Source organism: Talpa occidentalis, unplaced genomic scaffold, assembly GCF_014898055.3.
Source record: "Talpa occidentalis isolate TD23 unplaced genomic scaffold, MPIMG_talOcc4v2.1 talOcc4.6, whole genome shotgun sequence".
NCBI lineage: Eukaryota > Metazoa > Chordata > Mammalia > Eulipotyphla > Talpidae > Talpa > Talpa occidentalis.
In genome coordinates, this window is record NW_023604972.1 from 30,870,534 (window position 1) to 30,942,622 (window position 72,089).

The 72,089-nt window shown below is 37.3% G+C and overlaps 2 protein-coding genes across 2 annotated transcripts; both read right to left on the bottom strand.

Annotated features, from left to right (window-relative positions):
- Positions 1–2,714: 2,714 nt before the first annotated feature.
- Positions 2,715–20,681, bottom strand: PDCL2 (phosducin like 2). The gene is made up of 6 exons (XM_037529937.2): positions 20,494–20,681; positions 14,989–15,109; positions 14,058–14,148; positions 10,027–10,170; positions 5,069–5,277; positions 2,715–2,893 (listed from the first exon to the last, which is right to left on the bottom strand). Exons 1-6 carry the CDS (start codon positions 20,497–20,499, stop codon positions 2,736–2,738), a joined length of 729 nt encoding a protein of 242 aa, XP_037385834.1. The 5' UTR covers positions 20,500–20,681; the 3' UTR covers positions 2,715–2,735.
- Positions 20,682–26,673: 5,992 nt separating this feature from the next.
- Positions 26,674–46,288, bottom strand: NMU (neuromedin U). The gene is made up of 9 exons (XM_037529707.2): positions 46,162–46,288; positions 42,966–43,024; positions 38,244–38,291; positions 34,500–34,559; positions 32,296–32,325; positions 32,165–32,215; positions 30,204–30,281; positions 28,333–28,386; positions 26,674–27,071 (listed from the first exon to the last, which is right to left on the bottom strand). Exons 1-9 carry the CDS (start codon positions 46,268–46,270, stop codon positions 27,036–27,038), a joined length of 525 nt encoding a protein of 174 aa, XP_037385604.1. The 5' UTR covers positions 46,271–46,288; the 3' UTR covers positions 26,674–27,035.
- Between the last annotated feature and the right edge of the window lie 25,801 nt (positions 46,289–72,089).

Sequence of the window (72,089 nt, forward strand, 5' to 3'; positions counted from 1 at the left end):
ACGGAGAATGTAAGCGTTAAAGAATATGCTTAAAACATCTTTAGGGATTTGCTACCTGTTGGTGCTCAATCACTCAAGTGTGTGATTTCATTTCAGTGCAAGTGATTCACTTGAGTGATTCAGTGCACTCAAACTGAATTCCAATTCAGTTTGGGATGGAGCAAGAGATTCTACATGGCTAACAAACTCTCTGGGAATACCGATTCTAGGACCACACTTTGACACTATAAAGTACGGAAAGGACTTTCAAGAGCGTGTGGTTGGCAATGAGAATAAAGAAAAATATATTGAAATATATGTCCACTCTGTGGGTCAAAAACAATTCAATATTGGCAATTTCAAAAAATCTTTTAAGTTTGTATCCTATAAAATAAAATTTATTAAATAAGATGGGAAACACAATAAAAAACATCAAGTACCCTACATTTCAACTAATATTTATACCATACTTAAATGACAGTATATAAATGAACTAGCATATGAATAGTACTGACCTGTATTAACAGGTATGAGTCCTTGCTAGGGAAGAGAGAGAAATTTGAGAAACCAGGCTGGAATGACAATCAGCCACCCTAACATGCTATAATTTTATGATTTTTATTTTTTTATTAAGATTTATTTATGCATATAAGAACTGGGAGACAGACCAGAGGTGTGGTGGGTGAGAGGATTCACCAGAAACAGTGTTGAACAGAACAGGCAGATCAACTGCTGAGGGGAGCAGTAGGCAAGACAGGAGAGGTCTGCTGCGCCATGTGGCTTGCTTCCTGGCCAGGAATCAAACTCTTGCTGCAGTGGCTGCAGATAGCTTCATAGGTTGTGTCTTAACCCCTTGCACCACCAGGGAGTCCCCAATATTATGATTTTTTTTTTTTTTTACATCCTTGTTAATATTTTGACAGTAGAGGATTTCTCCCCACAGTGTGGTCGTGGTAATTCTCCCACCACCAAAGCACATTTATTTATTTAACTTTTTTTTTTTTTTTAAAGATTGATTTATTTATTTATTTATACAAGCACTGTGTACAGTCAGAAATGCGGGAGGGTGAGAGAATTCACCAGAGCCAGAGCGGGGAACAGAACAGGCAGAATGAAGAAATACACTGCTGAGGGGAGCAGCGGGCGTGACAGGAGAGGTCTGCCATGCCCTGTGGGACCCTCACCCGGCGGCCAGGGATCGAACCGTTGCTGCAGAGGCTGCAGGCAGCTTCACAGCCCAGCGCTCAACAGCTGCGCCACCAGAGAGGCCTAATTTTATGATTTTTTTAAAAAGGTTAAAGTCTTCATGAACTGTGCTAGTGGATAAAATCTTACTGCCACCTGGTGGATTTTAGTTAAGAATTAAAAGGGAAATACATATCTTTTTATTTGGATATCTTAATTACTAGTAGTACTCTGTTAATTTTAACTTTAAAAAGAAAATAAATACATATTTACTATGAAAAAAGATTGCATTGAAGGAGAACTTTTAGAGGAGAAAATAATGTTCATATTTATATGCATTAAATGGCCTTAAAGTTATATTTTAATTTTGTAATAACATATCTTTTTCTCTTCATTTCCACAGTTGTCATCCGGATTACGAATATATCCATCCATTTGTCAAGGAGAATTTAAAGAGCTAGACCAGTATAACTAATTACTTTATATCTGTGCATAATGCTACAATAAAGACTGTTGGGTATACCTCTCAGATTTCCTTCCCTATAGTCCCAAGATGTGTATTTTGAAATATCCTTATTTCTAACTCAGAAGAAAAGGAGCTTCTTAATTCTTTCTAAAGTTAGAGCATTTGATTTTACCTTAGCTGGTAAAATAAATTATCAATGCCTTTCTCAAATCTGTATCCCACTTTCCTTCCACTTCATCACTGTCTGCAGCCTCTATGATCCCAGCCTGCCCCCAACAGCAGCATTCTTCATGTTAAACTGTCTCAATTATCACCAATTTATTTTTGTAATCTAAGCATTTAAACTTAGTTTAGATTTTCTTACAAATATCAGTGAATCTGCCGTAATCAGAACAATGTGTCATCAATACAAAATAGAAGAATAAAATCTTACTGAACTATTATGTAGTTTATTAAAAGCCAACATAAAATATCTGCAGTGTCCCTATTTTTCTGTTTTCTATGATGAATTTTTCTGTGATTACCATAAAAACATAGATAAACCTCATAATTCTCATGATTTAGAAACTTACATGTTTTACTGTTTGAATCTAACTATAGTGAGTTGTTTTTAATAATTATTAAAAACAATGAGTGGAGATGTTTCTTATGTACTTTTCATAATCTTTAAATTGCATTTTTCTATTGGGTGATTTTTTTTTTAATTGGTAACATATTTCACAGAAAAAGCATATTATCATAAATTTAGGTATATTCATTCAACACACCTGTATAATAGACTTTAAAATCTACTAACTTAAATGAAATTGCAGGTTCTCTTTGGAAGTGAGAGGCAACACAGAAGACTTGTAATATTTGTGATTTTGTCCAACACAAATCAGAAAAAGGATAACCCCCAGAAAAATATCAAGAGTTCAGTACAAATTCTGGTTTCGCTGAAGGAAATTAATATTCTGAAGTATCTAAAGGTTTCAGAAATGACAAGCTATAATTCTAATATAAAAATGAACATAAGATAATATCTATAAATTTTCTGATAATTGATTATAAAGGCAATAGCAAATAATCAGTATACAAACACTTTAAAACTATTTATTATGTATTTCTATTTGGTATCATCATTATCACTGTTTGAACTATTAGTATCATCATAAATGGAAGTGTTTCTAATCGAAGATATCATTACATCCGCAATGCCTTTTTTAGGGTTTTCTTCTAAATCAGTCTGTATTGCTCCAACTTCTGCTAGCTTCCATTCAAGTTCTGCAACAAAAAAACCATCATTAAATCAGATAAAAATCTTAGAAAACCAAAAAGAAAAATTTCTTATTTATATGAGGCAAAAGTCAATTTTAATAAAATTAATGTGGAAATGATCATGTTTTTTATAAATATGATGGCAGTAAAAGTACTACAATGTCAAAATACAAACTGGATACAGCAAGTTATACTTAGAAGGGAAACTATGGTTAATCTATTTAAAATGATTGAAAATATGTTATAAAAAGTCAAATCAAAGAGCTTGGGAAAAAACAAACACTAAAGATATTCGTAACAATAATAAAATATGGAGACCTTGAGTAGCAAAATGGGAAGACAAAAAATATAGCATATGGAAATACTCAAAAGACTAAAATATCACAAGGTAAAGAACAACTCTCCAGACTCCAAACACAAGAAGATGGAAAATTATATGTCCCTATCAGATAGAGTTCAGAACTACTATAATAAAGCAACTCAGAGATAAGAAAACTCAAGAAAGGTAAGTCAAAGTTATATAAGAGAACTCAGAAAGGCAAGTCAAGGAACACAAAATGACTCAGAAAAGATAATCGAAGAGATGAAATTGGGGGGCGGTCAGAAAGGGGGAATCAACTAATAAAATCAATTAACAGAAAACAGAAATTGAAGATTTAAATAAGAACAGAAATTCAAGAGATAAAGAGCTCAATAAATGAGATCACGAACTCTAGAGAAAGCTATGGAAGTAAAATAGATCAAATGAAGGATTAAAATCAGTGACCTCAAAGTGAGTGCAATGATAATGCACTATGGACCCAAGTGGAAGAAAAGAGAAAAATAGGAAGAAAACAAAACACATTATTCATGATGGTAATTAACTCTAGAGATGCAGAGAGATAAATGGGACTAGGAATAGAAATATAGGTAACTCCCTGGTGGCACATGGGTTAAATCTCAGCACTATGAAGCTATCTGCACCCACTGACACATGGCACAGCAGACCTCTCCTAGGCAGTGTATTTCAGTAGATCCACCTGTTCTGCTCCCCATTCTGTCTCTAGTGAATCCTCTCACCCCTCACACCTCTGGCCTACACCCCAGCTCTTATATGCATAAAATAAATAAATCTTTAAAAAATATATAGGTAACTTTAGCTATATCTATAATGCTATTTCAACAGTAACTAACAAACAGTTGAAGCAAACATGAACAAATGTTCACAGTGTTATGTTTGGTAATGATTATATAAATGTTTGCTATATCTTTGTTTTCTTATGTATTACTTTTTTTTTATTAAAATGATGTTAAAGCTGAAAAATAAACCCTTGGAAACTAGGAGAAGGAAAATGAGGAAATGCTGAAAAAATTAAAGTATGGCAATCTCATAAATTAGACCAAAAACAGTTTTAGGGAATGATAGTGAAAGAAAAACTGTTGAGAACAGCTTTTCATAATGTTTTTAACCTGGATGGTAAAATAAAAAGATTTTAGTAATGTAGACTTAGAGCAATTTTAAGAAATAACTAAGCCAAGGATCTGGTATTAGGATAGGGGTAAAAAAAAATTTAAGAAGGTAAAAATACACAGTCTTATGTATTGTGAAAGAAAGTAGTGGAAGGCATGGTCTGTGTACTTGTTAGGGAAACAAAGGGAATTGATTAACCAACAAAATCAGATAGTATGCGGATAAATTAAAAATACATTGTATAGAAAATATATGCTATAGAAATTCAGTAGAGAAGAGGAAGGTGGAGCATGAAATTGTCTAGGATCACTTAATGGGATAAATGAAAACTGAGGAGAGCCACAACAGATAGGTTTATGAGAATAAAGAAGAGTAGGCTATTTCACGTACAGGGAAAGAGAAAAGAAAGTATAAAAGCATAAATGAGTAAGGTGTGTCTAGGATAGTAAGTAAAGACCAGCCTCACTGGGATAAACAGTAGAAAGTACTAAGAAATGTAGTTGGATAGGTGGGCTGAAATTCTCAAGCAGAGCATTCTGAATTTTTTATTTATTTGGGATCAGGAACAAGTAAGAATTTAAATAAGTATGTGGTATGAGTATTAATGTAGGAAAATTAATCTGGAGGCATGCGAGAAGCAAGAAGAAAAAATTTTATAGCAGTAAACTTTTATAATATTTTCGGAAGTTTTTATATTTTTTATCAGCAAGTATTTAATATAACATAATTACCTTCCAGTTTAAGGTTTATCCCTCCACATTCTGTAATTCCAATGAATTTGCCTTCTATCTGACCATTTTTATAAACAAAAATTGTTGGTAAACAATTGTCATGGTAATGTTGAATACAGCTATTCACGATGGCTTTAACAAATTTAGTTTCTGGAAACTTTCTTGCTAGGAGACTAAGATGTTGGTTAACCAACAAACACATTGGGATGCTAAAAAGAGAAATAATATACACATTATCTTTATAAATCAGACTAGTTATATCAGTCTAACAAAGAAATAAAACATCTCCAAAAGAAAGGTTTTATCTTTAATTCTTTTAAATGAGTATATCAGTTAGCATCCTCTAACTGATAGTTGTTACCTTTAGCAATGATGAATTGTGTCGTCTTCTATTTTTATTACAAACATCATCATTGCCTGGGAATAAAGCTTGCTACTATAGGAATTCGATACTTACCGACTTACTTAACATAGAGAAAAAAAATCTGCTACCCAAAAATATGTCTTGTTGGCAAAAAGGTGCTGTATGGAAGAGTTCTAAAGACTGGGTGGAGGCTGCTTTTGAAAAAGGACAATCTGTAAGGGTGTGTCCTGGAAAGACCTAATCTGCTTATCTCTTTTCAAAAGAAGGCAAGACTTAATCTGTTAACTTTATCTACAGTGCTTCTTCATTAACCTGAATTGGCCTTACCTTTCATCCCCAATTTCCCTGTCTTAGCTAAGCTATTTAAGATGATGTCTGAAGCTACAGTGGTGGGCAAGTTCCTTAGTCTTGTAGGGTCTCTCACATGTATCCAGGAGGTAAACATATTAAACTCCTTTTGGTTTTTCCTTATCTGTCTATCCAAGGCTTGTTTGATTATTTGGCAAAGTAGAAAAACTCAAAAGGTTGTGGGATGATTTCCTTTGCACCCTGACCACATCCACTTAATTCAAGCCAGTATTCAGTTTGTAGGACATAGAAAGAGTAAAGCAAAAATAGGACACATCTCAGAATTCTTGGCAATTCTTAGGGAAACAAAAGAATTCCGACTCTTGTCATCATTGTGGGTTTATTTCTGTAACAGTGTAATAGAAAATGGGGAGGTTCCCCGACTTCCCTGCACCACCTATTGAAGGGTGGAGCTGAGCAACTGATGGGAAGCTGGAAAGGACTAGAAGGGTGAAGACTTGGAGGAGGCACAAACAGCAGAGATAAGTGAAGAAGTTGGAGTAAAGTGAAGAAGCTGCACTTCTTTGTGGGTTTTGGACTTGCCCCAGGGTTTGGGACTTGGAAAGAGACACTTGGAAGGTGTGAGACTGATGGGGAGGCTGATAATGGCAGGCTTTGAATTTGATTCTGCTCCTTTCCTTCCAGACTTGTCCGGTGCCCTCTGCCTCTTTCCTCAGGTTCCCCACCAGGAAGTGCCTTAGACTTGTGGAAAGCTCTCAGGCCTCAGTGGCCCTACTTTGGGCCAACGCTGTTTGGTTGGACATTTACCCATGAGGGGGTGGGTAACTCTGGGTGTTGCAATGGGAAACTATATCCTTTCTTTCCTTTCTCTCTCTCTGATATGCACACTAAGTCTGTTACAGTTTTTTCTAGTGACGTTCTTTTGTACTAAGTGTGTTTTGTCTTTATGTGGTAGATGGCAGAACCCATTTACAGAAGTCAGGTTTGGGGGTCCAAGGGTGCCCCTCAGCCCACCTGCTAACATTTCCACATTAAACTATGACATCAGGAGTTGCTGGTCTCAAACTCCGTTGACTTTCCTAACTCTAAATTCACCCACACCTTTCACTGACATCTCAGTCTGGGCCAGTCTAGAGGCTCCCCGTTATCCAGAACTACTCCTTACTAGAAATTAAAATTGAATGGAAGTTTAACCCAAACCTGCAGTTCTTCCTGCTGTATCACTTAATCTCCCCTTATCCTCATTTTTTGTTCCCTTCGTCCCTCAAACTATCACTCACGGACAGTTTTACCAAAGTGTTACAAAAGTATTCCTTTCATTTTTTCCCAAATCCTTGCTTTTCTGACAAGGCCTTTCTCTGTAATTCTGCTTCCCTTTTCTCCTGTTTTCTCAATTTTTCCTTCTAAAGTTTACACAAATATATTTCTTAATAAAGTAAAGGGGGGAAAATGTGTTTGATAACTCTCTTCCCTTCTAATAACTACTCTCTTCTTCTGTTCCCTTCCAGATAATAAAAATCTGTGCATTCACCTTCCTTCTTGAAAGTTTCTCACTCTAGTGATAACGCTTTCTATTAATTTCCTTTTTACTTCTTTGATTTCCTTTATTTATGCCTCCAATAGAGATGTTCTTTGCGATTATGTTCTGGATTCTCCTCTCATTCTACACACATTCACTGGACAATCTTTTCCATTCTGATATATTGATAAATAGATGATGAATTTCATATCCCTTCCAATCTGGCCGGAAAAAAAAATCTGCTTGGCATTCAGGCCCAACCCCCCCACTTCTCCTTTACCATGTCTAAGTGTTATAGGGCAGCCCCGATACAAAACGGGTTGCCTGACTGTGGGTCCTCACCCGCGCGCTTAAAAGGACTTATCAGTACTCTACTGCAGGCACACACAAAAGGTTAATGAAAGGTTTATTTACAAGGGAAGGGCAAATGAGGAAATGTACAACTCAGGGAGAAAAGTGGGAGACAAAGTTTTAAATGAGTCCTACCCGATCCACCGATCTGGAATCCCAAATGGCACTCTGAGAGCTGGCCGCGAGCCAGGAGCCGTGAAGCCAGGAGGAAGGAGACAGAGATAGAGACCCCAAGGCCCACGTTTGGTTTTTATACCCAACCTGGCTGCTTAACTCCACCCTCAGGTCCCAGCCACCTTCCCTTTGGTGGTGACGGGATTTGTCTTTCCCAATGTCCTGATGGCCTTGGTCTGGAGTGGGGGTAGGGTCCACAAAGCCTGCATGGGATTAGCTCAGAACATACTTTCCCCCTAATAATAGCAGTAGTCAAGTCACTGTGATTCTACCTCTTATATCTATCTTCTCTCTCCATTGCCTTACTCTTTTCCTTTCTTATCTGAACTACAACAAATTGTCCAAAATATCTTTGTTTCCAGTCTTCATTCCCCAAGGTCATCCTGTAACAGGGTGGTCCCCAGGAAAGGGGGAGGTTCCATGTTCCCTGCCCCACCCAAGGGAGGGTGGAGCTAAGCAGGAAGAGGAGAAGCTGCAGAAGAGACTGAGGAAGGAAGCAGGATGGAGCAAGGAGACCTGGAGGAGGCGCATGGAGCCTAGAGACACGTGAAGAAACTGCGCTCGTCTTTTGGTCGTGGACTGGGTGACACAGATGTGGGTGAGACCCGTGGGGAGGTGACAATGGCAGCTTTTATCTTGATGTTGATTTTGCTCTTTTCCTTCCAGGCTTGTCTGGTTGTTTGTGACCCTTTTCTGTGGGTCCCCACTGGAAGATGCTTTAGACTTGTGGCAGGCTTTGGGGCCTTGTTCTGGGCCAATCCCATTTGGATGGACTTTTACCCACGAGGGGACGGGTAACTCTGGATGGTTCATTTAGAAACTAGACTCCTTGCCTTACCTGTATTGTTTCCTAGTTTAATTAAAGTTCCTTCCCATTAAAGTCTCCTATGTTTTGTGTTGATGCGGCGGATGGCAGATCCCATGTAGAATAGGCAGGTTTGCGGGGTTTGGGCTGCCCCTCTCCCTGTCCTATAACAATCCCTGCTGGCAAAGGGAGCTCAGCATGAAAATCTTATGTGGTCTCCAAAGGACTAGAGGGCTACTACTGAGGTTTGTTATGAGAGTTTTAAAAATTCTAGGAGCTCACAACTCCTCTTTGGCACAGTTGGGGAAAAGGCCCCTCTCCACAATCATTGTTATAATAGGCTGGTGAAGCCAGAGGACATTGGGGTGTGCTTAATACAACTAGGCACTTTAAAATTTTGTTTTGTTTTTTAGTGTTAGTTTTTTTTTCAATGTTAGATTTTTGTTTTGTTTTTCAGTGTTGCTTTTATTTCAGTATAAGGGAGTGTGAGGAACCTGTTCTGTCAAAAAAGACTTAAATTATAATTTTCTTATGTAATTTAATTTTGTAAAATATTACAAAGGCACTTTATGTTCCTGGTTGGAACCTTGTTCAAAAAGACAAATATTTACAAAATACATTTTGAAGTCAGTTATGAACATTTGAGTAAGGACTGGATATTAGCGTTTCTTAGGAATTTTTAATTATACTAGGTAAGGAAATGGAATTGTGATTAAATAGAAGATGACCTTATGTTTTAAAGACATACACAAAGATACTTAGCAGTAGAATGTCATGCTTTGCATACTTTACTTTGAAATTCTTTAAACATAAAGTGATAAAAAATATGGCAAAATAATCATTGTTGAATCTACCCTATGTGCACTTCAGGTGTTCATTTTATCACTGTTTTTCTATGTTTGAAATTTTCCATAATCTGTTTTAAAAGTTAATTGTCGGGTCTCCCCTGGTGGCGCAGCAGTTGAGTGCTGGGCTGCAAAGATGCCTGCAGCCTCTATAGCACCAGCTCGATCCCGGCCGCAGGGCGAGAGTCCCACATGGTGCGCAGACCTCTCCTGCCACACCCGCTGCTACCCTCAGCAGTGTGCTTTGTCAATCTGCCTGTTCTGCTCCCTGCTCTGGCTCTGGTGAATTCTCTCACCCTCCAGCGCTTCTGACTATACCCAGTGCTTGTATAAATAAATAAATAAATCTTTAAAAAAAATTGTCAATAAGTGTTTGTTTTTCTAAAAAATGTGATGAGTTCCTTAAATTAGACATGAAAATATCTTAAAATACCTAATTTAATGCCTGAAGCTTATGCATTGTACATATATGTGTGTGCATATGTTTATATTTTTTGAGTAGTCTTCATTATATTTAAAACCTTGAAACCAGAAACATGTATTTTAAAGTATAAGTATATTAGTATTTTGAGAAAATGCTGTAGTAATTACCTTGATCTGTATAGATGAATTATAACCCACACATCTGTTTCTGCATTTGTGACTTCATTCACATATTGATTTCCAGATATTTCTCTTAATTCCCCAAACTTTTGTTTTTTCTTAAGAGCTTTCCATTCCTGTAACCGTTTTTCTCTAATTAAGAAATGAAATTAAATTACATTAGGAAATTGTTATATTCTTAATGCTATTCCCATATTTAGGGCAATGAATGTAATGCCAGTACATATCAAACACTTTAAAGAATAATAGAATAACTATTAATGGTTTTATAATGCCAATTTCCCTTTTACGTAGGAATTTGTGTTTTCTTGGGTATCATAAAGTATAAGAAGTTAGCTATTGACTATAACGTTTATTTTTTAATTTTAGGTGTTTTTTTTTAATTGTGGTAACATTGGCTTACATTATTTTTGGTTTTAAAATTTATTTTATATTAAGAGTAGGTCTTAGTTATTGATATGGAAAGTTTATGTAGACATTTGGCAGAACAATTCTCACATGCAAATTAAATACTTACTAAGGGAAAATATACATATTAGTAACAGTAGTTGACATTTATTGAGGGCTTACTATGTTGCCAGGCACTGTTTTAAGTGCACTGTGTTAACTAATTTAACTATTATTAAGTTGGTACTATTACTATCCCCATTACATGCTCTTAACTACATTTCTAAGCTGACCTGCATCCCAAAGATTTTATGAAGATGTGCAATTTGTTGTTATAAATTTATTGCAAGTAGAGAGAGCTTGGAGCTTGGATGCTAAGGTCAAACTGAACTGGGCTTAAATGCCAGCCCCACCACTTACTAGCCATGTAAACTTGGATAAATTATTTAATCTCTCTAAGCTCCAATTTCCCCAGCCATAACTGGGAATATACTAATACCTTCTTACACAGGATTGCTGGTGATTAAATGAGATAGTACATGTAAATTCCTAAGCATGGTGCCTGGACACTGTGAGTACTTGATGTTACCTGTTTATTTGTTCATAGAGAACCTTAAAACTCTGTTAAACTTTCAAATTTTACATATTTGATTTAGTTGCTGAGGGAGAAATAGCAGGGTAGAAGGAGAGGGAATAGGTCAAGATACCATCAGCTGGTGCCACGTAGAGCTACATCTCCAGGAATTAGGTGGGGCAGAGGTCTGCCACTGCTGAGGCTCTCCCATCTCCCAGGGCAGAGACCTGCCCCCCTGCCAGCCAGTGAAATGGTTGATGTCTGCAGCAGCTCTGAAGACAAGAGCTGCATAGGGCCTCCCTGGTGGTGCAAGGATTTAAACACAATACTGTGAAGCTATCAGCAGCCTCTGCAGCAGAAATTCAATCCCCAGCCCACCAGAGTGCTACCCACATGGCACAGCAGACCTCTCCTATCTGGCCCACTGCTCCCCTCAGCAGTGTATTTCAGTCAGTCAGTGTATTTCAGTCTGTTCTGTTTCCCACTCTGTCTCTGGTGAATCCTCTCACCCCCCACACCTCTGGCCTGTACTCCAATTCTTGTATGCATTAATAATCTTAAAAAAAAAAAAAGAGCTCCATATATGTGGGATCCCTCTTAAAGGCTCTCAAATGGCCACTCAGCTCCACCCCCTTCCTAATAGGCCCCTCTCTCTAAATGTCATGGTGGAGTTCAGGCCATGGCACTGTGTAGGTCTTGCCCCCTCCGCCTTAGGCAGTATCTGGCTTAGGCAGATTTTGGTCCCTCATTTGTCCCCAGCCTAGAAGGCTGTGCTTGTTGCCCTGAGGGGCCAGGGAATGCGGGGCTTAGCTTTACCAGGCCATAAAACAATATGAAAAGAGTTTCCAAATCTATGTCATTGGAATAGTGAGAGTTAACAAAAGAACTTTACACACCTATTACAACGGCCAAAATCTATAACACTGACAATATCAAATGCTGGTGAGAATGTGAAGCAACAAGAACTCTCATTTGTTGAAGGTAAGATGCAAAAAGGGAAAAAAGGCAGCTCCCTGTCCACCTGTGACTACGCAGGTGACCCTCTCTTGCCCTTTCTCTTAACCCTATTAAACCTGTCCTTCCAAATAAAAAAAAAATAAAAATAATAAAAACAAAATGGTACAACCTTTGTAAGACAGTTTGGAGGTTTCTTATACTAAGCATGTTCTAGCAATTGTACTCTCCAGCTTTGAGCTACTGTCTGGCATCCTTTAATTTCACCCTAAAGGGCTTCCTTGGTGGTACAAGGGATTAAGATGCAACCTATGATGCTAACCGCAGCCACAGCAGCATGAGTTCAATCTCCGGCCAGGGAGCAGCCCACATGGCACAGCAGACCTCTCCTGACTCACTCGCTGCTCCCCTCAGCAGTGTACTTCGGTCAGTCTGCCTGTTCTGTTCCCACTATGTCTCTGGTCAATCCTCTCACCCCCCTGCACCTCTGACCTGTACCCCAGCTCTTGTATGAATAAAAATAAAATAAACATTTAAAAATAATAATAATTTCACCCTGAAGTGCTCCTTTCAGCTAATTTTTGAGGGTAAGTCTAGTAATAACTACCATACTTAGTTTTTATCTAGGAATATCTTAATTTCTCCAGCACACTGAAGCATAGTTTTGCCAGATGTAGAATTCTTGGTTGAGAGGTTTTATTCTTTCTGAACTTTAAATGTATCAGCCCATGCCTCTGATCTCCAAGAATTTTTGATGAAAAATTAGCTGATATTCTTATTAAGGGTGATTTTTTAAAACTAATTTTCTTACATCGTTGTTCATTTTTGTACAGTATTTGATTTTTTTCCCTCAGATGTAGTCCCTGTAGTTTCTCTATAACCATAGCACCCATGATCCATCACTATAGTCCCTTGTGGCACCACTATTTTGATCTCCCTCCCTCCATCTCCCTTGCTGTATGCCTCAGATCTGTGGTCAGCTTGCAAGGTTTGTCTTTTTTTTTTTTTAATATTTATTTATTTATGCATATAAGAGCTGGGACACAGATCAGAGATGTGGGGGGTGAGAGAATTCACCAGAGACAGAGTAGAGAACAAAACAGGCAGATTGACTGAAATACACTGCTGAGGGGGGCAGTGGATGAGACAGGAGAGGTCTGCTGCAAATGTGGATTAGCTCCCTGACCGGAATCAAACTCATGCTGCAGTGGCTGGCAAAAGCTTGACAGCACTGAGACTTAACCTCTGAGCCACCAAGGATTCCCTGGACTTAATTTGATGATAATTTGTTAAGATCTTTTTTGTGTCTTTCTTCATAAGGGATATTTTTTCTTTAGCATTCTATTTTTGCAATACTTTATCTGATTTTACTGTTAGGATAAGTTAGAAAATACACGCATTTACTGTAATTCTAAACGAATTTATTTCTGAATGGGAATTAATGCTTCAAGAAATGATAGCAGGGCCTCCCTGGTGGTGCAGCGGTTGAGCGCTGGATTGCGAAGCTGCCCGCAGCCTCTGCAGCGCCGGTTCGATCCCCGGCTGCTCCCCGGCCACCAGAGGAGGGTCCCGCATGGCGCGCAGACCTCTCCTGCCGCCGGCTGCTCCCCTCAGCAGTGTACTTCGGTCCTTCTGCCTGCTCTGCTCCCTGCTCTGGCTCTGGTGAATTCTCTCACCCTCCCGCGCTTCTGACTGTACCCAGTGCATGTATAAACAAAACAAACAAATAAATAAATAAATAAAAATAAAACATGCCTCTATAAAAAAAAAAATTAAAAAAAAAAAAAGAAATGATAGCAACCCTTGAGAGAGATCTTGCAAGAAGGAAAATCATGACCCTCTTTTTATTGGACTTTTATTGATATTTTCCACATTGTTCATATGGAATTTGAAGAAATTTTACTGTATATTATTGAATAAGTTTTTACTTAAGCAAGGTAAAAATATTCTGAGAAAACTATCTTATATAAAGCAAGTTAGTTTAAAATGTTACTTAAAAATAATTTTGTTCTTTAAAATCTATTCTGAAAAGAAAAATTTTTTTTAGTTTCGTTCTTACAATTTTCTTCATTTAAACTCATGTTACCCAAATGAATTACTGTACCTATATATTTCAATAGCTCTCATATCTTCATCATCAAATTCATCTTCAGCTTCCTTCAATTGTTTAAGAGTCATCTTTTCATATGGTTTAACTAACACAAAATAAATTATAGACAATTTATTTGTAAAATAGACTTTATGATAGCATCTAGAAAAACAACATATTAGTTAAATGGAGACCAGGAATATCTTTAAACAAACCTAGTCAGTCACAAAATAGCTTTATATTGGAAAAACTGTAACATTATTATTATTCCCTCAGAGTTCATAGAACTACTAGGTAACATTTAGAAGCAGATGTAAAAAATCAATTATATCCCACAAATTCAGATTTTCCCAAGTAGCTATCTTAATTTAAAATCTTGACAAATAACCCATACTATGTAAAATGATCAAAAGAGTAGGTAGTTACATTTTACAAGAATGTGGTGGGAAGAAAAAGCTCGGTAGGTTAGATACCAGGATATTTCAGCTGTTATTAACTAGTATGTGATATTTATTAATATTTCTATTAATTTAAAAAATTTACTGATATGTAGCATCTCCAGTTGCAATTGTTCATGAACTCTACAGGTAACTAGTGTATATATATATATATATATATATATATATATGCATGGAAGAACTGGGGTGTGGGGGATGAGAAGCTTCACCAGAGACAAAGAGGGGAACAGAACAGGTGGATCTACTGAAATACACTGCTGAGGGGAGCAGCGGGTGAGACAGGAGGAGTCTGCTATGCCATGTGGGTCACCTCCATGGCTGGGGATCTGTCTCAGGCTGTAGCGGTAATAGAGCTAAGACTTAACCCCTAGGCCATCAAGGAGGCCCTATATTAAACAATTTCCAATGCCCTTTCTCCCTCTATGTGAAAATATAATATCATAGCTATGACTTTCCCCTCACCCAGCCCAGCAAATTCACAAGTATACCCATTGCTTCTTCCTGTAAACGTGTAACCATTTCTTCAATTTCATCTTTCGGCTCTTCTTTTGGTGGAAGAATACCAAAATCCCTTAGGATTTCATTCCATTCTGTATCTTCATTTGGATCCTATAAAAAAAAAAGGCACCTATTAACAGTTGCACATGTTAATATATTCTTGTAAAATTTACTGATATGTAGCATCTCCAGTTGCAATTGTTCATGAACTCTACAGGTAACTAGTTTCTATTAATTAAAAAAAATTAGTAATGTAAATTAGTAATTTAAAAAGTAGTAAAAATTAATACTTTTTCACATTTCCCAGCATTTCTAAAACTACATATTTTTATAAATAGGATTCATCCTCTAACCTCAAATGTACACTGAGGTGTTTAGAGCACATATATCAAATATTGTGGAAATAAACTCATAAGCCACAGAAAAGTGAAACCAATTCACATCATGCACAAGTACTGTTTTGTTTCTTTTTCTACATAATTATTCAAGATCTCCACATGAATTCCTCCCTGCTGCAACAAGGGGTTAAGCACAGCACTGTGAAGCTATTCTCAGCCACTGCAGCACGAGTTCAATCCCCAGCAGGCCAGGGAGCTACCCACATGGCACAGCAGACCTCTCCTGTCTCGCCCGCTGCTCCCCTCAGCAGTGTATTTCAGTCAATCTGCCTGTTCTGCTCCCCACTCTGTCTCTGGTGAATCCTCTCGCCCCCCCGCACCACTAGCCTGTACCCTAATTCTTGTATGCATAAATAAATAAATCTTAAAAAAAAAATGTCCAGGTGAATTTGCTTGTCTTTTCAGTTGCATAGCTTCCTGAGACTCTCACTCATAGGTTAAATGATAGAAAAGGCTAGGAATATTTTCATAGAAATTTGTCTAATATAGTTTCTTTTTAGCTGAATATAGAATTCTGAGACTGCTGCACCCCCCCCCCCTGCAGTGACCCTCAGGGCTAATGGCTGTTGCCATGGTCCCTGAGGTCCGGCGTGGGCAAGGAACCATGCGCGCAGGGGGAGAACAGCAAACTCCCTAAGATGCAGAGAAACTGAATGCCTGCCAAGAGATAATGACCACCAAAAGCAGCCACAAAGATGATTAAAAGAAATGCTGACCACCTGGAACCTTATCTCGCTTTTTCAAGGCCCACAAACTTTATTCTGCTACAACTGTCTTTCTAAAATCTTTCCTTTTTCTGGTCATTGATTGCTAATTAAAAAACATACGTAATTTAATAATTAGGCTAATGCAAATGAAACATTACTAAACACTGTGTTATAATAGAATTGTTATTTTAATAATCTTTCTATTATGTGCTTAACTTTAGTACCTTTGATATTAACTGCATTATAAAATAAATTCACCCATGACAATTAATTATGAGTAAAAATGATAGTTAGTGCAACTAGAAAATAATTATATAGAACAGTAGAAAGAATTTATAGCCTGTCCAATTAGGAATGAGGCTAGGTCCAGATGTAACTTCGGACATAAATCACTGCCCTGTCAATTAAGCTAAGTCTATGAGCAAACTGATCTCTTTGATGTTCACTGTTCCTATGCCTTTAGAAAAACATATATATACTGACCACTAGCTTAATAAAGACGCACTCAGATTTACACTCTCTCTTGAAGTGTGTCTGTTTGTCATTTCTTTAGCCGAATCCCTGACCACCCTGCGCAGTCTCTCAGCCCTGAGACGGCCTCATCGTCTACTGCTGTGCTGGTCCGCGGCATGAGACTTCACCCTTGGAGCAATAAAGCATTTTAAAGGCTTCTAGCCTTCACTGTTTCTGATGAGAAATCAGTCATCAGTCATATTACTATTCTCCTGTATGTAATATATCAAGATATTATCCACAGACTTTAACATTGTACCCAAGTATGCTTGGTGTGGTTTTATTTGCAATTGCCCATTTTGAAATTTCCTGAACTTCTGAGATCTTTAAACTTATGTCTTCCCTCAAAATTTAAATAAGTTTTTCTATTATTTATTTAATTTTTTTCAGTCCTATGCCTTTCTTCTTTCTAGGATTCCAGTTACATGTATGTTAGTCCACTTAATGGTGTCCCTTCAGGCCCATGAGTCTGTGTTCATCTTCAATAGTTTCTCTGTTCTTCAAACTGCATATTTTTCCATGGATGTATAACTTCCCCAAGTCTGTTACCTCCCATCTGCTGTTAAGTCCATTCAATTAGTTTATTCCTGTTGTTGATCTTTCAGTTCTAGAGTTTCCATTAGGTTATTTTTTGTTACTGTTTTTATTTCCCCACTAAGAATCTCCATCTGTCAATTCATCTTCTTTTAAATCCTTGAATATATTTATAGTAGCTGCTTTAAATTCTCTGTTTGTTAATGTCAACTCCTGAATAATCTCAGGATCAGCTTCTATTGACAATTTTACTTTAGAATATGATATACTTACCTGGTAGGGGAGATATCATGATCATGAATATGGTTCACATATTTAGCCTTTTTTAATTTTGTTTGTCTAATTGTTATTATATGTTAGACATTGGATGGTGAATCACTGATTTTGTGTTGTCTCCATAGTTTTGCTTTTTCCAGAATACCATATAGTTGGGATTATAAAGCAGGTAGTCTTCTCGAATTGGCTTCTTAGTATTAAGTTTTAAAGTTTTCTTCATGTCTTTTCATGGCTTGATAATTTTTTAGTGCTGAATAATATTCCATTACTTGGATGTGCCACAGTTTACTTACACATTCACCTACTGAAGCAATCTTGGTTGTTTCCATATTTTTGACAATTACACATATAGCTGCTATAATTATCCAAGTGCAGGTTTTTGTCTGGATACGTTTTCAACTCCTTTGGGTATACCAAGGAGCTTGATTGCTAGATCAAATGGTAAGAGTATGTTTAGTTATAAAGGCTTTAAATGTTCAACTTTTGTTCACCATACTTAGTATTGTTTTTGACTATTTTGAGCCTCAAGATTTTATGTGAATTTTTGGATGCATTTTTCTGTTTACAAAAAATCATCATAGGATTTTGGTAGAGATTATATTTAATCTCCAGATTGCTTTGGGAAGTGTTCACAAGTTAACAATATTAACTCTTCCATTCCATGCATGTAAAATTATTTTCTACTTATGTTTTTAATTCATTCAGCAGTATTTTATAGTTTTCAGTGTATAAGTCTTTTGCTTCCTTACTTATTCCTAAGTATTATTATTTTAATCTATTATAATAAACATGACTTATATTTATTTTTACATTTGAAAAGGACAGGTTTATTAGGAAAATGAGAAAAAAAAGAGGTACCCGCATAATCACAGGTGGGCAGGAGAGCTGTGTTTTGCCCAGCATCACTTTTTAAATAACCTGTTTTCTGATCATTCTGAAAACTGAAGTCTCCGCAAGTTTCTCTGTTGTAGATTCTTGTTGTTGGCTCAGGCACCCTGTTTCCTTGTGTGCTGGTTACTTTGATTGATTACTACAGGCTGTCCTTGAAAACTTATGTAATTCTTTGAGGCCTAAGATAAAGAGTGTACCTCCATAGACAATTTGTTTCCTCCAGGCATTCCAGGAAAAACAAAATTAAAAATCCATAGTTTGAGGTGTCCTGGATGCCTCAAGGCATTTCCAGACAATATGCCTTAGGTTGTAAATCAATGTGAGACCTGTCTTGGGTCACAATTCTAAAGGGCAGATTTTATTCCTTTTCTGTTTTCTCTCTTGCTCCACTAAGCATCAAGATAACCTTCCCCTACATTCCTCTAAATAAGAGTTTATCTCTGGTTCATACTCCTATTAGTCTCCCATCCTTTGGTGGACCTACGCTTTGTTTCCTCCTCAGCCTATAATCACACCCAGAACCAAGTGGCAGATTGCTAATACCCTCAAGGTAAAATTACTTTGGAGCTCTGGAAATCCATTCACCTGGTTTTCCCTTCAGTTTTGGTCTGATAGCTTCTATTGCGCCACTCCTTTGATGCTTTTATAGAGCTGTGTTTTACAGTCTAGCCAGCATTCTTACTTGTATTTGACAGGAGAGTTGAGCCAAATAACTTAGCCCACTATTAACGGAAATTCCAGCATGCACCTTTTTAAAAAGCCATGCCAGCAGTTCAGCTATCTTACTATTCCCTTTACTCCTTCATAGACCAACTTCTTAAAAGAACTATCTTTTTATGCTTTAACCACTCCCATCTACTCTGCAACCTATCCCCAAAGTTGGCTTCTGCCTCCAATAAATCATTCAAAACTGTTCTGATTAAGGCCACTTGTGAGCGCAATGTTGCTAATATCAATGTACATTCATTGATCAATTGCTTAAGCACAACTGGAGAGAGTTAGTCACGCTTTTCTTGTTAAAACACTCTTCCTGATATACATGATACTGCATTTTTACAGTTGTGTTTCTACCTCCCTGACTGCTTTTTTTTTTTACTGATTTAGGAGTTAATTGCAATGGGATATAACATGACAGTAAACACTATATTCCATCTCCTCTTTATTTTTACAAATTACTTATGAAATTTTATTTAATAGGAATAGTAATTACAAGCTATTTTAAACTATTCTGGAACTTATCATGCCACAAATTATTATAGGTTTCTCTCTCTTTTCCCCATATTAAGCTCTTTCAGAACTAGGGACTAGTGAAGCATCAGCAAGCACTGAGTGACAGTTGAATAAATCAATGAATAAATAAGTAAAGGTTAATGTACTATTCCTTCATTCTAAATTACATTTCAGCCCATTTCTTGAAAAATGCTGCAATTTAGGACAAATTTGCAATTTCTTACACACTGGATAAAGTGTTCTTGGTAAGAATCCATTACTCACACAAAAGTACAATCTATTAAAAATTATATATAACTTATTTTCAAAATTTCCTAATAAATTATACAGTATATACAAATACCAAAATTAAATATATAAAACCAGAAAAATAACAGTGGCTTTAGTTTGGGGAACAGGTAGGAAAAAGCTGTTTCTGTATTCACAAGTCTGCTAATGAAAGAAAAGCACAGGTTTCTGGTTATTAAGGAAGCTTTAGACAAAGGGGTAGGTAGACATCTAAAGAATAAATACAAGTTTGCCCATCAAATTTGCGGGCTAACATATTTGTGATCGAATAAGATAAACTCCAGGAACAGCTGGTCAACTACTAGGGTTTCCAATCTGATCTTATTTTCAGGTAATGGGGCAGGATACTTAAATTACATTTGAGCTGAATTTGCTAGTCTATGTCTTTAGTCCAGAAATAGTGCCACAGTTAAGATTTCCAGGATTCAGGTGTGAAATAATTCTGAACACTTCCAAAGTCTTGAGTGATGAAAAACTGGCATTCTCCAAGAGGAAATTCGGATTTCCCTCAAAGCTTGACAGAGACCCACGCAAAATTTAGCCTACCAAGAACAAACATTAGAACCTAAACCTTCTGAACCGCCCTTCTCACTCATTTTCAGCCTCAGTCCAGGACCCCACCAGGTGCCCCAGGATTGCTGGCATCTGCTATGCCCACCTGCATGTCTTTGACTAGGTCCTTCACACACTGGCGAGATTATCTCTGGCCAGGGACCTGGGTTCAAACCTCGATGTCTCCTTAAAGCGGGAAGAGAGCCGGCCACCCGAGTAGCGGTTTCCACCGCCCTCGGGGAGGGGTAACGAGAGAGGAGAACAAGGGCCAGCTAACGCAGGGCGGCTAGCGCAGCTCTGTTGCCAGGCAACGCGGAGGGGGTGGCCTCCGGGGCAGCCATAGGTACCAAGCTCCAGGTCCTTTATTTTTGGAGGTGCCTTTCCTGCTCACTAAGTACCAGTGCAGGCATTCCTCCTACCATTCCCGCCACCAGCACCAAATCAACGCATTCATTCCAAGCTTCTAGCAGCCTTCAAACCCTGACTCCTGGCTTCATGGAGAAGTAATACAGTTCTAGTGGAGAGAAGACTTCTTAACCTGGAGCCTAGTCTATATTTGGCTGGATTTAAGGGGATAGCTAGTCTCCATCCCCCAATTACACTTAATTGCTTTTGTCTGTGCACATTGGGAGTGGGAGGAATTAAGGAGTAGAGCTTTTATCAGATATGTAAATGGATTTTCATCCACATCTTTAAAACCCACTGCCTTAAGAAACAGGAACTCAGCCTCTAAGTAGAAAAACTAGACAGGTGGGTTCCTTGGTGTTTAAGTTAAGGCAGGGACTTTTCCTGAGAGCTCTCAGGAACATGGGGGAGGCTTTTGATGTTATCACCAAATAAGGTTATACACATGGTCACAGAGATAGACTGATAAGATTGGGAAAAGAAGAAAAAGGATTTTGTTTTCAATTACACAATTTTAAACTTGGGTTCAGCATTGAACCACTCTCTCTGTGTTGCTCATTTAACAACACAAATCCTAAACCCCTAATAGTCTACATATTGTTATGTTTGTGTGTAAGTTATTCATTTATTAAACATAAAATATTTTAAAACATCCCACAATTTTTGTAACCATGTGTTTGGTAGTTCTTTGTCTTGTTTTAATGTTGTGGGAGCTCTGAAAAAAAAAAAAAAACCAGTGCTCTAAGACCCTCTGGATTTCTGAGTTCCTGGGAACTGGTACTTGAATTAATATTGGACTCCCTTTCCTTACTTAGACAATGCAAAACCCAGCATCGTCAAATTACCATGCACAGCACTAGCTAATGTTGTCCTATGCATCTGTCTTTTTACAGGAGGCCCTGCCTCCTCTTGCTAAGACAATTTATTTAATTTATTTTTTTGGTAGTTTTCATGCTTGTGATTATTTATTTATTTATTTAAGAGTTATTTATTTATGCAAGCACTGAGGTAAAGGACAGAGGTGCATGAGGGTGAGAGAATTCACCAGAGACAGAGCAGGGAGCAGAACAGGCAGAAGGACCAAAATACACTGCTGAGAGAAGCAGTGGGCGTGAAAGGATAGGTCTGCTACGCCATGTGGGACTCTCCCTCGCCCGCCGGGAATCGAACCTGCACTGCAGAGGCTGTGGACAGCTTCACAGCGCTGTGATCAACCCACTACGCCACCAGGGAGGCCCAAGAAAATTTGTTTTTAAAAGAAGAATGTACATTTTAGCCTCCTTTCCTTCTGTCCTTATGTTCTTTGTATGAGTTGGCAAGAAGTGAATTCAGGACTTTGTTAGTAAAATGCGTAATGTTTGCTATAATCCATGCTCAACATTAGCAAGACAAAAAAACTCTCTACTCTGAAGAGTATCGAATCTAATCCTACCTACTCAGAGAGCATCCTTTCAACAACAAGGAACTTGCTTTGTGAAATAGATGGTTATCCAAGAGGCAAGTCAGATGGGAAAACCTAGGAAAACCCAATAGGAAACAATCTCAGCATCCATCTTAAATTAATTTTGTGTCCATTAAACACTGATTTGATGTAAAAAAAAAAACTTTTCTCAGTGTGTTCATGACCCTCTACTAGTAAGAATGATACATATTAAAAAACTAGCAACAACAAATGTTGGCGAGGATGTGGAGAAAAAGGAACTCTCCTGCACTGCTGGTGGGAGTGTAACTGGTCCAACCACTATGGAAAGCTGTGTGGTGATCCCTCAACCTGCTAAAGATGGAGCTTCCATATGATCCAGCAATTCCACTCTTAGGTATTTACCCAAAGGACACAGAAACATTAATTCAAAAGGGCACCTGCACCCATATGTTTATAGCAGCACTATTTACACTAGCTAAGCTATGGAAACAACCCAAATGCCCCAAAATAGATGACTGGATCAAGAAGATGTGGTACATATACACAATGGAATATTACTCAGCCATCAAAAAAGATAAACTCATGCAATTTGCAGCAACATGCATGGAGCTAGAAGGGATCATGCTCCGCGAAATAAGCCAGAAAGAAAAAGAAAAATACTGGATGGTCTCACTCATAGCAGGAATTTAGAAAACCTAAATAAGGGACCAGGAAAAAGACTAATTATAATAAAGTAAAAAACAAAATCAACAAGCAACCATGAACCTGAGACACACTGCAGGTGGGGGAGGATGGAGTAGGATCAAAACAAAGCGGGGTGGGAATTGTATGGGAACTATAACCAAGATGAAAATGCATACATTGTGCAAAAATGAAAAATGATGTAAAAAAAATATAAAATTTAAAAAATAATAATAAAATAAATTTAAAAAAAGCTATGACGGGTGGCCATTTACACTTTCTAAAAGCAGAGTAATTTATAAAAAAGAATGTTTTTCTTTCTGGTAATCGACAAGAAGTTGTAGGGTGAAACAACTTAATTGAAGATTAAATAAACTGAATACTACTAGTTGATAGAAAAAACTGCCCTCTGATATGTTTGTTGTAATCAGACATCTAGTTTAGTCTATAATTGGAACTTGCTCATTGAACTATTGGATGAATCAGGGCCAAACTCTCCAACTCACATCATTTTAGTTGGTATTCATGTTCCAAGATTGTATTCTTTGGGACATTCTATTAGAGGAGCTAGTGATTTTGTCACTGACATAGACCAAATAGAATAAACCAAAATAGCTCATTAACACTCAACCCTCCATGTACCATTAAAAATTACAAAAGAAGTGCCTCCCTGGTGGCACAAGGGGTTAAGACGCAACCTAAGAAGCTATCTGCAGCCACTGCAGCACGAGTTCGATCCCCAGCCAGGGAGCTACCCACATGGCACAGCAGACCTCTCCTGTCTCACCTGCTGCTCCCCTCAGCAGTGTATTTCGGTCAGTCTGCCTGTGTATTTCAGTAGATCCCACTGTTCTGCTCCCCACTCTGCCTCTGGTGAGTCCTCTTAGCCCCTACGCCTCTGGCCTGTACCCCAGCTCTTGTATAAATAAATAAATAAATCTAAAAAAAAATTACAAAAGAGCATGGGCATCTACTGTCAAAAGCAGCAGTGATCAAAGGGTGTCATTACAGTTTATTACACACTATCATTACAACACTAAGAAAAATATTTTGATGCTTTGCTTTTTTAATTTTCATAAATTAAACATTTACAATCTTAATCAATTTTTACTGAGAATGTTTGCAACACAGGGATCTCAAATATGGTAAACTTAGCCAGGGTTGTTTTGAGAAGAAAACAAACTGTCAGTGTGTTTTGTATTCTACGTTGTTGTCTCTGTGGATAATAATTGGTATCCTGTAAAGTAAGAAAAATCAAGTGAGATCCAAGTATAAATGAGTATATGAATGTGTGTATATAAGGCTCATATATTAACATCTCTAAAATTTTTGTTATATATGATAAAATTGACATCTGAGCTATTTCTTAGCTAAAAATATACATACTGAAAAATAGCTATCATTTAGTCTCTGACGCTTATTCTCTCTGTATTTTCCAAAATTTTAACGGTATTTTACTATATAAAAAAGTGGTTTCCTAAAGCATATAGATAACAAGATTTGTGGATAAAATATTTCAAAAGTTGCAGTTTTCTTTTTGTATTTTTTTGTGTGTGTATTTGCAACTAAATCATCCTATTTTATCTCTAACCACTTTCTATGGAACTATAACTCATCAGAACAAAGCAAGGCCTCAGATAATCAGAAGAGAAAAACAAGAAAAAAATAATCACCGAACTATTTATCTATTGACAAAATAAAATGAAATCCTGAGTGAACTAATTTGTGGAGCCCCTAATTTTGGGAACAATCCAAATAAACCTATTTTTCTCAATTTCAGAGAAAATTTTTCAGTAAATTGTTCAAATCATGTATTAAATTCCATTTCACATTTGTGGACAATTTCAACTTACTTTAGTGTTATAATCACAGACTTTTTTTCTTTCCCATTCAGTATTAAATTGCTTTTGTTCACATTTTGTAAATACCCTCCACATTTGTAGAATATAAAAGAAAATCATCAAATAAGTTTCTTTTCCATTAACTCTTTGTTCTCTGTTCCTTGAGAAATGAAAAAATGTTCATATTCTTAACATGGACATAATTTAAACAAGCTTTTGCTGAAAAGGGAGTTAATGCCAAATATTGAAAATGAAAGTTTCTAATTATACCCTCCATGAACACATATTTTTTCTTCACTTTCCAATATTTGTATATTTTATGTCTTTCTTGTCTCACTGAATGGGTTAATGCAATAAGAACTACATTAAGAAAATTGACAGTGTATCCTGTTTTTTGCACCTGACATTAGTGGAGATGCTATCAAGTCTGCTACTGACTTTGTTTGAAAGCTTATATAAATAACATTAGGAAAGGATTCATCTCTTTTCATAGAATCTTCTTTAAGACATCAGAAATTGATTTGGAGTTTTACCAAAAGCATCTATTGAAATGGTCATATACATTTTCTTCCAGTAGTGAAAATAGTTTAATAGATGTTCTAATGCTGAACTATCCTGAGAGGCTAGAACAAACTTCATGGAACCATATTTTTCTTTTAATATACTGTTCATTACTATTTACTAATATTTCTTTAAAATTTTTGTGCTGATATTTATAAATAGGGTGGACCTACTTGATTACTAATAGGAATTCCCACTGGGCTAATGAGGCTTCATAATAATAAGTTCATAACAGGAACTTTGAAAAGTACTCTTCTATAATTTCCATTTCTTCTATACCTGGCTTAGAGTTTCTCTTTTCATATACATTTGTGATACTTTTGGTTTCTGCCTTTTTTTCTTGATTAGGCTAGGCTAATTATTAGTTCATTTTAATTTTGATTTTTGCAAAGAATTAGATTTTTGTTTTATCAATTTTCTACTTTACTATTTTATAATTTAGCAATTTCATCTTTGACTTTACAATTTTCTTCTCTTTACTTTCCTGATGTTCAGCTTGTTGCTCTTTATAAACTTGCAGTGTTAGTCTTAATCCACTCATCTTTTCTTGCTTGATAGTGTTGAAAACATTGAATTTTCCACTGGCTATGGTTTTGGCAGTCCTGTGTTAATATACAATGCTTTTATTATCTTCATTTCCTACATACTGTAAAACTTTGGTGTTGATGTCTCCTTTGATTAGAAATAGTGTGTTTTGATTTTTTTTCCCATGAGAAAATATTAAGAATTTTAACATTTGTAAGATAAATCTGTATTTAAGGGTTGAGATTAGTCATATGAATGAAATATTTGTAAAAATATACTAATCATGGTATCTGCATTTAGGATTACATAAAGTTAGTAGAATATATTTGTATTTATGTGGTATAAGTTTATCACTCTGAATTTTGATTTAATTTAAAAATCAAAGCCTTACAAGATATTATTAATAATATATTGACTAAACATGTAGGGGCATTCAGTAGCTGCTAAATATCTACTGTAATTCAAGCACTGAGGTAGAGACTCTAGGAATCTCAAATTAGAAGTCATACTCGCACATCTTTTCATATTTTCTTAGTTCCCTATAAATGGTAAGTTATTTCTTTATAAAGAATCTTTGAATATGGGTCATCTGGAAGACAGAGATACATTCACTAAGTTCTGGACCATTATTTGGACAGCAATTACCAAAATAAGAATGTAATTCCTGACAACAAATGATAATAAATTCAACGTCTCTAAAAACAATTATGATGGCCATTGTGACATAGTCTCAGGAGTATACGACATGGACAAAGGAAAGCTAGTCCTAAAATACTAGCATTTTTCATCAAAGTCCTCACAACTAGGCTCAATCATTATAGTCCCTCTAATTGTAGTATTCATGTAGAACATTAGTGACCTTCAGTCAAATAATATAAATATACTGAGCATAGTTTAATTTGTGAATATCTGAAAATGACAGAAAATTTCAAACTGAATTGAATTTTGAAGCACATACCACTTTATTTTATTGAGGTAAGATTGATTTACAACACCATATAAATTTCAGGAGTACAGTTTCACAAATGTATTTAACATATCATGTTCACCCCTTAAGATCTAGTTTTAATCTACCACTATCCAATTGACCCTCCCCGCCCAGTACTCCCACCCATGCCCCCTTCTCCTCTGATAACCAACATCTGTCGTCATTCTAAGGGTTTGTTTTTGTTTTGTTGTTTGTTTGCTTGCTTTGTTTCTTCTCACACCATTTTAAATGTAATCTTCTGACCTTCTCCCATTGCGTGGCTACAAAATAATAAATTGAAATAAAAATCAGTATAATTAAGGAGAAAAATTAACATTCCTAGTTAAATTTCACAGCTTATACTGATCTCAATAAGTGTTTGACTTTAATGGACATCAGAATCTTTGGAGGTTTTGTTCCAACACAAATTGTTGGATCACACAGCTAGAGTTTTTACAAGTTAAGAGTGGTACCCTAAAACTTACATTTCTAATAAGTTCTGGATGATGCTAAAGCTGCTGAGGACAACATTAAATTTTACATTATTTGATTTTGTTTATTTCATTGAAAGCCCCAAAGTTTAAAAACAAATGTTCACAATTTTATTTTGATGTGAAATTAAATTAACCAAATTAAGTCAAGGTTGTTTAATATTGTTTTTGTCCATCTAGTCTTGTTCTTTCCTTCAACCCATTGTCTATTTTGTTATAACTAGATTCCAAAATCAAATCCTGCCTTAGCCTTCACATTAAAATTGAAATTCCTTAGCTAAATACTTCATTGGCAAATTCTTGCTAATTCTTCAAACTTAACCCTGACAGCATTCTCTGTAACTCCTCCACTCTGCAGACTTGTGTGACTACATTTTTCTAGAAATCACAGTCCTGGATTGAAGGGATAATTAACATAGCATTTTGTATTTGTTTATCAATATGTCCTATATGAGGCTGCAAACTTAGAGCATAAGAATGAAATCCTGTCTTTATATTTCTAACCTTTGGTACATTGCCCAGCACATAGTAGGACTTCAATAAATAGCTCCAAAATGAATAAATGAAAAATCTCTGCTAATGTATTAATTATACAAATACTTTAGAAAATAGAGCTGCTTAAAAAGAAACTCACATTTCATCTACAATCTGGATATACAAATATGAAATGCAATTACAATGTTTTGCCTCTTCTTGTAGTTGAATTTTTTTTAAACAATTGTGAAAATGTGACACTCTTCCAGTCTACTGAATCAAAAATTTAGTAAATGAGCTTCAAAATCTAGAGAATAAAGTGAGCAAGAAACTCACTTCTTGCACCTGAAGTGTTATGGAATAGAACTGTGAAACAGGTGAATGTAATTAGAGAATTACAAATATGACTAGTAGATTAGAGAACAGAGATGTCACGGTATTAAACTAATAAGGTGATTTAATAAGTGTACTGTAACACCTGATGTCATAAAGCTATAAGTAAACTTCAAAACTTAAAACTCGTGACGTAGTGAAAGTATTTTTCTATTGATTTTTTAAAAACACAGTATGTGCATACCCTGAATGCAAACATTCTTTGACGTTTACTTGCAGGAGGAACTTGGATTTCTTCCTGGAAGAGAAAATAAGGTTTTTTTAAATAAAAAAAATAAATTCACATTCTTCTTGACATTATAGGGAGGTTCAAAGTTATTTTCAATTATCATAACTAAAGGGGAATCAAGGACTTGAATATATAATTCACATCAATAAATAATCTTTTTCTTTAGCTGAAGAATTTTCAGCAACTAGCAGTATCATCAGACATTATATTTTATATTAATTTTCTTATCAATATAACATTCTATTTTCAGGAAGGTTGTAGCTGTACACATATTCATCAATAAGTAGAAAGACAATAATTAACTACATATAAAGTCTCCTTTCAACATATTGTTAGAATGAAGTAATTTCTTTAAAATATCTATTGTATGTGTTAACATGTGAACAGGGAAAAACACAACAAAGAATTGTGTCAGAACTTAAATGCACAATATTTCTATAGGAACTTTAGCTTAAATTAAGTGAAAGTGTCGATAAACTATATTCCATGAGACTTCAAAAGAGTATATAATTTATACTTACAGATAATGATAATAAAATATACCAAACAGAAACAAATCCATTATACAATGGGTATATTTTGAGGGGTTATCCTTTAAAGGAAAAGAATTCATTTAATGGGAAAGAATTTAACATTTTATGATTCTCATGAAATTTTTTCGGTTACTATTTTTTTTTTTTTAAGATTTATTTATTTATTTATACAAGCACTGGGTACAGTCAGAAGCGCGGGAGGGTGAGAGAATTCACCAGAGCCAGAGCGGGTAGCAGAGCAGTCAGAAGGACCAAAGTACACTGCTGAGGGGAGCAGCGGGCGGCAGGAGAGGTCTGCGCGCCATGCGGGATCCTCCTCCGGTGGCCGGGGAGCAGCTGGGGATCGAACCGGCGCTGCAGAGGCTGCGGGCAGCTTCGCAACCCAGCGCTCAACCGCTGCGCCACTGGGGAGGCCTAACATCATCATTCTTTTTTTATCAGGACAATAAAAAAAAAACCTAACTTCTAGTTAAAGATGTGATAACTCAGTTATATTCATCTTAAACATAGAGACTAGATTTGGGTCCTATTTTTGTTAATGTGGGAAAAAAACACCTATTTTTAGTTTCTGACATATTCACTGCATGAGGTTTACTAACATTTTAATTCCTTGGATAGAATTTGTCACCCTGGCCATTTGCCAAGTTGTACAGAGAGGGACAGTAAGTTGCCTTTCCTTTTATGCCCTATGAGTGGCACACTGCTGTATGTCCTTTCTTAAATCAGGACCAGATTTTCTCACTGAGAGGGCCGTGGCCCTTGGAAGGGAACTCACCCCAGCTTTCCTCACTGCCCACAGGTAGAGTTGGAAGGGACCTAATGTGGGGCCTCCCTGGTGGCGAAAGGGGTTGAGATGCGGCACTATGGGGCTGACCACAGCCACTGCAGCACGAGTTCAATCCCCGGCCAGGGAGGTGTCCCACATGGCACAGACCTCTCCTGTCTCGCCCACTGCTCCCCTCAGCAGTGTATTTCAGTAGATCTGCCTGTTTTGCTCCCCACCCTGTCTCTGGTGAATCCTCTCACTGCCCCACCCCACAAACACACCTCTGGCCTGTACCCACGGTTCTTGTATACATAAATAAATAAATCTTAAAAAAAAAAAAAAAGGGACCTAATTTGGGGAGGAGTCCAATTCTTCCTGAGTGTGGAAATACCTCTGCATACAGATGCCGTTATACAGATTAACTGGGCTGTATGTAGGGTTTATCCTCAAGAAGGATATACCACCACAACTGGGAATTACAGAAAGGGCTGCCCCACACAGTGCGGCATGCAATTGACATTACATACGTCCACTTTGAACCTCTTCATTCTTCTCTCATGCAGTTGAGGAACGAGGTGCAGCAGCGGATGCACAACAGACGACGACTAAGAGACACGAACACACACAATGAGCAAAAAGGCTTCTCAGCGTGAGCATAAAGACAGTTTCCTATTTGTTTATTTTTGTTTTTACCCACCAGATTTGCTCCAGACGAAAAAGAACAAGAAAGATGTTGTCTAAGACAGTCCTTTGAGAGCGCTTCAAAAGCCTGGAGAATTAATTAGCTAAGAGTGGGGATACAATTTGGTAGCTCTACACCAGAATCTTTGTCATCCTATTGAAGACGCACTGTCCTGAGGGCCTCCGTTCTGTCATCAGCTGCCAATAAATAAAACACCTGCCTGCATCTCTGAGGGGCAAAAAGCTGTCTGCTTCCACACTTCCTTAAAATGATTTGGGACAGATGCAACCAACTCTGTGAGAATCAGTTTTCCATCATGAAAATGTTTGTCTGGAAGATTACACTGTGCACACATCTGGCAAACTCCTTGATAAATGATATCTTTTATCTAAAACTGAACATATGGAACAAGATAACAGGGAATACATAAAATGGCAACGTGTTGTTGATTGTGAAAACTGTGACTAAGATATGTTTTCTCCAAACGTAAAGGTGCTAAGCAGAAAAAAAGGACCGTACATTTAAGACAGGTGGATACATGATAGTTTCATTTTATAGGCATGGTTTGAATTGAACCTGCTTACAAACATTAAATTCATTTATCAAATGGATTACTTTGAGTCCTATGTGATAGCTATGTTAGCCAATTCAATTTGTATTTTGTTTAACACCAGTATAAACTAACTTTCACTCCTTTATATGTAAGAATGTTCAATGTGATAAACACTTAAAACTGAGTTTAAGATTACAGTTACCTTTCCACAAGTACACACAGGTTTCAAATACACTATGTTCCTCATTTCCTGAATAGATCAATGAGTCACAAGCTTATAAAAAATATTGTAGTCAAATAATTACTGAGTATTCTAGACTTAAACACCAGAGTAGGTTGGTTAGCATTTTTTTTTAATCCGTACATAGAAAGAAAATCTATCATTAAAACCACACAATTAAAAAGTGCAATGCAGGCCTCCTGGGTGGTGCAAGGGGTTAAGTTTCAGCACTATGAAGCTGTCACCAGCCACTGCAGAGTTCAATGCCTGGCCAGGGAGCTAACTCACGTAGTGCAGCAGACCTCTCCTGTCTCACCGCAGACAGCACCCCTTAGCAGGAAATTTCAGTCAGTCCTCCTGTTCTGCTCCCTACTCTGTCTCTGGCAAATCCTCTCACCCCATTGCAGGTCTGGCCTATACCCCAGCTCTTGTATGCATAAATAAATAAATAAAACAAATTATTTTTAAAAAAATAAGTGCAATGAATTCTCGCGAATTTTTGTAAATTCTCACATTAAATGCTTATTTACAAATAAAGAGATATTAGGAAGAAAATTGGATATTTTTAGTTACATTTAATTACATTTTGACAATCATCTTTTACAATGATTCTTAAAATGCCTTTGAATAAAACTATTTCCCCCCCCCCGTACTACATGCCATCTAAAACAATACATTTTAGTTTATTATTTGTTTTTTTCCTTTGCCTCTAGAATGTAAATTTCATGAGACAAGGATTTCTTGCTTTATTTTATATTTAATTTACTGCTATATTTTTAGTACCTAGAATTGTGCTTGGCACAAAGTTGATACTCAGTAAGTAATTGTTGGATAAATGAATTGATTTAATATACATGTAGTTATTGAAATATAAATGTATAATAAATATTTAATTCCATTTGTTTACCCACATATAAACTCTTAAACTGAAAAACATGAATTTTAATCTAGCTCTATTAGATACACTGCAAAACCAGATTTTTAAAGAAAAAAAATACTAGTGATTATTAATAAGAAGTAATTCCCAACTTACCACAACATTTGAATTGCCCAACTTCTGTGTCTTTGAATAATGAAATAAGAACTATTAAAAAAAAAAAGGTAGTGAGCTTAATGGTTTCATTTATTATTTTTTAATGTATATATTTGTGGAAATCACCTTACCCTTTTGGTATCATCTTTTTCATCTGTTTCCTGTTAAAAAGAAACATAAATATTGTTATATTATGCATTATAAAATTGTAATGCATATTATGTATAATAATAACATATAGTTAAAGTTTACAATGCTATAAGATTGTATCATATCATTTAAAAATATTTGTAGGTGTTATCACTAAATTATGAGTTGTTTTTGCTTTATTTCATAAACTTCTCTATGTCCAAAAATTTGTTTTTAAGAAGAGTCATATGATCCCCCCTTTTTTGGGTTATTCTTTCTTATTCTCATTTGCTTTATAACACAAAAATAAAATAATGGCTATAGAAAACATAGTAATTTATCTTAATTAGGAAGAAAAGTGAAATTTTGGGGAAAATGTCACCATTACAAACACTGGAAAGACACACACTTGAATGATTTCACTTTTCAAAATACCAAGGCCTCTCTGAACTCTTGTATGTAAAAGGTAAACAAGTCAGAATGTATCAGTGATCATAGGTTAAATTGGAATGGCCAAAGAAACATATAATTCTAAGCCAGAGGCTCTTATCTTTAATAAGGAAATAAGAAGAAACAAATTATCAGACATCATAAGAATATAATTTTCAAACTGATTTTGACAATTACAACTGATTTTTGTATTTACATTGTTTTATTTATTTTTTTAAGAGTTATTTATTTATGAATATAAGAACTGGGATACAGGCCAAAGGTGCAGGGGTGGGGGAGTGGTGAGAGGATTCACCAAAGACAGGCCAGGGTGGGGAGCAGAACAGGCTGATTGACTGAAATAAACTGCTGAGGGGAGCAGCAGGCGATAGGAGAGGTCTGTTGCGCCAGGTGGGTAGCTCCCTGACCAGCCAGGGATGGACCTCGTGTTGCAGAGGCTGCAGATAGCTTCACAGCCCCTTGTGCCACCAGGGAGGCCTTACGCTGTTTTATTTTTTTTTTAATTTATTTACTTATGTATATTTTACATCATTGTTCATTTTTATTCATCATTTGTTCATGTTCGCTTTCTCCTCTCAGATGTAGTCCCTGTAAAATTCCCACCACCAATTCACTTGTGCACCATCACCATATTCTTAATGTCCTTCTCTCTAACAAAGTACAATATCTTAATCTCCAAGCTCAAAAAGATGCATCTGTTGTCCAACTGTGCTATGAATCAGAGAGTGAAAAGGAACCAAAATGACTCCGAATTTCTCTTATCAGAACTGGAACACATCTACATTTGAGGATGTAGGGTCCATGGGAAAACACAGTCTTCTTGGAGTATCTCAGACTGTTTTCCCCAGTGACCTTCCAGCACAGATGGTCTAATAGATAACACGTAACCTTGAGACATAATCTGCATGTGCAGAAAGCAGTAAACAATATATAACCTTGATGTATAATTTGCATGCACAAACATACTTATGTAAACTAGGCCTAAACTTGGCCCTGTGCTGGCTTTGACTATAAATCATAAAAAAAACTAGTGGGGGAGGCTTCTGGGTGCCTTAGGGGTTAAAGTCTCAGTGCTATTAAGCTATCGCCAGCCACTGTGGCCTGAGTTGATCCCCGGTCAGGGAGCTGACCCACAGGGCACAGCAGACCTCTCCTGTCTTGTCTGCTGCTCCTCAAAGCAGTGTATTTCAGTAGATCTCTCTGTTCTGCTCCCCACTTTGTCTCTGGTGAATATTCTTACCACCCCTGCACCTCTGGCCTACACCCCAGTTCTTGTATGTACAAATAAACAAAAATAAATCTTTGGGGGAAAAAAGCTAATAGGTCTCCTCAGGGCTGGCCTCTCTTGGGCCTCTTACTGGCCATTCACAGGACACGTAACACTGCTATGGCTGGAGCCCAGGGGACTGCCACTGCCACCTTTGCTACCTGTGTTTCATCTATTGCCTCCTAATAGAGACTGTGCTCCACACATACGGATTTTGTGTCCTGCTTTCTCATCTCCCGCCATTTAGCACTGGGTAAGCTTGTAGTTGAGGCCCTACAGAGGGGAACAATGATTTTCCAGTTTGCATTAATATGACATTACATTTAAATTCTCAGACAGTAGAGCAACTCAAGTATTTGTTTCTCATCCAAACCAATTTATCCTCCTCTAGCTCCCCTTGGCATGCTTCCTAAATTGGGTATGTTTGCTTCCAGGAGGAATTCACTGGGCAGTGTTTTGCCTGTAAATAAAATACGATTCCAAACTTACCTGGGGCTTTGGTAGAATCCCCATAATTGTGAGGCAAAGCTCCTCCAGTGCACTGGATGCCTAATGGAAATGAGAACATATAGAGGCGCTTTTGCTTTAACAACATTTGTAGAGAAGATAAAACTGTAGAATGTCAGGACCACAGAGATAGTCCCATTACCCAGAATCCTTCTTGTGGTTAATAGAAACTGTATTGGAATCTCTTGATTTCTCACATGACAAAAACTTGGCTCTTATGAGTAAAACTTTCCTTCCAACCGGAAAAAAGAAACCCTGTTACTGTATGTTTAAGGCTGATTAAAATTTCCACTGTGGTTCAGATTCATAGCTCTCAGTACTTGCTAAGAGCCCATGAAATTCTGTGACTAACAGTAGGTAAGGCAATGCCAAAAGAGGGATTATCCTCTCCAACTTGTAATAAAGTCTGAATCTGCATGCCAAAACTGTGAACCTCTCTGATTATTACTCATTATTGACTAATTTGAAAACCCTGCAATTGCTTGCAAACAATGGGTGTTGGAGGGGAAGAAGCTGTGCGAGGTGCACCTAATCTGAGTTACCACGCTTCGAGGCTGCTGACTGCACACCCCAGGATCAGGTTTTTCAAAGCATTTGAGCACAGAAGTAGGGCAGAGCTCCTTGTGGTTTGCAGCCAGTTGGGCGTGTTGGGGAGTGGCACAAATGGACAAGCAGGGGCGAAACCTACTTTGCACAGAATTTCACACAGTAGTACCACAATTAACTACTTAATAAATGTATATTTGAAGAAATGAGGAAGCAGAACAATGGAGGGGGCAATATAATGAGTAGTTAAAAACATGGGCTACAGAGTTGAGCAGCCTGTAACTCTGTATCTGTGCAAATCCTATTCCTACTCTTCAAATTGTGTTACCTTGGGCTGGTTACCTAACCTGTCTAAACTACAGTGTCTTCAGCCATAAATCAGGGATGAAAACATCACTGTCAAGAGCTCTTGGAAGGATTAAATAGAGGTAAAGCTCTTTGCAAGGTCCAAGTGCATAGCAATTAGTTAACAACAGCAGCATTTAAAAATGTGTGACCTGCAAACCTTGATTTACAGCTGCAGTTACTTTTAATTTAGAATACTCATCAGTAGGATCATTTAGGGCCACTAATATTCTCAGCCATTGAACAGTGCATGTTTAGCATGGTTGGTTGTAGTTCAGGATATGGCTAGAGTCATGAAACAGCCTCTCTGAGCACTCTTCTTAGCATCAGAGATCTTCCTTGTCTTTTTCCATTTGTTTGTCTACTATGCAAATTGTTGGGTTATTTATTAATAATAATAAAATGGCTCCTATTTATCTAGTGCTTTAATAAATCACCAAACACTCATGCACAGCTGTGAGGTATCAGGACACGAACTGTTATTCTTCATGCATGAAGGAAGTGAGTTTCCTGGAAGATTTGTCACTTGCCTGATAGCACGAAGGCTAATAGTTGGCAGAGTGACCTCTAAGCAGTTCTTCTGACCTCTAGACATTCCTGTGTTGCATTGGTAATGACAGTTAAGCCTGAGGCTGGGACCTGGATGAGAGGAAAAGCAGAGCATGGCCACTGAAACCTCCTCTCTCACTTTCCCCCTTCAAGAACAGGTAAACACAGGTCAACTCATAAAAGAAATCTGGAAATAAATCCCTGAAAGCTCCTTTCATTGCCAATCTAGAAATGCTGTAAAAGATAAAACAATAAAAAGAAATAATCATGTGTTAAAGATGTATCTCTCAACTCAAGGAAGAAATAAATTTATGAGGAGAATAAATGTCTCCTAAGAAAGCAACTTCTAAGGTGGATGAGGCTTGGAAGTGAGGTTGAAGTTTAACAGAAAAAGTTTCAAAACAAATTGCATTTCCCTCATCCCCTAATTCTGGTATAGCCACAGCCACTCTTCATGGATTTTTCTCATACTAACATTTTATTTGTGGACCTTAAAAATCCTTTATTTTCTATGAAGTAAAAATGTATAACTGCATAAACAATAAAATAAGAGTTAATGTGAAAATGAATGGTTTTTAAAGTTAATTTGGTTAATGTAAAAGATTCCTTAGTAAAAGGACCAGACTCTCCTCAAAAGGTGCATTGTATTCATATCCAAAAAAACACTTAGTTTATTTTGATGTTTAGATAAGTGCTTAAAAATTCATCCTTTCACTATTGTGGAAATTAAAAGTCATCCTCGGGGTGTTCCTGAATTCCAAACACAATGCAAAAGCTTGCTGATGATCAATATCTATTACAAATCATTGATCCATCAGTGCTCCCTGAGTGCTTTGACATATTATTCATAAATATCATCTATTGTGATCCTGATCATGCCTTACCATCTAAAGCCTCTAACTTTCTTTTTTTTTTTAAACATTTTTTTTTTAAAGAGGCACGTATTTTATTTATTTATTTATTTGTTTGTTTGTTTATACATGCACTGGGTACAGTCAGAAGCGTGTGAGGGTGAGAGAATTCACCAGAGCCAGAGCGGGGAGCAGAACAGGCAGAAGGACTGAAGTACACTGCTGAGGGGAGCAGCGGGCGGCAGGAGAGGTCTGCGCGCCATGTGGGACCCTCCTCCGGTGGGCGGGGAGCAGCCGGGGATCGAACCGGCGCCGCAGAGGCTGCAGGGAGCTTCACAACCCAGCGCTCAACCACTGCGCCACCGGGGAGGCCCTAATGCCTCTAACTTTCTACAAATGATTCCCTGCCAACAAAGGAATGGATTGAGACAGGACAATGACAACACAAGAAGAAATACAGACACAAAACTGTTTCTCTACACTGGCCAGGATGATCTTCTGGAAGGACTATGTTGAAAGTTAAGACATCTTGACCAGGGGTGCCATGAAGACTCTGCTGAGTCCTCTTCTTTTTGCAGGAGACTAGTGATACTAATTAAGAAAGTCAAGACACTGAAGCTAACTATGATATACCTGCCTCAGAGAACTGCAGACACAAGAAGCAGTGTCCAATGGGGAGGGTATAAAAAGGACACACATTTCCCATTTCTCATGTTTTCAATTACAGGAGCTACACTAACACACCTCCCTCCCAATCCTGTCTTAACTCTTTCCCATAGGAAGAGGAGTTACCCAATAGGTGATAGATTGGGAGAAGAATATTGGGCAAGCTCTGTTCAGCCCTTTCCTGTTAGGGAGCCAGCTTTCTGGATGGTTGTTTATGTCTGGTCTCTGCCCTGTGGCAGAAAACTTGACTCTGGCGAGAGACCCTGAGTCACAACCTAACCCCAGTTTAATTCTGGGAGCAGTTCTAGCAAATATACTTGGCATCAGATCTAAGGCCACACTCACAAATCAACATTTCACTGACATTTCATTTACAATGATACTTTGTTCTTTTAAAGTCTTTTTCTGTCAGTTTATTTCTCTATGGGTTTCACACTCAGTGTTGGACAGGATATCAGCTTCAAAATACAGCAATAGAAACATTATTTTAAATCCAACACAATTTGATTTTAAAAGTGGCGTTTTAATTTCTATAATATGTACACGTTACCTGCAAATTTACTTTATCTAGAGATAAAAGCCCTAGCACTTTACAAACCTAAGCTCATAGCACTGATTATTACCTGAAGATGACATAATAGTTTCTAATATGTAGACATGTTTTAACACGTCTATAAAGTAATGACAGTTCCAAAGGAAAAAATGGAGTATTTCAGCACTACAAAAATATTTATCTACATCATTAGGAAATACCTTCATGTGGAATTACCTGAGGCTGATAATCAATAGACAGGAAGGATGAACAAGCATCATCTATCTGCAGAACACAGAAATGTCAGTTACATTTTGTAAATAGACAGGAAACGAAAAGCAGATTTTACAAAGTCAAGTCACCTATGTAACATTAATTGACGTTCCGGATCTGAGAAAGAGGAGACTCTTAAACTTTCTAAGAAAGTCCTGGAATTGGGATTTCCCTAAGATTCACTCCCAGTCACATGGATATATTTTCCCAATCATAGTTGCTAAGGATAATCAGCACATTTATTTATTTATTTTTGTAAAATTATATTTACTGAAGAAATGTTGATATACAACACAGTATATGTCTTAGTGGTATAGGATTACAACTCTGTAATAGCATGTTATTTCATCACACCCACCACCAAAGCTCCAGTAATTATCCATTGGACCCTCTGTACCCTTTGCTCCCCCCACATATCCCCCTGTGGTAGCCTTAGTCATAGTCCAGTGTGTTCTTCTCCTACTCTTTTCAGCCCTTTCCCTCTTACTACAACTGCTACATGCCTCAGATATATGGTCAACTTTCAAGGTTTGTCTTTATCTGACCTTTTGTTTATTTTCTCTATATTCCACACATAAGTGAAACCATTTGGTATTAATCTTTTTCCTTCTGACTTACGTCATTTAGTTTGGTATGAGTTTATCCTTTTTGATCACTGAGTAGTATTCCATTGTATATATGTAGCACATCTTCTTGGTCCATTCATCTGTTTTGGGTCATTTATGTTGTTTACATATCTTGGCTATTGTAGATAGTGCTATTATAAACATGAGAGTGCAGGTTTCTTTTCCAATTAGTGTTTTTGTGTTCTTTGGATTGCTATCTAGGTGTGGAAATTCTCTCCAGGAAGTTTAAATATGCATGAAATACTGAGATAAAAATCTTTGGGTTATTGAGTCTGAGAGTTGTAAGAGATGACCAAAAAATGGCCTTGAAATAAAGTAGAATTCTGTTACCACGTGATTCTTTATAACATGTAAATCAAACCACACCATCTAAATTAGTAGGACAATAGCATAATATGTGCTAAATGATAAATATCATACCGTAAAATTCTTACACATGAATCTAATTGCTATCTACCAAGGAGCCAGCATTAGAAAGGGGCTCTATTTTACAATGAAGGCTAATTGAATCACAGTTGGCAACTAACTATTCTCAGCTTTTATCCTAACAAGAAAATTTGAAAGATTTTAACCTGTAGTATGAAATTTATATTAATCATTTAACAACTGCTGAGAAGTTAAGCACTATGCTAGATGTCTGGAGTTGTTCATGGCGGCCTTTTACAATGGGATTGAAAAATGGTAATGATTTGTATCTGTCTGGGATGATTTAGATTGATTCCTATTTATTGCACAATATCTCAGGGAGCACGCTTCTAGTTCAGATTAGTTTAATTTAATTTCTATTTTTCATACCAAACTGAGGGAGGATTATCATGTCCTTCAGTTATAATTTCTCAACCCCCTATTGGTTCCAAGTTGAACACATCCTAAAATACAAGATTCTCAACTTTAGAGAATAATAAAAATATGCAAAATTATAGAGAAGTATAAGTGTATTTCTCTCTCTCTCTCTCTCTCTTTTTAAATGGTTTTTCTGCCTGGAAATCCCAAGCCACAACAGTATCATTTTTTTTTTTTAAGATTTATTTATATATACAAGAACTGGGGTATAGTCAGAGGCGCAGGAGGGTGAGAGGATTCACTGGAGACAGAATGAGGAGCAAAGCAGGCAGACAGACCGAAGAAACCACTGAGGGGAGCAGCAGGTGAGGCTGGAGAGGTCTGCCACACCATGTGGGTTTCTCCCTGGCCGGCTGGGAATCGAACCCACACTGAGGAGGCTGCAGACAGCTTCCAAGCGCAGTGCTCAGCCCACTGCACCACTGGGGAGGCCCAGTATTTCTATTTTTGATTCTCACTGAACATGTCATCTTCTCTATAACAAATATTTGGGGAATTGCTTTATTCTACTCTCAACTGTACCCACCTATCTGTTCCCTCTCTGGGTCTATGCCACATAGACCCAGAATCATGGATATATAAACACAGGCAAGGAGTGATAAATTTTTGGAGGGCAGGAGTTACGCCACATGCAATTTTTCCAGAATAAATGTTCAATAAACATTCTTTAATTAAACTGAACTTGTGGGGGAAAATTAAAAGAGAAGTCAATTGAGATGGGAAAGCCATTTGGGTTGTTTCCATACATAAGAAGATATGCCTTTGAGTTTTGCACTTTAATCAATATTTACATATCATCTTCAAATGTTATTTGCTTTAGTAGAGTAGGAAGAAGTGATACCTCCTGAAATTTTTGTAGTTTAGGTACGCGAAGACTTCACATCCTCAAGCTGAAAACTGTTCACCCACAGACCAGGCTATCCATCTATGAGGTTGCCAAGTCCAAGAATAAAGAACCCTTGAACCTCAGGGTTAACTAGTTAAGTACACCAGTATTGTCTGATGAGAATAAGGAAAAAAAAAAAAACACCAAATAATCACATTAGGAGATAATTGCAAAGATGTTTAGTCTTTGTTTTCCTTTTTTTAAGGAACAGAAGCATTGCTCACCCACCATTTGGGTGCTTATTTTTACTCAGCTGGCCCTAATGTTTTTGAGTGCCACTAATTGCTTTTGAGAACTCTGTAGAGTCCATTGTTAAATCAGTTTGAAAATGGTTAGGTCTACATACATGGTTTGAAAAGTATGTGGTTCCAGTGTTTTAGTAGCCCCATAATTTTAAAAAATTTCCAGCAGAAATGTTAACTGCATGTTCTTAGCATCTTGATGTCTTTTTTCTACAAAAAAATCAAAGTGCTTTTTTACAGTTGTATTTGAGTTTCCCCCCGGCTATATTATCTAATGTACTTTTTCAAAGATTTTCCATTGATTTCCAACTAAAATGTTTCTGCATTAGATGTTAGTATCTGCTGTCTAAATTATTCTTTATCTTGTTCATATATTTCTAGCAGATATTTTGATATACCAAGGTAGAGAATCTTAGAATGTATAAATTTATATGCAATTAAAGACTGTTTAGTCCTTGACACCATTTAATTTTTTCCCTTATGTACCACAGGTCCTCAAATTATGTCATTTTGTTCACTGTCATTTCATTATAACATTGACAAGGGGGGGCGGAAAGCCTGGCCAACATTGAATAAAATGACATTATTCGAGGACCTGCATAAAGTCCCAGTTTGTAAGACCTGTTGATAAGTAATAATGCTTTGTTGCAGTGGCTTAAGTACAAAAGAAATTCTCCTCAATTCATAGGTCACTATCATCACTGGACTCATTTCCCATTTCGTCCTTCATAAGCAACTCTTCTAGTGTATTTGATGTGTATCTTCCATTTATGTTCTTATAAAATTTGCCCTGCTATTTTGTGTGGATGTATGGTATTTTCTCACTTTTTTAAAACTTAACATTATACTTTGAAATCCATCCATGTTACTGACTATATGTAGTATGTTGCATCTAACTGCTGTAGAGTGCTCCATAATGTACACCCACCACGTGTTGCCTACCCACTCCCCAAAGATTAATAACTGGGTTCCCTCCAACTCCTGGCATTATAAGCAAAGCTATAATTCACCACATAGTATTTGTCCTCCACTTATGGATCTGTAGGAGAATATCTTTGGGCTACATACCCAGGACAGTGAATGCCAGAACATGGTGATATTTATGTTGCTTTCAGATGGTTCTACCACTTGACATCCTCACCAGCATTACATAAAGGTATGTGTACTCTACATCCTTGTTAACACTTTTCATTATCAGATTTCTGGTTTTTTGCCTGTCTCATGGATGAAAAGTGACACTTGTCTTAACTTTCATTTCACTGTCACTAATGAGTTTGAGCATCTCTTTAGATGCTTGTTGTCCTTTTAGGTTTCCTCTTTTGCAAATTGTTCTACTCTTTGACTATTTTTACTTTTGATTCCTGTCCTTATTCAATTAATTTTTTGTAGAAAGTTTTTTGTATATTCTAGAAATTAATCCTTTATTAGTTTTAGATATTGTCAATATCTTCTTTCAAAGGCTCTTACCTCTTTCCATGGAATCTCTGATGGAAAGAAATTTTTATTTTTGATATAATTAAACTCAACATATTTTTTCAGTTCTAAGTATAATTCTTTTTTTTTCCCCAAATCTTTTTATTTTATTTTATTTTATTTATTTATTTATACAAGCACTGGGTACAGTCAGAAGCGTGGGAAGGTGAGAAAATTCACCAGAGCCAGAGCGGGGAACAGAACAGGCAGAAAGACTGAAGTACACTGCTAAGGGAGCAGCAGGTGCGGCAAGAGAGGTCTGCACGCCATGTGGGACTCTCCCCAGCGGTTGGGGATCGAACCGGTGCTGCAGAGGCTGAGGACAGCTTCGCAGCCCAGCGCTCAACCGCTGCACCACCAGGGATGTCCTCTAAGTATAATTCTTATAGACAATATATTGCTGGTTCATTTTTTAATTCCAGTCTGAGAATTTCTCTTAAAATTTTTTCCTATTCTATTCTTTCATTTACTAAGCATAATAATTCTAAATATCATGATATCAGATTATTAGTAAAATTGTAGTTGTCCCAAAAATCAATCACATTATTTGAGTTTACTATGATAAATTCAAAGAAGGGTAAAGTTTCCACTAAATTATGTGAGGATAATTGTTTACCTCATTCCATAACTGTAGCTCTTGTTCAGGCCGTAATCCTTGAGATAATATTGGTGCACCTAAAAATAAAGTTTTACTCACATGTTAATTTTACAATATTTCTTCTTAATTTAAATATTTATATATGATTTATTTTCAGGTTATATTTCTCATTTTGTATGGTACCTTGCTGTCCCCTATTTTAACTAGGTGTTTGACAATATAAAGAAAAATAATTATTATTAAGTGAACCTTTATAGCATTACAAATACATTACTCTCAAGAATAAGTTATTTACATGTAAATACAAAAACATGTGCATAAATGTGCATAGAAGCATTATTTATAATAATCCCAAAGCAGAAACAATCCAAATGTCCCCATCTGGTAAAAAGATATAGTATATCCACAGAGTGGAATGCGATTTGGTCATAAAAAAGGAATGAATTAATGATGCATGCTACAACATTGATGAACCTCAGACATATTATGCTAAGTCAAATAAGTCAGATGCAAAAGACCAAATATGGGATAATTCTGTTTAGATGGAGTGTCCGTTAAAAGCAAATCTATAGAAATAGAAAGTTTAGCTGTTGCCTAAGGCTCAGGATAGGAACTGGGATTGACTATAAAAGGACATGACATGACATCTTTTGAGGGTGATGGAAAATTGCATTATTGTGATAGCTGCACAACTCTTTAAGGCTGCTCGAAAATCACTGGGCTGTAAACTTAAATAGGAAAAGACACTTCTTAATTTAGGCTTGAACACTTACTGTCACAGGCCAAATCTAATCACATTGTTGCACACATCCACAATGTGCCCCTTTTTTTTTAGGAAATCTCCTTCTTTATTTTAATAATGTTACAAAAAACTGCAATAATAGTACAGTTTCCATCCACCAAATCTGTGGCTGGCCCTTTGTCTTCTCATTGCTATTGCATGCTCTGCTAACTAGTTTTTGCCAATGATGCTGCACTTATTGACACTAATTTATTTTCCTCTGGCTTTGTGACATTTGTTTTGTTGTTTTTAGATGCATACAGTTGCAGCTTGCATAATGATTAATCTTGATAGATTATCCCCTAGTTTTGCTTATGCATGTCACGCTTCCTTTCCAGTGCAATCTTTCTGGATTCAGGACAAAAGCAGATCACAAAGCATATTCACCTCCTACCGCATTTTTAGAAGGATAAAATTAGTTTTTAGCATCAAAAGGAGGTCTAAAGGGGAAGGAAGACACAAAAGAGTAATCTAATGGGGTCTCTGTGTAGTGAAAAAGGCGTCTCATTCCTTCGCTTAGGAAATATTGGGGGTGCTTATGAGATGATGGGCCAGCCAGCAGATACACTCTTTTGGAAATAAAATTCAAGACTGTCTCTTTGACAGAAAATACCCACTGCCTTCCATGTTTGACCCATCACCAATACCCTGAAAATTCTCCCACCTCCCCCAAAAGCAGTTATTTCCTGTTGATGTAAAAATCACTGCAAGCCGGTAAGATATAACTTTCACAGGCAGTACATTTGCTTTACAGAGAGAAAGCTACCTTTTAAAACAATGGTTATCTACTTCCTTAATAACGTAGATAAAAATCGTCATTGTAATTTTACCAATAACAAATGTAAAATTGAAAAAGATTAACATTACTTTGCACAAGTTATGCTGTATCACTGCTAGCTATGTGCTAGAGAAGGTTCAAGCTACCTCTGAATGCTTATATTTTATAGCCAAAGTATTTTTCTTTTTAAGCAGAGGCATACACAAACACACACACAGAGAGAGAGAGAGAGAGAGAGAGAGAAGAGAGAGAGAGAGAGAAGCCTCAAGAAAAGGAGAAAATCAAAAGCAGTGTAAGGATAGTAATTAAAGTTAACATAGTAGGAAAAGAAGAATAGTTTCAGTTTCCCCTCCTCTCATAACTGCCAGGGCTACAGGCTCTCAAAGGTTGCTGCAGATGTGGTTTCAAGTTCTGAACCATGACAAAACATTCTTTACTTCACTGATGAGAGCAGATGGAAACTAAGAGAAAATGCTGCAAAATTAGAAAATTCATGGTCTTAGCAGGACAGTGACTAGCCAGGTAGTGGCCGCTGGCTCAGAGTTGGGGCATGAATGAATGATAGTCACCTTACAGTGCCTGGAGGTTAACCTTTAGAAATCAGGGGAGAAGGGAAAGTAACCTTTTAACTGTTAACATATTGTCCTGTGACTTGCCTTGAGTCTCAAGCTTCAGACTTTCCTCCCAGACATTGCTTTTGCTTTTCTCACTTCTTTCTTCTATGCCAAGCTCAGGAAGTCACTGTTGTTATTAAGACCTTTCTTCCCTCACTGGCTTCATTTGCAGCGCTGAAGGAAAGCTGGTCTGCACACTTGCCTCTCCAACTCCACGTGATAAGAAAGTCTATCTCTTTCACTGATTTGGTGACTTAAAATCTCTAAGTCATGAGCCTGTTCTTTTATTTTTTAATCATTAATAAAATTGTATTAAGGTTAATATTGGTTAATAATATATTCTTTTCAGAAGTACATCCTGATGATTCAACATCTGCATTCTCTACATCATGATGGCCACAAAAGATCTACTTTTCATCATTACCATACAGTTGATCCCTTTACCTGTTCTTGATCCCTTCAAAGCCGCTACAATGAGTGTTCCACTGCTCGGGGTTATCTGAACAGGGCTGGAACACACTTAACCAAAGAAGCTGAACAAACACTCTTCAAGTTTACATCAGCAGGTAAAGCACCAAACTCACTAGTTTTGGTTCAACCATCACTGCCTCCAGTAATAGCAATCTAAGGAAAAGCATTTTACTTTTCACTGATTTAATTCCCGTCACCCGTGGGCACAAGGGTGGGAAGCCCTGGGTCTGATGAAGCCCTGCAAGCTGCCAGGCAGCCCATGCACCCGACCTGGAGATTTCGGCTGAACACATGGAAAGCGTTCCAACCCTGCCGCTGGCACCTGCACTGGCACCTGCACTGCTAGTTGCCTCGGGGTGGTGATCTGCGCCCTGTCGTTAAGGGCCAGAACTTGGGGATCCCCTGGCTCCAGGTGAAGGAAAGTCCCAGAAGCCAATACAAGGGGCGAGAAAGGGAGGCAGGAGAGCGCGGTGAGAGGGGCAGGAGGAGGCGCAAGAGGCCTGGGAGGTTCCGGGGGAAGGCGCGAGAAACCTCGGGAGGGGCGTTCAGGGAGGCGCAGAGCGGGTTTACCTTGACAGGCGCCCGCGCTGCAGGCGAGCAGCAGCAGCAGCACTATCTGGGACGCGGCGGTCATCTCTCCAGGGGGCGGCCCGGGGCGCCTGCTCGCGGCTCTCGGCATCTGGGTGCCTGCGGGCAGCTCGGGACTGGAGAGCCTGCGCTGCGCCCGCCGCGCTGCACGCGCACAGTCCCCAGGCAGTGGCACCGCGTCCCTGGCACGCGGCTCCCCGCGCCCCGCCGCCAGACTGACAGCCCCACGCGCCGGCCAACTTTTAAACCTCTCGGACACGTGGGCTGAGGCAGCGCGGTCCCCGCGCGCGTCACCTCGTCGCTGACCGCCTCCGACCTCCCTCGCGTCACCCGGGACCCACACCCACCCTCCCTCCCGCCAGGCGGCGGGACCCGCACCCCCTGGGCCGGAGTTTCTGAGTCAGGGTGCCACGCAGTTCCCTCTCCCCTCCCTAGGGGCCCTGGCGTAGAGAATGGAATTTAAACTGCACTTATTAAATCCCTTTGCAGGATGTGAGTGGGAGTCCCGAGTGCGGATGGCAAACTCTGCCGTCCAAGGAAGCTGGGATTTGGATTTTAAAACTTAGTAGTAAAAACGATCTCTGGTTTCGGACACCTTCTTGGGACTCTCAGACTTCACCCTCCCCAAGGTGGGCTCTAATACCAGGTGTGTTGAAGCACCTCTGTTCTGTTAACTCATATCCCCAGCTTCCAAGCACAGTGCCCGGTGCATATCAGAGCAATACTGTTGCAGCAAATGGCGTTGAAGTTCCCCCAATTCCTGCAAGATCTGAGACCATTTAGGGACATGCACTTGGTCTGTTCATGAAGGATCTAGAGGAGTGTAGGGCTTGCCCACTCATACATTTCTTAGAAGTCTAGAAGGTCTCTACTGTCCTATGGATTTCTAAGCCTAAGGTAATTCCCTTTTCTATGCATTTCTGCTGCTGATACTCTGTGGCTGTTGCTTTCTGATTTCTGGGGAGGCCTGACTTGCATTATCCCTCTGGATACTTTCCTTGCTAAGTGGTCACACCCAGGAAGCATCCTTTTCTAGGACACGAGCAGATAAGTTTTTAATTTCTATAAAAAGAGGGAAAACTGATCTTATTTGACATCCTTTTGAAAAGAAAGCTGAGGAAAGGCGAGGAAGGAAGTACATTAACACTCCTTAACTTCCCACACTGGTTCATTTAATATTCAGAGCATCTCTGGGATATAAAAGTATTATGATTCTCATTTGTTGATGCTTAGAGAGATTAAACAATCTGCCCAAGTGGCGAGGGAGCCACTCACCACTCTACTCATTGAATATGCTTCTCCCCTAAATTAGGGCTTTTAGGGCTTTTAATATATCACACATGCACTGTCCAACCAACTAGCAGCAATACATGCTCTTATGGAATATGTTTAGCCAGAGTTGGACCTTTCTTAAAGGAAACTACAATTTGGTGAAGGACCCCATCCTCAGAAATACAGAGAGAGGCAGGAGTATACTTCTGACTGATAAATTGAAAAGATAATAGATACCATTTCTAAATTCTTTATGTATACTAAACATGTGAGCAAGGCCAGATTATAGAATCCGGTTCAGGTTCAAGGGCGAATGAGAATAAAATTGATTCAAGATTGGTTGTACTTTGTTCACAAAATAGTGGGGAGAGGGAAGCAGTGCGGAGATAGGTATAAAATAAAAATGTAAGGGCCTCTCTGATGGCACAAGAGGTTAAGTCTCCGCACTATGAAGCTATCCCCAGCCACTGCGGCATGACTTTAATCCCCTGCCAGGGAGCTAACCCGCATGGTACAGTATTTCAGTAGATCTGCCTACGCTGATTCTGGTGAATCCTCTCACCCCTACCCCTGCACCTCTGGCCTACACCCCACCTCTTATATGCATAAATAAATAAAATTAATCTTTAAAAAATAAAATAAAATAAAAATGTAGGCAGGTGAACGTGGCTCTGTACCCTCACTGCCTTCCTTATTTCTCCTGGAAGTGCACTGAAAGGTCTCTAGTCTCAGCAGCCTATGTGAGGTGAGATGCCATTGAGAACAGAGAAGCCTGAAAATAGTGGGGTTTACCACCAGCATGTCAGCAAAAGAAACGACTCACGCATGACAAGTTTTTTCTGCATGAACCAAGCTGCTCTGGTTCTGTTCTTGTACCCAAATGTTATTTGGCCATAAGGGAAAAGGTAGTCAAATGCTAAATTGTTTTTCCAATGTGTTGTACCAATTTGCACTCTACCAGTAGTGGATGAAGTTTCTACTGCTGTACATCCTTGTAAAAATCCTTGCCATTATATTGAGTGTGATAGCTCATCATGGATTTAATTTGCAATTGCTAGTACTAATGAAGTTGAATATCTTTTTACAAATGTATTGACTATTATTGTTTTCTCTTCAGTACAATGCCTACTTATCTCTTTTGACTATTTTTTCTGATTGAGTTGTTATTTTTTTTCCTTCTCCGTTACAGAATGCCTTATGTATTCTGGAATTGTTACTGAACTCACAGGATTCATCAATAGACATGCATCAGCCAATTGACCAGATAAAGTTGGAGATTCATGGTAAAGTTTTATTATTTGAATCAAGGAGACATGGAGATCACTCTCAAAGCACTATCTCCCCTTTCTAGTGAGAACTATTGGTCGTATATGTTTGTAGGATGATTTGTCATATGTTTATAGTAGTATTGGTGTTTGGGTGGGAGCAGGGTTGAATTTGTGGGCTCTTGGTTACACAGGTGTACTGGAGCTTCGTGACCAGATCATGCCTCTGCATGGTCCTATGTTGCTTTAAGGTTTAACAGCCTTAGCCAGAATTTACATCTAACCCTTAGCTAAACAACTGTAAAGAGCCTGAAGGGTTTCCCTGATCACACAGTCTGCATTATCAGTCTTCTCTCTCTTTAGTAAAAGAACTTTTGTTACTTAAATGTGTAGCAAATACTTCCTCCCTATTCATGGCTTTTCCTTTACTCTCTATATGTGAGTTGTTGTTTTTGAAGATGATCTTAAGAAAAGATTTGCAGTCTAATGGTGATACCTATTTTGAGACTTGATAGTTGGTGGTGGATGGGGGAGACATGGTCAAAAAGGATTTTATCTACCTGGTAGCATAGTTTGGAAATTTCACAAATGACTAAATGAAAGGCTTATGGTTTAATTATGAAGGTTTCCTTTTGTCCAAATAGCTCAAAAAATCTATTTTCCAGATCTGTGCATTATTGCAGGACTAAGAATTTAGTTATAGACATTCCAATCCATACCTAGAAGTCCACATTCATTTAAATTGAGATTGTACATCATTAACTACCATTAAATAGTGTCTAACGCATCCCACTTCTGATTGCTCTCACTTATCTCTTGCATTCTTTTTTTTTTTTTTTTTTTTAGAGAAAGAAAAAGTTTATTGAGAAAAGAAACAGAAATAAAGTGGAAATCCCAGGCCATGAAACCAGGCCAGGGAGAGGCAAGGAAGCCCTCTTGCATTCTCCACCACAAATTAGAAATTGCAATTTACTTTCTGATTACACCCTATTAGAATGAGAGCTCAATTAGATGATGAATTTGTAGATTGGCGAGATCTGCTAGCTTGTTACAGGAAAGCCATTGTGGAGAGCAGAAGAAAGAGAAACTAGTTGAATGCCAGGAGAATGGGTGCATCAAACAATAGATAGAAATCCTGCCAGGCAGTACATGACAATAGCAAAGTCTATTAATAGGTAAAGAGATTCAGCTTTAGGAACTGAGAGTAGGGGCTTCAGATCTTCCAGAACTGATATCCTCAAGACTTGGAAGTTCAGAGCAGTAGAGTCACGCACTCCTTTAAATATTAATTGAATCTAGGTGCCATTCTAGAAGTTTAGGATTCAGCAGTAACATTGTTAAAATCTCTGTCCTCACTTACTTGACAGATTTTCAAGGAGAAGCAGATGATAGCAAAGTAAACAAAACTATTTCAGATAGTTGTGATGCTACAAAAAAATTAAAACAAGATAATAAAAATAATAGGAGGTGACTGGGGCCTGGGGGAAAGATACTTGAGACAGGATTATCTAGGCTTGAGTCTCTAAGGACACCTTATAGAAGGCCTGAATGATCAAATGAAAGCAGTCATGGGAAGACCTGTGAAAAAAAGAGTGCCAGGCAAAGGAACCATCAAGTGCAAAGGCCCTGAAGCATAAACAAGCTTGAAAGTGTCAAGGGCAGAAGGAAGTCAGTATAACTGGCATAGAGTGAGTGAGTGTTGATTGGGGAGATGAGATTAGAAAAATATGTAGAGAAGATGATGATCCTTGAAGGCCATGGCAAGAAGTTCAGCTTTTTCTCAAAGTAAAATCGGAAGGTTTTGGAAGGATTTGAATAACAAGAGCAAGAGCAAGATGATGTGATTTATGTTCGAAAGATAATTCTGGCTTTAGTGATGAGCAGGCTCTGCGGACCCCATTAGAAGCAGGGACACCAGTGGACACTAGTCCACATCAGAATCATAAAAAGTGATAAAGTACTAATACTTTCTATGAGATGAATGAACCTCAAAAACATAGTAAATGAAAGAAGCCGGACATAAAAGACTACATATGATATGGTCTCATTTATGTGTATATCTAGCATAGGTAACTCAATAGAGACAAAATATAGATTAGTGGTTCCTAGAGGCTGGGGAAAGCGGGAGGTAACTACTAATAAATGGGGGGGATGTCCAACAGTGGTGACAGGTGCACACTCTTGTGAATATACTAAAAACCAGTGAGTTTAAAAAGACAAATTTTATATGTTAATTAAATCTCAATTTTTTAAAAGGAAGACATCCACACCAGATGATGATCACTATTGGATTTGATGTTGGCAGTCTTTGCAATTTAGCATAAGAAAAGTTCAACTACTTATTGGCTTGAAATACACAGATTTTGCTATTCCTGGATATTCTTGGTAACTATAAAATCCCCCTCTTGCACTCTGTGAAGGCATTTACGTCCACATCAATAACTAAACTATAGTCACTGACTATAACTTTAACTTTTTAGGGCAGAAAATACTTCATAAAACCCAGGTTACATTGGTCATGTTGGTATTACTACTAAATAGGAATAACATCATTATCTATTGGAGAATGGTAATGATAAAATGGAAAGTAGATACTGATAACCTTTTATCTTTGAATGTTTCATAGGATTTCAATTTATACATTCAGGGAGCATTTATTATGCCAGTATTAGCTATAGATTTGTAGACTGACAAATGCTGAATATTCTGGTTGGTTTTTTTTTTTTTTAAAGATTTATTTATTTATACAAGAACTGGAGTACAGGTCAGAGGTGCAGAAGGGTGAGAGAATTCACCAGAGAGAGAACAGGGAGCAGAACAGGCAGACAGACTGAAGATACTGCTGAGGGGAGCAGTGTGTGAGGCAGGAGAGGTTTGCAGTGCCACATGGGTATCTCCCTGGCCTCCTGGCCGGCAAAGAATTGAACCTGTGCTGCAGAGGCTACATACAGATTTACATTGTGGTGCTCAACCTGCTGCACCACCAGGGAGGCCCTGAATATTCTGTTTTATCTCCTCTAAGATCACCTACACTCTATCATACATCTTCCCACTTTCCTGTTATTTACAGTCTATGCTCACACAGAAACTATGTAGGAATACTGTCCTAATTTCAATTTGAAATGTAGAGAAAAGTTTTTGCTTAAGGATAGTAATACTAAAGAATTAAAGCTCTGCTGAGTTTATGGAAGTTAAAAGAAAACTACTCCAATGACCAAACTTAGCCTCTGGTCTCTAAAATTCAGCATGGAAGCCAACTATGGAGCTACAGAGGTTAGGTTCAAGGGTAGAAGGTCATAGTGATAATTACAGGAAAATTACCATATAATTGGGAGTCTACTCCCTCCACAAACATCTTTTGGCTTCTGAATTAATTTATAGCTGTTTGCCTTCTCCTTGAACAACTAATTTTATAGTCACTCCAATACTCTTAATTATTCCTTTTCCCATCCTCTCTTCAAATTATGTAGATATCAACCTCTCTGTTTCCAGGAAAACCTCTTGACTCAGAAGAACTTCTGGATGAACTACACCATAGTGGAAATACTCTAAGAAAAGACAACAATGAGAATAATGAGTATGAGAAAAGGATGACCCAAAGACTGAATATATTTAGTTTCTTAAGACTTTCTGTTGTAGGAAAATTAACTTGCCCTGCAAGTGACATACCCCCTCACAAACTTGTAAGAAGCACAACTTTACAGGAGGGGAAAACTTATTTTCTTGAATTGTGTGATAAAGTTAATGCTAAACAGTTTACAGGAATAATAAGAGAAATTATTAGAAGTCCTTCCCTTTGAGGTTGTTTTAAAGTTCATGCAATGTATATAGTGACCGTGATGTTGGCTGATGGTGAATATAAGATTTGTATGCCCAAGAGACATTCTTGGTAATGTTTTTTGCAGAAGTTGCTAGGTCTTATCTCTTCAATCCCTTGAGGTCAGGAGGTACTGTGGGTGGAGACACTGTCAGTGAATTCTCCAAGCACAGGCTAGGGAAGGTTGAGAGGCAACCTAAAAGTCTCACAGATCCTTTAGAGATAAATTCTTTTTGAGAAAAGTAGTAAGAAGTTTTTTAAAAGCAAAGTCAATAACTTTTTGCAGCTACATTGATGCCCACAAGGTTAGATTTTCATGTGACAGAGAGTCTGAAAATAAAGCCATGATAGAAAACTGCACTGTTGTTAATTTGAAACATGACATTAAAAATATTTCAATCGGGCCTCCCTGGTGGCACAGCGGTTGAGCGCTGGGTTGCGAAGCTGCCCACAGCATCTGCAGCGCTGGTTCGATCCCCGGCCACCGGTGAGGGTCCCACATGGTGCGCAGACCACTCCTGCCGCCCGCTGCTCCCCTCAGCAGTGTACTTCGGTCCTTCCGCCTGCTCTGCTCCCCGCTTTAGCTCTGGTGAATTCTCTCACCCTCCAGCTCTTCTGACTGTACCCAGTGCTTGTATAAATAAATAAATAAATCTTTAAAAAAAATTTTCAATCTATTTAAGGAGGAATCCTTTCTTTGTTCTTTAAATTGCAATTAAAATATTAATACATACTAACTAAAAATTATTAGATTTTCTTGACATATTTATGAATCTCATTCAGCACAACTAGCAGAAAAATGAATAGTACCAGATATAGGGGGTTTTATAAAAATGGAGGCTAAAGTAAGTGATACCTATAAAAAGGCAAGGAAAATTAAAGTAATTTTAATTATTTTACAAAGTAAATTTTATAAGCATTTTTTATTGCTATACTAGTTTTCAATCTATTTTAAAATGAATCAGAACATTATATTTTCTAAAGACATCTGGTTGGTATTAGTGAAAAAGTACATAATTTTCTTATATAAATATATTCAAATTAAAAAATTTTATTGTATTTGGTGAAAGATAATTGAAAGAAATGAAAGAAAATAGTTGGTATAATTTGGTCTTTTAAAAAAATGCTGAAGTATTCAAAAGAGACCAAGAAGAGTTTCTGACTATAAAAGTGACATTTCAGTAGTATCATAAAAGGAGTAATCACTACTTATTCTATCTCTAGTGTCTCTAAAAATTTTAGCTCTGATTTTTAAGTGGACTATGCAGATATGAAATGCTGAAAATTATATATGTGGGTATGACATATTTCTTAAATTAAATACTAGTTGACATTTTAAGAAATTTTTGAGAAGAATAAAATTAGCCAGTGTTGAGAGAATATTTTCTTTGTTTATCTGTAAAGTAATCAAATCCTTCTTTCTCAAAAAAATTGATAGCTGGTCCTTTTTCTATGTTTTCACCCATTAGTATGATTTTGGATGAAAGCTGCTTTCAATCTTACTAAGTTTCATTTTTATTTTTGGAATTTTTAAACAGTTTAAAGGGAAAAACCAGACATAGATAACATATTTATTTCTTAGAGAAAATGAAAAATAAAGTTAAACCTTAACTGAGTAAGTTTCCAAGCAGATCATCCCTGGTCTTGTCATGATATACATATTTAATGTGTGTTCATTCAACTGCCAACAATTGATTTGTGGCAATTGTAGTTGAGCTATCAAAATCAACTTGAACTTCTTTTTCTCATCCTCTGTCTTCCAGTACTTTTATTCTCTTTAAACATATATCCAAGAATTACCTCCAATGACTCTATTATCCCAACACATCATTATTACTTTATCTCATAATACAGACCTTCAGGATTACTGAGTTAATTCTAACTGGGTAGGGCATTTAAAGCAGATAATGTTACCTTATTGATGACACCTTCCTTCCCAGATCACTTGATAATAAATAGCACCCTTCTCAGCACTTCCTGTCTCCTTTATGAAGCTTTACTTTTTCTCTTGAGCACTTATTAACTCCTGGTACACCATATTAGATCCCTTTATCTACATTGTGTTGGTTTGTTTATTTTTTATCTCTATTTACTAGAATAAGAGCTCCATGTCAGGTTTTAAATCTCTTTTATCATTTTAAAAAAAGTTATTTTACATTGACTTTTGTATTGTTCTATTATCTCAATTTTTTGGTGTTGTTAAAAGTGCTTGGCACACACTGATCACCAAAAATACATATAAATGAATTAGGAAAGAATCTTTTTTTAAGATTTATTTATTTATGCATACAAGAACTGGGGTACAGGCCAGAAGTATGGGGCTGAGAGGACCCACCAGAGGCAGAGTGGGGAACAGAACAGGTGGATCTACTGAAATACACTGCTGAGGGGAACAGTGGGCGAGACAGGAGAGGTCTGCTGTGCCATGTGGGTTGTTCCCTGGCTGGGGATTGAACTCAGGCTACAGTGGCTGGCAATAGTTTGATACTGGTGAGACTTTAACCCCTGTGTCACCTGAGGTCCTTTGTTACCCATTTTCTAATTGGTTTATTTTTGTTTTTGTTTTTCTGTTGGAGTTTTGATTGTTCTTTACATATTCTAGATTAAAAAAACTTTATATTGGATATGCAACTCACTAATATTTTCTTCCAGTCAGTAGTTTGGTTTTTCCTCCTCTTCACAATGTCTTTCACAGAGCAAAAAATTTAATTTTGATGAGATCCAACTTATCAAAATTTTCCTTTTATGGATTATGCTTTTGATGTTCAGTCTGAACGCTTTCACCCAGTCTTATAGTCTAATGATTTTCTCCTATGTTTTTTCCTAGAAGTTGTATATTGTTATACTTAAGCCTGATATTTATTTCAAGTTAATTTTTACATAAGGGGTAAGGTTTAGGTCCAGGTTCAATTTTCTTTGCCTGTGGATAATCAATTGCTCCAGCACTATTTTCTTTTTTTAAAAGACTCTCAAAGTTTTAAGAACATTAAATTGCCTTTGACTGTGTTTTCATCCTTTTGGCATTATTTTCAAAGCTATTTAGAAAACTATATAACAACTTTTTATTCAAAAGTTACTTAAGGATAATCTGCTTTGCTTTGCTTTGATTTTACTGCATTTTCCCGCTTTTGAAAGCCATGTTTGCTGACAGATAAGCTGCATTTCATTATATATCAAGAAAGTGAACAGCAAACCCCACGCAAAGAAACACTCTTAGAAATGTTGTGACCTTTTCCAGTCCAGAAAAAAAATGCTACTTATAAAAATAATAACCAAGTCCCAACGTCCCCATCATTTAACATAGCATCTTCTTCAACAAAGCCTGGCATTTACTTGGGAGTTTATGAGATAGCAGAAAAATCAATGCCTCAAGTGTTACATGGAAACTGTTTCCAAAAACCCTGTGTAACATGAAAATTATTTTTTTTTTAAAAAACCCTTGAATGAAGTAAGTTAGTTTACAATAACTGTAGATCAAAACATATGCTGGAACATGACTTCATTCTCACAAAAATATTCTCAGAACTTGAAAATTTCAAGGAAAGACCGCACGGCCTCTTGTCAAACTGAGAAATGACTGGAAAGTGACTATGTGTTTGTGTGTGGAGTAACACAGCATCATTTCACCTGGATACAAAAATAAAGAACTTTATAATACTTAGGAAAGACCAAGCATGTATCCAAGTTTGTGAATATCCTAGAGAGTGAAACCAGTCCAGCACTAGCTCAGGTGCACACTTCTGTACCCTTTGCCTAAAAATCACCTAGATAAGGCTGTGACTGACTAGTATCATATAGCATGCTTGGGGCTTCAGAATTCTATATAGTTGCATTATTATGATTTAAAGCTGTAATTTGATCATTTCCATAACAATAATAATAATAATAAAAACCAGTTTCCTCTTAATTGTAGTTTTGCTTTTTGAAGTTTCACTTTCCCTAGGTCAACCATAGGCTGAGAAAGAAAGAACAAGAAGGAGACCACGTTCACATAACTTTAATTACAGTATATTGTTATAGTTGTTTTATTGTATTATTCTTTATTGTTGCTAATCTCTTACTGTACCTAATTTATAAATTTTTTGTAATAGGTAATTATGTGTTGGAAAAAAAAACTATGTATAGGATTCTGTGCTATCTACAGTTTCAGGCATCCACTCGGGGTATTGGAATGTATTCTCAATGAATAAAGGGGGATAACTTTAAAAATAGTGCATTTTATATATTTCATGGAAGAAGAGCCAATTCCAAAACAAAAATAAATATAGCAAAATAGTGATTGTAATTTTTATTTCACTTTCTCTCATTTTCATGTTTGGGATTAAATTACTTTTCTAGTTAGAAGTACATGTACAAATTTAAAAGATCACCAAGTTCTACATTGAGCACTTTGCATTTTATTTATGTAAATTATCTACCAGTAAAGTGCTGAAAAATTAGATGAAATGGTGTGTGAAGAAAATACACACTACCTAAAAATCAAACTTTTTTTTTAGAAAAAAAAAACAGAACTGAGAGACACACCAATTAAGGACAATGTGTGGAATGTGTTTAAATACTAATTCAAACAAATTCATTATATATAAATAATTAGTGAGTTCAGAATTGGAGGTTTTCATAATATAGAATTTTTCTTTTTTTTTTTTTTTTTTTTTTATAGAGGCATGTTTTCTTTGTTTGTTTGTTTGTTTTGTTTATACATGCACTGGGTACAGTCAGAAGCACGGGAGGGTGAGAGAATTCACCAGAGCCAGAGCGGGGAGCAGAGCAGGCAGAAGGACCGAAGTGCACTGCTGAGGGGAGCAGCGGGCGGCAGGAGAGGTCTGCGCGCCATGTGGGACCCTCCTCTGGTGGCCGGGGAGCAGCCGGGGATCGAACCTGCACTGCAGAGGCCGCGGGCAGCTTCGCAACCCAGCGCTCAACCGCTGCGCCACCGGGGAGGCCCTATAGAATTTTTCTTATGCTTTTAATAAATGTATAATTTGCATACAATAAAAGGCATATGTGATTTGTATGATGAGATTTAACAATTGTAGCACCTTTTACAAGGATAATAATCAGCAAAACAAGATATAGATCTATAACACTTCCATCACCCTAGAAATTTCCCTTCTACTCCCTCCCAATCACTAACACTTGGCCCTTACCACAGGGCAAACAATTTCTGGCTTTTAGTACCATAGGTAATTTTGCCTATTCTTGGACTTAAATAAAAGCAGCCATTCCCTAATAAAAGTACCACTGGTTTTTTTGTTTTTGCATCTGACTTCTCTTACATATCATTAATTTTGCTCATTCTAAATGTATAATTGAATGCCTTTTAGTAAAGTTTATCCAGATGTGTAGCTATCATATAATCCAGTTTTAGAATATTTTCATCACCCCCCAAAAATCCCTCATTCCTATTTTTAAGTAATTCCCATTCCCACACCAACCCAGGCAGGTACTAAACCATTTTGTTTCCACACAGTTGCCTTCTCTGAACAACTCATATAAATTGAATCATGCAATATGTGATCTTTTGTCTGTATCTGGCTTCTCTCACTTAGCATTACTATTATATATATATATATATATATATATATACAAATGTATATAAGGATATATATATATATACACACACAACCTTTTTAGTAAGTTGATAATTTATATATATATATATATGAAATGATTAGCAATTTATTAAAAAGGTTGACAAGCCAGCCCAGGAGAGTTGCCTCCTTGTGTCTGTGCAGGTGTCCTTTTCTTTCTTTTTTTTTTTTTTATAATAAACCTGCCCTTTTGAGCAGAAAATAAATAAATAAAAAGGTTGACTTAGGCATCTACTATGGTGATTTCAACCTCACCTCCTGGCTCAGTTCTGATGGAAGTAATCTGTTTAGCAATCTCAGACGGACTGTGTAAGTCAATGAGAGGCTCATCTGAAAACCACCCCCAGTATTAGAAGCTTCATCACATGGAGATTCTCTTGTCATAATTCTCAGAGTCTTGGTGGGCACTGGAAATGGTCCTTTCATTTTGAAATTCTTTTCCTTTGTGCCTCTGATCAATTCAGCACACTCAAAATCCAAATATTTCACATTGCAGCTGGTTAGAGTAATTTCAAATCAGTGGTATATTCATACCACTTACCACCCTTGACTCCGAGGTTATTTTTCTAGTGTCTTTAAAAGCCATGGCTGCAGTGCAGCTCCCTGATGAGTCTGTTCCTTGGAAGAGAGAACAGCATGAGGCAAGAGTAAGAATCAGAAGAGTGGAGATCTGCTGCAGCTGCAACTGCACCTTCCACAAAGAGAGCTTAGAATAAAATTTTTGAGGTTCTTCCATGAATGTAACAGGATTTATACTTCTTTTTTTTCTTAAAGATTTATTTATACAACCACTGGGGTACAGTCAGAAGTGGGGGAAGGTGAGAGAATTCACCAGAGCCAGAGCAGAGAGCAGAACAGGCAGACTGATGAGGTACACTGCTGAGGGGAGCAGCGGGCAGCAGGAGAGGTCTGCGCGCCATGTGGGTCCCTCGCCTGGCGGCCAGGGATTGAACTGTCGCTGCAGAGGGTGCGGGCAGCTTTGCAACCCAGTGCTCAACCGCTGCACCACTGGGGAGGCCCTATACTTCAATTTTTTAACTGACTGAATAATATTCCATTGTGTGGCTATACCATTTTTGTTTACCCATTCATCTATTGAGGAGCATTTGAGTTGTTGCTATTTGGGCGCTCGCGTGAAAAATGCTGCTATGACCAAACTCATGTGTGAGTCTTTGTCTACAAACATTTTCACTTTTCTTGGGTGGATAAATAGAAGGTGAGTTATTGGATCATCTGGTATATTTATGTCTAACTTAAAAAAAAAGCTATTTTCTAAAGTGGCTGCATCATTTTACATCACCACCAGCAATGTACGAGGATTGTAGTTTTTCTATCTCCTTGCTTATATTTGTGTTTTTTTTAAAAGATTTATTTATTTATGCATACAAAAACTGGGGTACAGGGCCTCCCTGGTGGCTCAGCATGTTGAGCGCCTCACTGTGAAGCTGTCCACAGCCTCTGCAGCACTGGTTCAATTCCCGGTAGGCCAGGGAGAAAACCACATCGCCCAGCAGACCTCTCCTTCCTCTCCAGCTGCTCCCCTCATCAGTGCCTTTGGTCCGTCTGCCTGTTCTGCTCCCTGCTCCATCTCTGGTGAATTCACTCACCCTACCACGCCTTTGACTGTACCCCAGTTCTTGTATAAATAAATACATCTTAAAAAAAAAACAAAAACAAAAACTGGGGTGTAGACCAGAGGCATGGGCAGGGGTGAGAGGATACACCAGAGACAGAGTTGGGAGCAGAACAGGCTGACTGACTGAAATACACTGCTGAGGGAAGCAGTGGAGCAAGTCAGGAGAGGTCTCCTGACCGTCTTTTTAATTACAGCCATTCAAATGGGTATGAACCAAAATAATGTTTTTGAGATCTATCCATGTCATTGCATTTATTTCTTAGCAGCATTCTATTGTATGAATATACCACTTAAAATAATCCACTCTTGCACTCCTAGGTATTTACCCAAAGGACACAGAAACATCAATTCCAAAGAACACCTGCACCCCTATGTTTATAGCAGCACTGTTTACAATAGCTAAGCTTTGGAAACAACCCAAATGCCCAAAAATAGATGACTGGATCAAGAAGATGTGGTACATATATACCATGGAATATTACTCAGCATTCAAAAAAGATAAACACATGCAATTTGCAGCAACATGGATGGCGCTGGAAGGGATCATGCTCAGCGAAATAAGCCAAAAAGAAAAAGAAAAATACCGGATGGTCTCACTCATACATAGCAGGAATCTAGAAAACTTAAATAAGGGACCAGGAAAATGAATAACTATAAGAAAGTGAAAATCAAAATCAACAAAAAACTATGAACCAGAGACACTTTTAGGGGGGCGGGGGTGGGAGGGGAGGGATTGGGGTCAGAATGGGGGGGATGCAATTGTATGGGGAATATAAAAATAAAATTTATTATTAAAAAAAATAAAATAAAATAATCCACTCTTCTGTTGATGGGTGACTTCCACTTTGGAACCTGATGGATAAAACAAACATTTTTGCACAAGTTTTTGTGGTTATATTTTTGTTTCTAATTGGGTTAATTCCAAGGGTGAAATTTCTAGGTAATAGTGTGGATATATATTTAACTTTATTAGGGTTGTGCTATTTTATACTCACAATAGCAATGCATGAGAGTTCTAGTTGCTCCACATATTTGAACTTTTGGTATCAAACTCTTAACTTTTAGCTTTCTAAATATTATTATTCTGCAAGGTAATAACTGCATTGGAGTTTCATGTTTTTTTTTTAATGTCCTTATATTTTTTTGAGATATTGCTGAAATTTTTACAAAAGAAATTTGACACTATCTGGAACTTGATCCTTAATAATTCAGGGGAGGGGAATCAGGGAATGAAGTAGAGTTAGATGAAGTAAGATCATTTTATAATTGGAGGATGAATACCTGGATGTTCTTTGAGACTTTTTCTCTAAACCTGTGTATTGAAATATTCAAAACAAAATAGAAAATATATTAAAGTTGAAAAAAATATGTATGTATATTTTAAAATGAGTCAAGTATTTGAACTCTTGAACCAGCCATAAAATTTCATTCTGGAACATCTATAATCTGTTACTTAGGTATGACTTAGCAAATAACTGCCTCAGAATACTAAAAGGCAGTAGAGTATCAGTGCCTTATAGAGTCACTCCTTAAAAACTATCTTCTTGTAGAAGAAAAAATCACAGATGCATTCAGTAATGTAACAGCCATATTGTCCCATGATTTGATTATTTCAGAGAGAAATGAGTCTTCATAGTGAGAAAATTAGAGCTTTTCTAATGAACATGACACTCATTTCTGAGACATTCATTTTTGTGAGATCTTGATGATATCAGTGATGCCATCTAAGAATGCAGTCTATTGGAAATAAAATAGAATTCATAAGCAATTTAACACTGTTTTTCCTCTTAGCACTTTGATTATCTTTGGAGCATGGACAACTACTTAAAAGCCATAGTAATCAAATTGTACAAATTATTAATGTTGTTTTCAGTATCTTATGAAGACTACATAACCTGCTCAGATGATAGATGAGTAACTAAGAAATATCATCTTTAGATATGGGCTTCTCATGTATTTTTTCATCCTTCCTTGTTAAAAATTAGTTTATATATTTATTAGTGATATCAAAAGTGTCAAATATTAGCACTATCATCTGCAATGGTTACTACTCCAAAAAGGAACATCATTTAATCCCAGTCATATGAGATATTGATCATTTTTATTATGTTGAAGGACAGTCCAGAGAAAATAGTTCATTTTAAACACCATCCCTAAGAATTATTAGCATTTTCTTGAGACAGAAAAGACTCACATGGTCTGGCAGCACTTTTGATAGCCAGACTTTCATATCCAAGCACACATAGTACTCATTTAAAATTTGGAAAGATATCAAGTGGATAATGTCTCTTTTCTTCCCAAAGTTTGATTGATGATTTCATTTGTGACTTTCTACTTTGTGAGGATATGATTTCATGAGAGTCATCTTAATTCCGTTAGTCTGAGATAGAATTGAAGTATCACTTTTGTTATTAATTAGGAAATCTTGAAATTCATTTGGCTCTTTAATCTTATACATCAAAAAGAAAGAAAGAAAGAAAACCACTCTCCAGACTTCCTGAATTGTTTAACTTTATCCTCTATAACTCTAGATTCATGAACTGCACTTGATTTAAGCTCCATTGGATTATAAGTGATTGTGGTAAATGTAAATGGTTCTAGGTGGCCCCCAAATCCTGTACGTCCCCAAGTAAAAGATTCTTAAATATCACAAAAGTACCTGAAAATTATATGCCTGTCGTGCATTACATTAAAAATAACATCTGCAATGTCTGTTTCCAAATGCCTTTTTGTGTGTGTGCAGAATACCAGGAACTATAAAGTGAAAAATTAAAGCTTATGAAAGTTTACGAAAAACTTTCTGCATATTTAAGTAATTAAAGTTCCCTTGCTTTGGCAGCTACCATCTAAAAATTATTTACTGTATTTCTTCATTCTCTTGGGAAAATTTGAACTTTGAATTATTGAGTTATTAGATGTAAATGACACTTTTCAACACTTTTGATATATATTTTTTTAAGTAGATGCTATCAAAATACTTTTTTCATGATATCAAGAGTCCAATCTAAGCCTGATTTCATTTTCATATTTGGATGTTTCTCACAGATGTGTCATGCCCAATACAAGATCTAGCTGAGCATAAAGAACAGTGTGTCTCTATACTAGTGACTAAGAGATGTTGCATTTGAAACAGCAAAACAAACCATTAACAAGTCATTTTGTTCCAGGTATTTTGTGAATAATCTTCTCACCATTGTATGACTGGCTACAGATTAGCCAGTGGATAAGCAACTGGGTTCAGTCACAATAGACAAGTATACAAAATTCCATGAGGCATATTATATTACCTAATGGTAGTCACAAGTTTATAGTTATATTTTTTTTAACAAAATATGAGAGAACAAGTCTACTTTTATTAGCTTTTCAGTAAGTTTAAATCCTTGAGGGGTACAGCAACACACAGATTGTGTCCAATGACCTTAGCAGGAAGGTGGCTTCAGAATTTTCAGGAACCATGACACTATTTCCATGGGCACAAATTACCTTTCCTCAAATTACTCTAGTTTTAGTTGATTTGCCACCAGAAGTCACTGTGTTGTTCTTTGCTTTGTACACGTAAACACAGCCTATAGCATTTAGTTTCAGCTCAAGCATAAATACTTTCAATTTTAAGAGAGCTGTATGCTTCTTCTGATTCCAGAGACCCTGCTGCAGTCAGCAAAAATGGCCTCGAACCACAGCATTTCCAGTAGGCCTCCACGGAGCCCAAGAAGGCAGAGAGAGACAAGTTTGTACTTTTATAAGACCTCAAGATATATATCGTAGAAAGTGAAGGGTCTAGAGTTACTATATGCATTTCATAGATGAGAAAAAAAAAAGTTCAGGGAAGGTAAGCAATTTTCTCGAGTATATGCAAACCCAGATCTGTCCAACATGAAAGCCTATCTCTTTTCTGCCATGAGTAGGTCTTATAAGTATACAATTTGGGTACAGGTGCTATTTGCCCCTTTAAAGCCAAATTAGTTAGATAATGGTGATAATAATAAAATCCAAAAATTCGTAACTATAATTTTTAAGCACCAAAAGCCCCCAAGCAGAGGTCATAACTCATCTGGTAATGAAATTTGGCATGATCTAAATTAATTTGGTGGCAAAAGTTGGTCTGAAATGTAAAAACACTCATAAGTCCTTATTTATACTATTTAGTGTGAATATTCAACATTTTGCAATATAAAATTTCATTCTTTTTTTTTTTTCACAAGATTCTTCCCAAGATCAAATAACAATAGTTTTGTAATGCCTGGTAAATATGTTATTATCTTTCAAAAATTTAAAATATTTGACTCTGGGTCCTCCCCGGTGGCGCAGCGGTTGAGCGCTGGGTTGCGAAGCTGCCCGCAGCCTCTGCAGCGCCGGTTCGATTCCCGGCTGCTCCCCAGCCACCAGAGGAGGGTCCCACATGGCGCGCAGACCTCTCCTGCCGCCCGCTGCTCCCCTCAGCAGTGTACTTCGGTCCTTCTGCCTGCTCTGCTCCCTGCTCTGGCTCTGGTGAATTCTCTTACCCTCCCGCGCTTCTGACTGTACCCAGTGCATGTATAAACGAAACAAACGAACAAACAAACAAATAAATAAATAAAACATGCCTCTATAAAAGAAAAAAAAATTAAAAAAAAATAAAATATTTGACTCTGACACATAGTTCATTCCAAGCGTTTTAGACAAGAATTTATAGACCTAAATAATAACAATAATAGCAAGGATAACTATGATACAAAAACTTGAGCTCCATAGTTTCATCTCATCTGTGTTACAAAATAATTTCATATATATTTTTATTGCATTTGCCATCATAATGTGAATATGCCCTGCCTTTTTTGAATAGGTTTGCCCTGGTTATCTAGTTAGAAAAAAAAAATGACTAAACTCTTGACTTCATGATGTCTTTTGGCAAAATGTAAACCTGACATCAAAGTGACTTTTAACTTCTTAAATAGGAAATTAATTCAAATAGGAAACAGAGAGTAGTGCTGTGTGTGTATTTGTTTGTGTGTATCTTTTTTCTGAACTTTTCTTAAACCCAAGCCTCTCTGGTGATTTTATTTAAAAGAGGATGACATTAAATTTTTATAGATGATTAAGTATAATTAGAGTACTGTGATGAATCAATGACCTTAGTAACCAGTATTATAAAACCGGATTTCAACAGACACTAAGAAAATGACAGGGTATAATTCTCGTATATGCACAATAAGTATCTCATAAATTATGGATGATCAGTTGTACACATTTCATCAAGATATTTCTCTGCTCTCTAGAAAAAATTAAATTCAAAACAAGTTTTCAAATATTAGTTATCTTCTAGATCAGTAGTTTTCAACCTTCCTTTCCTGCCTCAAAACACAAGGTACACATTATACTCCCTTCAGTGACACACCAGACAAATGCTGCTCCACCTTCCAATCCCACACTTTGTTCATTTTTATGCTTCCTTTCTTCCTTCTAGATTATAAGATGTAGAATACTGCTCTGGTGCCCTGGCTGTTGAAAAACTTTGCCTACTCCTTCAGCACCTCCACTAAAGGACAGCTCTCCACAGGCTCTAGTCTGAGTTGAATACAGATTTTCAGTGGACAAAAATTGATCAAAATAGATGTATAGGAATTTAGGAAGATACAGATTCCCCACTACCTGAGCTCATCTGAGAGCAGAAAGGCATATATAATAAAACCCAATACATTTATTGAGCACTTGTTACCTATGTACCAGGCACTATTCTAACTACTTGGCAAGGCAGCTACATAAAAGAGTATTATAAAACAATACATTATTAACATACAATAATATTATCTCATTTTCAGAGGAGGAATTTAAAGGACAAATGACTTAAAATTTTGGTCGAAGTACACCCAAAGCAGTGATAGTGAAGGCAAAGATAAACAGCTGGGACTACATCAAATTGAAGAGCTTCTGCACAGCAAAAGAGACAATAACAAAAACAAAGAGAAACCCCACCAACTGGGAGAACATTTTTGCACCCAACACTAATGATAAAGGGCTGATCACAAAAATCTGCAAAGAGCTGATGAGACTCAACAACAACAAAGAAAGTAATCCAGTCAAAAAATGGGCAGAAGAGCTAAAAAGAAACTTCTCTGAAGAGGAAATGCAAATGGCCAACAGGCATATGAAAAAATGTTCAACATCACTTGTCATCAGGGAAATGCAAATCAAAACTACCATGAGATACCATCTTACACCAGTGAGAATGGCACATGTTAAAAAAACTAGCAACAACAAATGTTGGCGAGGGTGTGGAGAAAAAGGAACTCTTCTGCACTGTTGGTGGGAGTGCAAACTGGTCCAACCACTACGGAGAGCTGTGTGGAGATTTCTGGACCTACTAAACATAGAGCTTCCATATGATCCAGCAATTCCACTCCTAGGTATTTACCCAAAGGACACAGAAACATCAATTCCAAAGAACCCCTGCACCCCTATGTTTATAGCAGCACTGTTTACAATAGCTAAGCTTTGGAAACAACCCAAATGCCCAAAAATAGATGACTGGATCAAGAAGATGTGGTACATATATACCATGGAATATTACTCAGCATTCAAAAATGATAAACACATGCAATTTGCAGCAACATGGATGGCTCTGGAAGGGATCATGCTCAGCGAAATAAGCCAGAAAGAAAAAGAAAAATACCGGATGGTCTCACTCATAGCAGGAATCTAGAAAACTTAAATAAGAGACCAGGAAAATGAATAACTATAAGAAAGTGAAAATCAAAGTCAACAAAAAACTATGACCCAGAGACATTTTTAGGGGGGCGGGGGCGGGAGGGGAGGGATTGGGGTCAGAATGGGGGGGGGCTGCAATTGTATGGGGAATATAAAAATAAAATTTATTATTTAAAAAAAAAATTTTGGTCGAAGTAAAGCTCTTAGAACTGTGCTGGGTATAGAACTGTGTATAGCTGATGCAATAAATGTTATTTTTATCACACCATCATAGCAGGCTTGGATTCAAATTCAAGTATCTCATATTCCAAAAACTTCTACTGCTCCACATATGAAAACTGAGCTACAAGAATAGTTATTTCACTGCTATCTGGAAACAAGAATTTCTAATGCGAAGATTTGGTCATGTTATTTCTTTGCTGTCTTGCCATCACTTGCAAGATGAGGCCAACTCTCTTTTTTACGTCCCTTCACTACCTCATTTCAGTCACTGTTCCTCAAATGCTCCATGCTCCTGCCCACTGTTTCCGTTCCATCTCCACACTGTACTCTCAATTTGTTCAAATCTCTCTCCCTTTCTTCTCCCTCACTCCCCAAGCTTCTGCTTCTCTCGCCATGGTTTTCCTTTTTAAATATTCTTTTCTTTTCTAACTCTCTTACCTAATGTCACTTCATCAGTAAAGCTTTTCCCGAAACTCCTCCTCCATCTTCTCCTCTTCCTCCCCAATCCTATTCTGCTAAACTGCTGGTTCACATCTATTTTCTCACAGGAAGTTTCTCATGCTACCATATAGCACTAACTACACTGTATTCAAATGTTATGGTCTATGTCCACCCATGGATTGGGTGAACCATGAGCAATGATTATTTGAAAAGTATCCACAACACAATTATTTTATGTACCGGGCACTATGTTCATGACGTAAGCTATAACTTCTGGATATTAACACGATTTTTCTTATGGCTAAGCAGACTCCCCTTTTCCATTACATCAGCCTCCTTTGGGCTCAAGCAAACCCTGAGACAAGGATTCAAGTGTAAGCAGTCTATTTGTGAGGTATAGGAAGCAGGAGAGGAGGAAGTGAGACAAGGAAGGGAAGGAAGCAATAAAGGATATATATGTTTTCAAGCCCCCTATCATCGCTGACAATTGGAACATAGTGCTGCTAGGAACTTGGGGAAATGGTGTAATACATACATCAAAGTTATCTAGCCCAGAGGAGGGTTTGTTGGGTATTTGAAAACTGTATCCCATCAGGAACTTGGTTGAGGGTGCTCAGGGATATTAATTCCCTATGCCTTCCTTCTAGCCTGTCCATTTACATCTGGACAGATCAGATGGCTCTGGGGAAGCCCTCCAGCAAAAAGTACAAAGAGAGTGGGCTAGAGCATGCTGAAGTGGCAGGCAAGGAATCTGGGTGAGGCGCAGAGAGCGCCTGCTAAAGCATTTGCCACTTTGCAATTCCCCAGGGCCGTGGAAGAGGAATGCCAGTTAGAGTTTAGCAAGTTTCAAGCCGATCTCACTTAATAGTAGTGTTCTAATGCCTAGACCACAAAGCAAATTTCCTGTCTTTGAAACTAAAGAACATGAGTGGTCGAAAGTCTGAAAGTAATATGAGTCAGAACCAGTGAATAAAATTTAGTATGAGACTGGTATTATGTCTGCATAATAGAGGAGGTTATAGCTTCAAGGGATGGAAGAATATCCACTATAAATCTAGAAATTAAAAGTGTTTTAGTCAAAAACAAAGGAACACCAGCTGCAAATAGAGAGCACGGTCTTCAGTCATAGATATTAGTCAAAGAAAGATAAAGATCAAGTTTGAAAGGGAGTTTAACAATAGGATCTGGAAGAGTTCATCCTACACCCCAAAGAGAAAAAAAGGTATTAAGAATCAGAATAGCCATCGGACATGACTGTGTTTGTGTTCCAAGATTTCTAATGGGTTTTCATAAGGGAGTTTTATGAAGAACAAACCAACATAGGAATTAAATATAAATATCAGGAATGTATGATAATAGCTTAGAGGGAATTGTGCCATGCTATTTCTTTAATTTTCCCCAGCAGTGTTTTTGCAGATATCTTAGTAAGCAAAATGTAAGTGTTAGAAAGAGATCTTGCATGGAGCTGTCTGATTTTTCCCCTTCATACAGGTGGGAAACATGTCCAAAAGCCAACTTTCTCAAAATACACAGGCAAAAATGTATAATCAGATGAGTCTACACTTTGGAGCGAGGACAATAGGGATACTATGTCCCTCTACTTTCATTTTACAGATATTATAAATAGTATTATTATAATATTATAATATTTACTTTGCAAAGGCGCTGGTACTTATACATAGAAATAAATGTCCTGCAAATGTCTTACAAATTCATCCTAAGAATCTGTATGTCCTTTCCAAAAAAGTTATGGTTTATAATACTTTTTAGAAACTATCAACAACAAATATTGGCAAGAATGTGGAGAAAAAGGAGCTCTCCAGTACTGCTGGTGGGAGTGCAAACTGGTCCAACCACTATGGAGAGCTGTGTGGAGATTTCCGGACCTACTAAACACAGAGCTTCCATATGATCCAGCAATTCCACTCCTAGGTATTTACCCAAAGGACAGAGAAACATCAATTCCAGAGGGCAACTGAACCCCTATGTTTATAGCAGCACTGTTTACAATAGCTAAGCTATGGAAACAACCCAAATGCCCAAAAAATAGATGACTGGATCAAGAAGATGTGGTACGTATACACCATGGAATATTACTCAGCATTCAAAAAAGATACTCATGCAATTTGCAGCAACACGGATGGAGCTGGTAGGGCTCATGCTCCGCGAAATAAGCCAGAAAGAAAAAGAAAAATACTGGATGGCCTCACTCATAGCAGGAATTTAGAAAACCTAAATAAGGGACTGGGAAAAATACTAATTATAGTAAAGTAAGAATCAAAATCAACAAGCAACTATAAACCAGAGACACACTATGGTTGGGGCGGGGGAGAGGAGGAGAATGGAGTAGGATCAAAACAAGTGTGGTAGGAATTGTATGGGGACTATAACCAAGATGAAAATGCATACATTGTGCAAAATAAAATATTCCAAATTAAAAAAATGCTTTTTGGAACTTTACATTGGAAATTTCTCTCAGAGCCATTTTATCGGCTACAATTTAAAATGTCTCACTTACGAGGTTATACCTCAGTTCCCAATAAGAACACCCTTACCGGGCTTCCCTGGTGGTGCAAGGGGTTAAGCACCGCACTATGAAGCAATACACAGCCTCTGCAGCATGAGTTCAATCCCTGGCCAGCCAGGGAGGGAGAAACCCACATGGAGCAGCAGACCTCTCCTGTCTTGCCCGCTGCTCCCCTCAGCAGTGTATTTCAGTCAGTCTGCCTGTTCTGTTCCCTACTCTGTCTCTGGTGAATCCTCTTACCCCCTGCATCTCTGACCTGTACCCTAGTCCTTGAGTGTATAAATAAATAAATCTTTTTTTTTAAAAAAAAGAAAAACCCTTACCTAGTCTAATCATACATGTCAGCCCTCAGATGATTCAGTGAATGACAACTTTGGTCAGTTTACAACTATGGCTTCAATTTCCCAACTTGCAGCCCTTTTCCTCAGCCCACAAGCATGGCCAGATTCTCTGCTTCACAATCCAGTATTCGGAAATTTTCAGTAATTCCTATCTATTCATTACTTGTTTCCAGAGTCTTTTATATAGCCCCTATTACTGTGGGCACTAGAAAGTATTTTTTGTCAAAATGCTCAACATCACTTATAATCAAGGGAATGCAAACTGAAACCACAATGAGATACCACCTCACATGGGAGAGAATGGCCCATATTAAAAAATATGGGCAACAACAAATGCTGGCAAGGATGCAGAGAAAAAGAAACACTCTTACACTGCTCATGAGAATGCAAAATGGCCCAACCACTATGGAAAACCGTGTGGAGGTTCCTCAACTAGCTAACAATAGATCTACCAAATGACCCAGCGATTCTGCTCCTAGGAATCTACCCAAAGGACACAAAAACATTAATGCAAAAGGAAATCTGCACTCCTGTTTAGTGCAGCACTATTCATAAAAGCTAAGATATGGAAAGAACCTAAATGCCCCCAAATAGATGACTGGATCAGGAAGATGTGTTATATATACACAGTGAAATACTACTCAGCAATCAAAAAAATAAACTCATGCCATTTGCAGCAACATGGATGGAACTAGAAAGCATTATGCTCAGTGAAATGTCAGAAGGAAAAAGAAAAATAGTAGATGGCTTCACTCATAGGAGGAATATAGGGAAATCGAACAAAGGGTCAAAAAAAAAAAAAAGACAAAACTTGTAGGCAAACTGTAGATCTAAGACACATAGCAGGGGCGGGGGAGAGTTCAAAACAGGGGAGGGAAGGGCACAAGGGACTACGGTGACAGTTCCCAGGTGATGTGGTGGAGGGAGTTTTATGAGGATTATACCTGAGGGGAATAATCAAATAGTACAAAAATGAACAAAAATGTAAGAAAAAATAAATAAAAGTATTTTTTGCCAAAGTAAAGCAATCTTTCTCCATTGAACTGAATAATTTTAACTTCAGCATATTGTGAATACTTTCTTGTCACTTTTGCTGCACTAAAAAAGTGTGGAAGTTACCACAGTCACAAAATCCATTGCCAAGTTTAACTCTGTTCTTAGAGATGTTCCAGTACAATGGAAAGAAAGAGAGATTTGTTACTAAGAAAGTGAAAGACAAGAGTTCTAACATTTTTTTTTTGTTATTATTAAATGAAATGAGGGAAATGAAACCAAGTAATTGACCCAAAGCAAAGTCATAGAGCCAGTGAACCACAGTAGAATTGAGTCTTAAACCTACCATATGGCCTCCTAAAGAAGTGATTTTAAAGAATGAGACAGGTACTTAATAGGGCATTATGAGAACAGAGAAGACAATATCAGATTTTATCATAAGAAAATATCAAAATGAATAATCCCAAAATGAAAGACTAACACAAAACCAATAAAATATGAAGGTTATATGCATTAAATCTTTCATGATTAGGGGCCTCCCAGGTGGTGCAAGGGTTAAGCACAGCACTGTGAAGCTATCTGCAGCCACTGCAGCACAAGTTTGATCCCCAGTCGGCCAGGGAGCTACCCACATGGCACAGCAGACCTCTCCTAATTCTTCTACTGCTCCTCTCAGCAGTGTATTCCAGTCAGTCTGCCTGTTCTGCTCCTCACTCTGTCTCTGGTGAATCCTCTCACCCGCTCCCCACACCTCTGGCCTGTACCCCAATTCTTGTATGCATAAATAAATCAATCTTAAAAAAAACTTTCACGATTAGTTCAGATCGAGTATACATGCATGCACACCCAGACACACACCAATCCTTGGACTCCTGTACTGTTGTACATTTTTTCCTTTTAATTGTATGGTGAGATACATATAAGATTATTACTTGCTATTTTTATTTTTTAGAGATAATTTAACTTAAAGGAAGAAACAATAATCTTCAATACAATAATATATATAGTTCTAAATAAACAGAACCAGATTAGTATTGATCACATAGAATGGCAAAAATATGATCTACCAGTTAACCTTAATTTCAGTTGGAATAACTATAGATTTTAATGTAAGATAAATG

Coding starts and splice junctions, on each gene's coding strand:
- NMU (XM_037529707.2), bottom strand. CDS start 46,270: ATGCCGAGAGCCGCGAGCAGGCGCCCCGGGCCGCCCCCTGGAGAGATG. Junction 38,292..42,965: donor AGCTACAGTTATGGAATGAG/GTAAACAATTAT, acceptor TGTGTTCTGCAG/ATAGATGATGCTTGTTCATC. Junction 32,326..34,499: donor GGATTCTACCAAAGCCCCAG/GTAAGTTTGGAA, acceptor TCTTTTTAACAG/GAAACAGATGAAAAAGATGA.
- PDCL2 (XM_037529937.2), bottom strand. Junction 14,149..14,988: donor TTTACAGGAAGAAGCAATGG/GTATACTTGTGA, acceptor ATTTTGTGTTAG/TTAAACCATATGAAAAGATG. Junction 5,278..10,026: donor ATTCATCTATACAGATCAAG/GTAATTACTACA, acceptor TTCTCTTTTTAG/CATCCCAATGTGTTTGTTGG.